Below are 70737 nucleotides of genomic sequence, written 5' to 3' on the forward strand. Positions count from 1 at the left end.
TTATTAGAACAATAAAAGACATATGAGAAATTTAATATATAAAGAAAAAAGTAGCAGCTGTTGACTGCATATTTGACCATAAAATTTAAATATTTTGGACTTTTATTTTAAAGACACAAAAATAAAACCTGTGTGGGTCTATATAAGTCATATTAACAATTCCATGAATGTTCAACAGGACTAAAAATTAGCAAAGATGTTTGTCTGTCTTTTTTTTTTTCTTTTTAACCTTGTAACACTTTTTAAACACCTTCTCGGGTTGCTGGTGCAAAGCACCTTACAGTATTTGTGCTATATATTTACTTTATTTGGCAACTGTCTGGGTTTTGTGGATTTTTTTTTTTCTTTGCCTTCTGTAAACAACACCTTTTACAAACTAGCACAGTGAACCACAAGCCCTGCAATCTGTTAGAACATCTACAGAAAAGAAAATGAACTATTTTGGTTGGTTGCTCAAAATCTTTTGCTTTTGAACAAGAGGTTTTTCTAAAACAGGATTTATTAGTAAAACATTGAGCTCCTGAATTTAACATTAGACGTAAACAGTTGACTGTTTTTAGTTCAATAGAGTCTTTTTGTTTAGCTTTTCTCTCTCTGTGAAGGTAGAATACTTTTTGTTTGTTTGTTTGTTTTTTCAAGTCATTTTCGTTAGAGGTCTGGGTGGTGACCTTTGCTATGATGAGGAGGTTTTTGTACGTGTAGCTTTGTGAAGGTAGAAGAGTTGGTGCTGAGGGCTTAATATTTAGTATTTGCTATTTTTGGAAAAAAAAAAAAAAAAAACAACAAAAAAACCAAACCAAAACCAAAACAAAACAGCAAAGAAAAAAAAAAAGAAAGGAAAAAAGAAAAGTTGTCCCACCTGATCGTCAGCAGGCTGAAATGGCTGAAGCTAAAAAGAGTTTCTTGTTGTCGAACTTTCTGAGAGACAAAAATGAACAAACAGATTCATAATGCCAGAACCATCCTTAACCGGGACCGCTAGAGAGTTCTTGAAGCTTTTTTTTTTCCCCCTTTTCTTTGACCTTTCCTTCATTCAATTATCAATTTCTTATTTTTTTTTTTTTTTTTTTTTTTTTTTTTTTTTTTTTTTTTTTTTTTTTTTTTTTTTTTTTTTTTTTTTTTTTAAAACGAGAAGTTTCTAAGGATTGTGGCTCTTAGGATGACATCCAACAGGGTAAATCAAACTCACGCCATCCTACGGTAATGGCAGCACTTTACTGTACAGCTTCCCCAGTTTCTTTGTCAATGGTACAAAAAAAGTCCCCTCGCTTGTTTGATACAACCATAACATGGAGATTGTCCTGGTCTAGAGCAAAGCTTGCCTTGGAGCGATTGGATTCAGTTCGTTCCCAAGGTAATATTGTCTTAGGGCAGGAGAGATGTTATATTAATTCATTTCTGTACACCATAACAATAAGCAGACTAGATGATCATCACTTACTTAAGACCCAGTTCGTTTTAAAGCTACCACACAGCTGCTTCGTTCATTTCTGGAGGGTGGGACAAGTGATTGCCGTAGTTAGCACCACCGTTGACGGATATCGACGAAAAGGGGGGGCTGGGGCCAAAAACTTCCGCGGACATGGAGTGCAAGGACCCGGGCAGGTTGGGTTCGGGGCTGGGCGAGTCTCCCGGGGGGTGCGACATGATGTCAGTGAAGCGCTGAGCCTCACTGGAGGGGTGATGTCCGGGCAGGGGGTGGTCCATGGCCCCCAGCGGGGTGCCCGACGGCCCCGAGGAGGGCACGAAGGGGAGATCCACGGGGGTCTGCGCTTGAGACGAAGGCGGTCCTTGCGGGAAGAAATCGTAATTGCTTCCAGGGCCGTAATACTCGCTCTGATAATCTGGCGGACAAGGAGAGACAGAGGGAAGGTAACAGGCGGGCACCCGAGCGGGAACGACGCGGGAGCGCTCCCACGGCCGCGCGGCTGGGGGGCTCGGGGCGTCACCCACGAACCCGAGGGGGAAACCGGTTCCTGGGCTGGCCGGGCTCTGGCAGCCCTGGGATCCCTTCCCGCAGAGCAGCGGAGGCACCGACACGAGCCGGCATCCCAAAAACACCGGGGGAACACCGGGGTCCTGCTGGCAGCGCCGCGACGGCCACCCCCGGGAGAGGGAAGTCCCGTGACAGGAGGGGAAGCCGAGCGGGACGGCCCCAGGACAGCGGGACGGCCCCAGGACAGCGGGACGGCCCCAGGACAGCCCCAGGGCTGCGGGGCAGCGCTGCCGGGAGCTGAGCCGGGAGCCTGGCGTGTCCCCCTGGTGTCCCCGCGGGTGTCCGTGCATCCCGGCACGGGGTGTCCGCGGGCACAGGGGGTGAGGGGCCGCGGGGGGGGGAGCGCGTTACCCACCTCCGTAGAAGGAGAAGGGCCCGTTGGGGATGAGCTCCCCGGGCTCCAGCCGGTCCACCAGCGGCCGCATCCTGCGCGGGCTGCGGAAGAAGGCGTGTCGCCGGGCGCCCAGCGCGCTCAGCTGCTTCATCCGCCGCTCCTTGGAGCGCCGGTTCTGGAACCAGACCTGCGCGGGCGGCGGGAGAGGCGCCGGTCACGGGAGCCGCGGCATCGGGGGTCTCGCTCACGCCGCCACCCTGCACCCCCCTTCCCCTCCGTTCCCATCCTCATCCCCACTCCAGGGTCGCGTTTTTCCCCTTTCCCCGTCTCTTTTGCCGGTGCACCCCTAGCCCAGCTCCTTCTCGTTCCAAACGGGGCCAAACCCACGCGTGACGGCGGCCCCGCTCCCCGCCGGCTGCAGGTCAAGAATGATTGAGTTAATTCTTATTACCCTGACAAGATTACTGCTAATTACTCTCACACTGAGCCTCTCCAATCTAACCTCGCCTTTAATGGTCCTTTAACCCCCCATTACCCCAGCGCTGCGGGTTTATAAACCTTTTAATAATTCCAGCGCATTGTCATTCTTATTTACCCATTAACCCCTCACATTTCTGGTTATTAATTTCGAAACTACTTTCAGCTTCTTCAGGATTTTTGAGAATAAACCCGCGGCTCCCGGGAAGGAGCCGACGGGCTGGGAAGCACCGGGAAGCTGCCGGGGCACCTCGGTAACAACGATTTAAAAGGTCGGCGGGGCTTTCTCCAGCTCTGCCGTGCGGGGGGTGCCGGGCACCGGCCGCTCCTCATCCCTGCATCCCCAGAGTCGCATTCCCGCATCCCCCGGAGCCGTGCCCGGTGCCCGGAGGCGGCGGTACCTGGATGACCCGCATGTTGAGGCCAGTCTCCTGTGCCAGCTGCTCCCTGATGTGCCGGGTGGGTTTTGGGGTGGCCGCGAAGGCGGCTTTCAGAGTCTCTAGCTGTTTGGCTTTGATGGTGGTGCGAGGTCCCCGCCGCTTGGCCCCCAGGTTCTGGTCGTCGTTTTCGTTGCTGCCCGTCTCCTTGTCGGACACGTTGGCGCTTTCCGAGTCCTTGGCGTCGTCCTGGGAGGGGTCTTGAGAGTCGGGGGACAGGCTGGGGTCACTGCCGGTGGTGGCTGGGGGAGAGCAAACCGGGTCATGGTCAGCCAGGGGCGGCCAGGGGGAAATAACGACCGTGACGGACAGGCCGCGGTACGACAGGGGAGAGGAGGGGAGAGGAGAAAAAAGGGAGAGGAGAAAGGGAGAAGAAAAATAAAGGAGGGACAATGGAGAGGAGAAAGAAATGAAACGAAAAGAAAGGGAGAGAAGAAAGGACAGGAAAAAGAAGGGAAAGGAGGAGAGAGAAGAGAAGGGAGAAAGGAAAGAAAAAAGAAGGAAGAAAGAAGGAAAAGAAGAAAGAAAGGAAAAGACGGGAGAAAGAAGAGGAGAAAGGAAAGGAGAGAAGAAGGGAGAAGAGCATCTCATCCGAAGGAGCAGCCGGGGCTGAGCACATCCCTGCCCGCATCACCCGGGCTGCGCTCCCTCACCTGAATGCAGGCTGTTTTCTTTGGCAGTATTGCTGTTATTTAGGTAATCTTCTTTGCAGACAAACTTGTTCTCGTCTATGATGTAGAGCTCCTCGCCGGTGGAGAGTTGCTTGTTACACATCATACACGTAAAACAGTTCAAGTGGAACACTTTGCTCCGCGCCCTGCGGACCAGGTCGCTGGGGGAGATGCCCTGGGCACAGCCCGCGCACTTGGTCCCGAAACACCTGCGGAGAGAGGCCGGGCAGCGGGTCAGCAGCGCCCGCCGAGCCGCGGGGCCCCGCGCCCCTCACCGCGGCCTCCGCTCGCCCCGCCTGGCCGTGCAAAAACGCAATTAAACAAAATACGGCGTCCCCGCGCGGAGGGCTCTCTCTTCCTAACGAGGGAATTCTTGACGCTGTATTTTTTTAAAAACAAAAATCAAATCGGCCTGGGCAGCGGGGCTGCGGGACTGATGGACCCCGGGGCTGCGCTGCCCAAGGTGTCCCCTGCGCCCCGACACCGCGTTAACGACGCTCTAATAAACACCACGCAGAAATTCCATCCGTTCCGAACGCTGCTACCGGCCCCGGCCGGAAGAGCCGCCGGTGCGGGCAAGGTCAGCGCGGGGAGCGGGGGGACGGCGGGGCCGGACCCGCGGCGGGGCCGGGGGCCTCCCGAGTCCAGCTCGACCCCGCGGGGCTCTCGGGACCGGGGCAGGGCCGGGCCGATCCCCGCGGAGGAGCGGCGGGCTCGGGGCAGTGCCGGTCCCCGTGCCCAGGAAGAAGCGGCTGCGGGGCTCGGGCCGCGCGTTGTGCGGGTGTGCGGTGGCGGCTCGGCGGCCGCCCCGGCCCCGAGCCGGTCCTTGCCCTCCTCGCCGGAGTGCGGCGGCGGGGCCCGGCACCGGCGGCCGCTCCGAGCCCGGGATTGATCCCGGTGCCGGGATGCGCGGGGGAAGCGGCGGCGAGAGAGCGTCGGCACCCGCTGCCCTCTCCATCCATGCGGCGGGGAAGGGTCGCTGCCCTCCGGGGCAGCCTGGGCTCGCTTGGACGGGAGGCGATGGGCCCGCGGAGCGCCCGTACCGGGCCTTCCCCGGCGGCACCGGGCCCGGGCGAGCAGGGAACAACGCGGGACTCCGGCCCGGACAGCGCCGCGCTCACGGCCGCGGAAAGCCCCGGCGGGGTCACCCCGGCTCCCAGCATCGGGCCCGGGACGGCCCCCGCACACCCCCCGCCACGGGCCCGCAGCACCCCCGCACCGCTCTGCCCGTCGATAGTTCGGGAGGAACTTTGGGGAACTCGAGATCGGCCCGTCACCGACACGCACGGCCCGACGGGCCCTTCCCCGGGCCCGACCCCCGCCGCCGGTCACCGGGAGAAATAACAGCGCTTCGAGACGTTCGCGTGTCACGGGGAGGGAAGAGGCGCTTGTGGGTCCCGCTGACAACGGGGGGAAACAGCAGAAATAAAGAGGAAAAAAAACGGAGATGGAAAACGGATGGAGAGGAGCGGCAGGGCCGGTACTTACCGAAAGAAGTCGTTTTTGCAGTAAAGCTTGCCTTCTCGCGAAAAGCATTTCTCTGTCAAATTGCATTTACATTCACAGCACTGAACACACTTCACATGCCAAGCCCTGTCCAGTACATTCAACAAAAACCGGTCCAAGATCGGCCTTTTGCAGCCTGCACAGTGAACCATTGTCTTTGGTTAGTTCTGAGGGGGGCAGCGGTTTCCCAGGTGTCAAGAAAAAAAAATTAAAACAACGATTTTTTTTTTCAAAAAGATGACAACACCGGCATAGGTTTGCTTTTTGTTTTGTTTTGTTTTTTTTTTTTTTTCCTCTGTCTCTCTCTTTTTTTTTTTTCTGTGAGTGTATGTGTTTGTTTTAAAAGCCTTGGAGAAGTGAAGGAGGAGAAAAAGAAAGGGAGGAAGAAGAAAAATCTTCGTTCGAGTGTCCTAGGAGGGGTACACAGGAGAACCCCCCACTGCCCAGCGCTTCGACACAGCCGTAGGATCCCGGCTGCTACCAACCACACGGATAATAATAATAATAATAATAATAATAATAATAGTAACAATAAAACAATAACGGCTATAAAGATCGGCGTTCAGAAAAAAATAAAAATTAAAAAATTAAAAACAAAACCGCCAAAAAGCGAGCATGATGAGTTTTTCTCGAGTCTGAGGTAGAGCAGTCAGGAGTCAAAGTGCTTTTCCCAAAGAGAAATCAAAGGAGGAAAAAATATAATAATAATAATAACAATAACAATAATAATAATAAATAACGAGCCGGGACATGGAGAGGCGGTGGCGGTCAGACGGGCTGTGGCTGCTGCCGCGGCGACATCGCCCTGACGCGGGGTTGGGGACACGCGGGGACGGGGACACGCTCCGCCGCTCCTCGCTCCGCCGCTCGCTCTCGCTTCTCTCCCTCTCCCTCGACGTCTCGGCGGCCCCGTCCGTCCGTCTGTCAGTCCGTCCGTCCGTCTATCAGTCCGTCCGTCAGTCCGCCAGTCAGCCCTACCTACCCCCGCGCATCGCTACCCGCGGCGGCCGCCCGTGTCCCCGCCGAGCCGGCGCGGCGTGGCATGGCCCGGGCGGTGTCGGTGTCGGTGCGGAGGGCCCGGGGCGGGCGGGCCGGGCCGGGCGGAGGGCGCGGGGCAGAGGGGCGGCCCCGCCGTCCGGCCGCGCTGGGGGCTCTGCTCATGGTCCCGGCGCCGCCGCCGCCGCAGCCTTATGGACCGCGCGCGCACGTCACGGCCCGGCCCGGCCAATCGCCGCCGCCGCCGCCGCCCCCCCGCGCCCGCCGCGCCCGCGCCGGACGGGGCGTCCGCGCCCCTTTATAGGAGCCGCCGGGGCGCCGCCGCCGCCTCCGCCCGCGCCGGCCCGCCGGCCGACCGGCACACCGACATCACCGACCGGCACACCGACAGACACACTGACAACACCGACAGCACCGACCGGCACACCGACAGACACGCCGACCCACCGGCACAGCGACCGGCACACCGACGGCCACCAGAGCCCGCTGGCAGCGGTAGGTTCGTGTCGGTGCGCGGATGAGGGGACGGCGGGTGCGAGGAGACGGGGCGGCTCGATGGGGTCTGGCACCCCCCGCACAGGGTCACGGGTCCGGTATAGGGGCAGCTCGCTGGCGAGCGGCGGCGAACGAGATGCCGGTGTAGCGGGGCTTCCCCCGTCGCGAACGGCGCGGCCCGAGGGCGCGGGGGCTCCCGCGCTGCGCAGAACTGAGGAGAACCCGCCTGTCCCGGGAGGAGCCCTGCGGTGCGGCCGGGGCCGGGCCCCGTGCGCTCCGACGGGGCGGCGCCGGTGGGGAGGGGGCGGCGGGCCCGGGGCCCCCCGGCCTCCGAGGGCAGTGCGAAGGCGCCGGTCACTTCGCGGTGGTTCCGTTACCGGCGCTCGCAGTGCCCGTCCCGGGCCGAGGAGCACCGGCTACCGGGATGGACTTTTTTTTTGGGGGGGTGGTAAATAAAGATTAATTCGCTTTTACCTTCCAAGGGTCGGTCGGTACCGGGGCGGTGCGGAGGGACGAGGTTTCTCTTTCCTTTGCGCTCTCCTGGCCGGCGGGAGCCACCGCTCCGGGGAGGTGTCACCACCCGGTCCCGGGCCCCGCCAGCCCCGAAGCCGGCCCCGCACCGTCCCCTCGGGCCGGCTGAGCCTCCGCCGGGGAATTAGGAAGGGAACGGCAGATTGAACGGCCCCGGCGTGCCCGGGGTTACACACACGGTTGGCAGCCGGGGCTGAGCGCGGGGGTCGGCGGAGGCCCTCCCCGGAGCCCGCAGCATCCCCCGCCTGTACCCACCGACCGCGCTCTCTTTCACGTCTGTTTTCCTCATCCTTGAGGAAAAGAAAAAAGCGAGGGAGGGAGAAATTGGAAGATAAAAAGGAAAAGGAAGGCAGGAAGCCCGCTCCGCGCGGGGGGCAGCCGGACGGGCGGGAGTGCGGAGCCTGCCCGGTCCGGCAGAGCCAGTTCCCGGGGCTGTCCCCGGGCCGAGACATCGCCTCGGAGCTCCTGCGGATGTTTAAAAGCCCGGGGGTTGCGTTCACGATATCATCTTTGCCCCCCTCGCAGGTCCCCCCTCGCGGCCATCCCCTCCCCGTCGGGGCGCGCACCGGGCGCGCAGGGCTCCCCCCGCCCAGCTGCTGGGCCGCTTTGCCGCCGCTCTCGGGGATCAATAGAGCCCTGGGCTCCCCCCGCCCGGTGCCCCCGCACATGGGCCGCTTCTCATGCGGAGCCGCGGGGCCGGGGCGGGCGGGCGGCCCCGCTCCGCCGCCCGGGAAGGCGACAGCTGCGGGCAGCCGTCAGGGGAGCGCGACCCTCGGCTGCGGCCCCCGGTGACATGTGTCGGTGGGGATGAATGAGGGGAAGGAGATGAGCATCTCGTGTCCATCAAGCACCAGTTTTTCACAGCGATTTTTTTTTTCTCCTTTCCCAGGCGCTAGCGAAAGCATCTGGTTCTCCCCTGCTCCCCGGGGGGCACAGACCGCTGCCCACCCCCACCTCCCCGGAGGTGCGGGGTGCCCCCGCACCGCTGTGATTATCGCGGGGCTCTGCCCGCCCGCCCCGACACAAGCAACCCCCCCAAAATCCCGCTCGGGGGAAGTGGCAGCACAGACGAGGGGGGCTGCTCCCCCCGGTCGGAGGGGGCAGTGGGTGTCCCCCATCCGCCTCACCCCCCAACGGGAACCCCGACCCAGAGCAGGCGTTTGAGAGGAGAAAGTGCTCGCGCTTGTTTCCAGCAGGATCCGAAAATCAAACCCCGCTATCCCCAGGCTCCCTCGAGTCTTCTGTGCCCCCCAGGACACTCGTGTCCCGGCGTGGGGCACCCACGGGAGCCCCAGACGGAGGGGAAAAATCCCCCAAAGCCACGGGGATGGGCGGCACAGTCCCCTCCTAGGGCCGGGCCTCTGAGTCGGGGTGGATTTTTTGTTTTTCACTGCATCTCGCAATTCGCCCAGATCCGTTCCCGGCCGGGTCCGAGCCCCCAGCCCCGGGCGGGACCGAGCCCACCCGTGCTCAGCAGGGAGCCGGCCGGGATGTTCCAGAGCAACCTCGCTCGGCCTCGGTGAGGGACATTAGAAGCGTACAAAAAGAAAGAAAGAGAAAAAGAGGGACATCAGAAGATGTTTTTAAAAGGAGAAAATTAAAAAGTAAAAAAAAAAAATTAATAGAGAAAAAAGGTTAAAAAAACAGAGAGAAAGTAAAAGAGGAAAAAAAGAAAAGAAAAAGGAGTGAAAATAAAAGACTAGAAAAACCAGACCAAAAAAAAAAAAAAACCAAACAAACAAAAAGCCCAAACACAAACTCAAATTAATTTTAAATCTAATACAGAAGGAGGGGGGAAAAGTCCTTTTCAGGCGAGTTTAAATTTGCATTTTATTGGTGTCGTTCCCGTCTTTTTAGTTAAACATCACCCTGTTTATCATCCCCCTTTCCCCACCGCTGCGCTGGGTAATGGGATTTCTCTCTCCTTTACGGTGCACCGGTGCCGTACAAACACCGGAGCCCTCTCGCCGAGGACCACCGCGGTGCGTTGCGGGGCATCCCCGCATCCCCAGCTGCTCCCTCCCTCCAAACCAGGCAAAAACTTCCCTCCCACGCGCTCGCAGACACTTTCCACCATGTCCCTCCCCCGACAGCATTAAGTTTTCCCCTCTTTACCTATTCATTTTTAATTTGATTTTTTTTTCCCCCCGTCCTTTTTAACCTTTCACAACGACCGCGCACGGGATCGGGGATGATACCGCGCTTTGCGCGACCGGCGGAGCCGGTGACCGGCAGCATCCCCGACGCGGGGGGAGGCCGGGGGAGGCCCTGAGTTCCCGTTCCGACCCCTCCGCATCCCGGTGGAGCCCTGCCCGGGGTGCGGGGGTCGCTCCGAGACGCCGCCGCGCTCCCCTCCGGGAGCTACCGGAGCGCCCCCCGCCACCCCGGGCAGCGCCGCGGGGGGACAGCCCGTGGAGAAAGTGGGGGTCGCATCTCTCACCCCCCTCCCCACCACTTTCCCCCGCAGAAAGAGCGCCTCCGCCTGATTAAATATATATGCGGTTAATGCACTATCCAAATATTGAAGTTAAGATGTAATTAAGCCTGTAGAACATCCCCGCGCAATAAACCCCATGGCTGGACAGGATCCGTCGCCAGGTTTGTTTTAAAAGAGCTTTAAAAAAAAAAAAAAAGAAGAAGAAGAAGAAGAAGAAAAAGAAAAAAGATCTTTAAATTATGTATTAGAGGGTCCCAGTTTATCCTGCCACACTCGGGTCGATGCTGAGGGTAAACACGGCACTGTCCCCCCCGGCTCCGCTCGCCTTTCCCTTTTCTTTTATTTCTTTTCTGTTCATTTTCCTTTTTCTTATTTATTTTCCTGCCCCCCTCCCCCGTGATTAGCCCTCCCGGGTTTCTTCCCACGTCGCTAAATGTTGTCGCTTACACTCCAAGCTCATGCATTGTTTATGCGAAATATAGTTAATAAATAATTACAAATCCGAGGTGTGCGGCTCTGCCTCTGACTGACGGGAAAGTGGCCGGGAAGGGGGTCCCCGAGCCCGCCCGGGAGCGGGGCCCGGCGGGGCAGCCTGGGGGGCTTCGGGGCGAGCCCGGTGGGGGGTGCGGGTGTGTGAGAGCTGAGCGGGGTCCTTCACGCTGTTAAAGGGCGGATAAAAGACGAATAAAAGAGAAAAGAAAGAAAAGTGAAGTGGTAGCGGGGGCGGGAGGGGGGGCTATAAAAAAAGAGGGTGAAGCGAACCCCCGGAGGATGCACCGCTCCCGGCTCATCCATCTTCATTGTCTCCGTGTGTGCAAAAGCAACTCCAGTCTAAGGAAAAGCCACTATCAAAGCCATGGCTTTATTTTATATCCTATAGATCAGGAGGGAGGCAAAGCTTTATTTTCGCCCAGAGACAGATATTTTATTTCTCTCTTACGGTTTTATGTGTGAGAGATGTCAAAAAGGTAAAATAGATTGCTAATGCATAGGCAAAACGAAGCTGTTTTGGCATGCTCTGTGTCAGGAGGGCTCCCAGGGAGCGCGGGCTGGGGATTTAGGGCTGATGGGGGACTCGAGGGGATTCTGCTAAAACATCTCTCTCCATAAATCCAGCCGCGTGGTCAGCGCGAGCGGCAGAAGGAGTTTTAAAGGGGAAGAGTTGGGGCGCGGTGGAGCAGAGCGGGGACCCCCACGACCCCCGGCCCCGCCGCCCCCGGCCCGCCCCGTCCCGTCGGGGCTCCGGGGGGTTGCAGCGGTTGTTCCCATCGCTTCTCCCGGCGGAGCTGCGGCGCTGGGGACCCCTCGGCGACGCTGCCGGCGGCACAAAGCGCTCCCGGCTCATCCCGCCCGGCCAAGACGAGCCCCCACCACCCCCCAAACCGCCTCCTCGTTTTTTCTCTCCCAAACGAGCACCCACCCCCCGACATCGGTCTAAGCCCCGGAGCGGCGGCTGCTCAGCATCTGCCTCCCCGACCCCGGCAGCGGATCTGCACGGACCTTTTCCAAAGTTAAAATATATCTCCCCAAGCTGCAACAATTTTCATACTTTTTGACCTCGGGGATTTACTTAGCACGTTAAGTTCAAGGCTCAGAAGCCCAGGGCTATTACTCATTTAGGCACTCCCACCACCAACACTTTTCACCACATATTTTATCATTTGACTTCCTGGCTTAAATTCATGTTATGGCAAATAATGGATGGTAATACTTTCCCCCTTCCCCATGTTAATTGTCTTGTCTGACAGCCTCCGCATTTGAAGTGATTTAAAGCAAACAAGGGTGCAGCGAGAGCAGGAGACAAACCAGCACAAAACCTCTGCGGGAGCCCTGCGGCTCCGGCTCTTCCCTCCCAGGTTGGGGGCTGGATCCAGAGCACAGCAAAGCCCCCTCTAAAGCGTCGCCCAGCTCTTGCTGGGGTCACTGCCATGCAGAGGCTGCTTCCCCCCAGTGCCCTGCAGCCCCCGGGGTGACATGGGGGGGGTAAGCTCGGGCCTGCCTTGGGCCCCTCTGGCTCTGCTGTCCAAAATATTGCTTCCTCGAGGTGGCTGAAATGGGAAATCAAACCAGAGCGCTATTTGCAAATTAAAAAAAGCAAGGTGTAGTTGATTAGCAAATTAATTATTTCAGTACCCCCAGGATTATATTGTTTTTCTAAGTTCTGTGGGCCTGTGTAATTTACTAATTTCACAGTCACTGAACTTCCCTGGGAGTGAGAGGCAACCTCTCCCACCTCTCTGACACGTCCTCGGGATCCTGCGTGGAGGCAGCGGCTCCGTCGGCAGTGTCAGAGGGAAGAGGGTGCCCAGACCTTTCCCTCTGCTCCTGCCACTGACCTGCTGCCTGACCCTGGCCAAATTCTTTGTTTCTCTTCTTTTTGAGGTGGACAGTGCCTTCCTTCCCAACAGAAGCAGCTCCTCCAGCTTAGAAAGCAGTAACCACAGAGGTTTTCCTCTACCCAACACTATCACTGGCTTCCTGTATCCGTATGGAGAAAGGGCTGCTGCGTTACTTGTCCTTCACAAGCAGCTGGAGAAGAGAATTCACAGCCTAAAAGGGTTTTTGTCACCAGCAGAATGTCAGTTTTTGGTGTCTGACACCATCATCACACAGACCATTTGGGGAAAATAACTGAAATCCAAACAAACAGGACTATGCCAAAAAAAGGCAGGGATAATATGCCTGCAGTGGTGGGAAACCAGCGCTGCCCTCTGCCTACCTGCCACAGATGCAGGAGCAGGGCTTGGTTTGGGGTGAAAAAAAGCATCCCCTGGACCAGGTACCACAGAACCACGAGCTTCCCTCGCCAGGTGAGACAATGGATCCAGAGCTCCTGGTTGTGTTTCTGTCTGTCTGCTTAGTCCTGACTCCTGACTAATCTTCTATATATAGATTCTGTTTGTTACGTTACTATATAATATCCTATTTATATAGGTTTCTATTTTAAGGGTTCTGAGAGGCCACAGAGGTTCTGCCCAGCCTGCCTTTCCCCACTTTATTGGCCACACACAAACCCAGGCAGCTGGGTTAGTGCAGTTTGAGCCCAACCAAGTTCCTGACTCCTGGGTGCCTCCAGCCCAGCACGAAATTTTGTCTGCTTGGGACAAGTGGCCAAGAGCCAGGTAAGAGGCAGCCGTGGTGTGGGAGCCCATGGCTGCAAGTGCTGGGAATGTGGAGGGAACCAAAGAGGTCACTGCACGCTCCAGGCAGGGCTCGTTAGCGCTGCACTGCGTGTGGAACCTGAGCTGCTAATCGAGCATCACCACCCCACTGGCATGGAACTGGAGCACGGCAACAGGATGTGGTCAAACACATTGTTTTATAAAAAAATGCACATTTTTTGTAAAAACTCTGCGTCCTTCCCCTCCTCTGTGAGAGGTGCCCTGAGCTTTGCTGACGCACACCAGCCCATCTCGGTGCGACAGCGAGGATGTGGCACCCACAGTCCCATTACTCTGAAATGCATCAATATGCTGTGTTCGAGACAAAAACCCAGATCATCTTGGTCTAGAATGTGAAATTTTACCAGTTCCAGCTATTTTTTTTCAGGAGAAGCCGGGGCTGAGCTGCATTGCCGTGAGGGTCCTGCCTGCCAGTGCTCTGCTGTCCCCCGCTGTGCTCCAGGAGAAGCACCCACACAGGGCAGAGCCACACGCTGGCACTGCCACGGAACAACCCTCCGTGCTCAGAAGCTCACTTTAAAAAACACAGATTGTTCTAAAATAATCCTTCCTCGGCATCACTGGGCTGTTATTCCAGCCAGGCCTGGCAATCCCTGCCAGTGTCACTGTGTTGGTGAGGCAGCGCAGGAGGGCACGGGGGGGAAGCAGCTTCTCGAGGGTCAGCCAGAGATGGACACAACCCAAACCTCCCAACTCCCACTTAGACACATTTTACCTCTCAGCTCCCTTTTTTACTGTCTTCCTTGGTGGGTGGGGTGAAAAAACAACCCTCCAGACCCCGTGTGTGTTGCTCTCTCCAGGGCTGGACGTGGCTCCAGAGCCTGGCACAGGGCATCATCCGCACTGGGAACGCAACCCCACAGCAGCATTATCATTCCAAAGTGGCAAAAACATCACGCCAAAGGCTGCTCACCCCTGGCTTTGTTGTGCCACGGTCTGAATCAGCCCTTTTCCTGCTGGATGCCGTCAGTTGTGTGTTGGTCTCCTGGCAGCTGGCTGGGAACATCCTGCACTACAGCCGCTCACGTCAGCTGCTCCCAGGAACACGCTCGGGGCCGCACACCCAGCCTGGCTCATCAGCCAGTGGGAGCCACTCCCTGCTCCTCTCCCTACCCACGACCCTTCTCAAGTCACTGGGTTTGTCACTCATGAGTTACTGGGGACTGAGGGCTCTGCGTCAGCCCAGTTCTGGTGTGCTCCTCTCATCTCTCTCTATCCACAGGTGGAAATGTCTCCAGAGAGCAGAGGCCGAGGCACCCACAAACCAGCGTAACCACGGAGGCACCGGAGGCTTTTCCTTACAAACAAGTAAACCTTGTCCCTTATTTATCTGCACTTCCTTTAGGGGCAACCCCAAACCCTAGTGAACAGATTCACAAAGTATCTTTCTCCTGCCTGGGAAACGTCACCATTTTCACTGAAGCCAAGGAGCTGTTCTGTGCTGGTGGTGTCGTGTACGTATGAAAACGGAAACTTCCCGAGATGTTCAGACTCGGAAACTGAGAGTCTGCAGAACTCCCAGCCAATGTGGGTTTTTTCAGTCACTGAAATAAAATCTACATTGCTGCAATTAGTTAATATTTGTAAAGCCCCTAAGATTGCAGAATAAATGGCCGAAGGAAATTCTCATGGTTATTAGATAAATGTGTTAATAATAACGGCGATGGCTGGTGAGGACACGTCGCTCCTAATGATGTACAATTTATTTCCCTAAGACTGTACTAATAAACAAAACTTGCTTTTAAAATCTGATGTATTTATTCCATATATGCTCTCAGATCAAAGGAGTTTCTCTCCCCACAGCATGGTCTTCCTCTTCTCCCTCCCTGAAATCTCTCATTAACTCTTGCCATGCCGTGTTGTTGATAACAGGACACGCACCCCTCCGCACTCAGCACTCCACATATTAAACGCTGCTGCCCTTGGATGCGGCCTGACATCCTGCTGCCAGCACAGGGACATCCCAAAGGGTCACTGAACCTCTGTGATGGAGTGTTGGTGTTTGTCCTCATCCCAGCTTGGGCTTTGCAGGGAATCCCTGCATGGATCTCCAAGTCATGGATCACCCGCGTTCTCTCCAACCAACCTAAGCACACACCGCATGTTATGTCCCTGTTATCACTTCTCCTGTAAAACCAGAGAAGCTGCTCCAGAGGAGCACTGTCACAAAGGACAGTGTTTCCTTTCCCTTCAAGGGCCAGCTCTCACAGCAGCTCCGTGCCCGTGGTGTCTGCACAAGGTGAGGAGCAGCGGGGAGCGGCGCCGGGCTCTGTGCCGACAGAGCTGTGCGCAGAATCCCTGCCCTCGCCTGCCTTTGCACAAAATCGATAGGGTGCTAATTCCAAACACATCTTTTCTGCATACCTGCAGGAGATTATGTCCCTGCCCCGGGAAGCACACACAGGGAGAGGTTCCCTTCCCACCTCTGACCACAGCCTGGATGAGCAAACGCCGAGGGCAGAGTCCTGTGGCGCTGCGGGGCCGCTCCGGTGTTTGAGGAGCGGTTTAGGGCTGTGCGTGCTCTGCAAAGGAGATTTCCTACTGCTGCTTTTAAAACCCCCCATTAATATTCCACAGGGCTGGTGCTTCATGCGGGAGGGAAATGCCATTTCCAAATACCGATGCCGTTCTCATTCCCTCATTTGAATTCGAGCACTTTCGTACGCAAGACACCGACTTGTTTGGCTTTCAGAATGACCACGGGAAAGCTTTTTCCAGTGGCAATACTTAAAACAAGTCACTGCACACCGACAGGGACAGTCGTGTTTGGGGTCCTGATGCCACCCAGGACACCAGGGTGTCATTTGGGGTGACTCCTGCATCACTGCAGAGCCCTGAGAGGTGAGTGTGCACCACCTTTGCTTTCCAGAGGGAAAGCAAGTGGAGGTAGGCACCCATAAAGCATCCTGACCCTTCAGATTTTTGTGGAAATCCCTGCCCTGGATGCTCCAGGGTCATGCCAGGGCTGTGCCTGGTGCTTGGTGCCCAGCTGAACACGTGCCATCCCCAGACAGACACAAACCAGGCTGCTACTCACACAGGCTGTAATAATGCATGAGTGTTTCAAATTCAGACAGAGAGAGGAAGAGAAATGTTTGAAAAGAGCAGTTTTAGAATTTTATAATTAACAGAAAATACCCTGTCCTTGGGCATTCCCCCCTGTGAGGTCCAGCTCGTCCCAGGGAAGGGTGGGAGGCTGGACCAGGCAGGTCCATCCTAGAGCTATCACCCCCTGGGGCTGGATCCACCTTCAGAGCCCAGGGTAGGAGAGGGAAAATCACATCCATCTGGAAAATACATGGGGTTTTTTATTACTACTAAAATTAGGAAATCCACATTACCCCTAGAATCAGGAAATGCACCTTTGGAGGTGTTTGCCCAACTACCTGAGGGACCTGGTCAGGTGAAGGTCTCTGGGCAGGGAAGAAATTCCAAGATAAAGAATAAAATTAATCTACAGTGGGAAGCCACACGAAAAGCTGCTCATCTTTCACTGCCCTGACATGTTGCTGCTTTTTTTGTGTGTCTGAAAAAAATCAACTGAACTCCTGAGTTGACATGAAAATAAAAAAAATATAGTTAAAACAACTCTGAAATGGTCATACAACCAAAATACCTGCATGAGATGTTAAACCTTCTATCAGGGAGCTCAGCTGCCTTTTTTTTTTTTTTTAATAAATCTACAAAATATAATTAAATTGGTGATGGCAAAAAAAAAAAAAAAAGGAGCCCAGTCCAAACCCTTATAAGGATATTTCAGCCATGCTGAGGTTCCTTTTCCATAAATGTTAAGCAGACATCTGTAAACATAATTGGAATTTACTGCACACGTGAATAACTGCATATAAATTAGCCTGTGTGGTTGGGGTTTAAGGAAGGGCTGCAGGTCCCCCCCCCTTGTCGATAAGACGCCGGCGTTCCCGGAGCACATCCCAGCTCAATTCCAAATGTCAATTTGCTACGTTTTAATTTTTTGTTTCTTTTTTTTTTTTTTTTTTTGCCTGGTTCTATTGCCTTGTTACATTTATCATAAAGCCCCTATACATGAGACAAATTCTGCTGAATTTCGTGCGTTCCCAGGTTTGTTTACCAGGCTGATAGTTATTCTTTCGGAAAATGCGGAGCGGTATTGTCAGGGATTGCTCAATATTAATGACGGAGACCCGGGCACTGGAGAGAGCTGAGTGAGCACAACTTCATTCCACCATTCCTCGGGGGTTTTTTCCCCTGTATTTTTTTCTCCCTTTTCCTTTTTTTTGCCTTCTTCTTTGTTATGGGCAGGACCGTGCAAAGCGTGGAGCCTTCTGGCCCTCACCCTGGAGGGTCCCACGGCCAGATCCCTGCTTTTCCATTGATCAAGTCAGTGATCAAGAACATTGATCCAGTCAATGGAAAAACATCCAACTTCTGTGGCTCAGGATCAAGCTTTTAAGCACCTGCTTAACTTTATGCCCAGGGGCTGGAAAGTCCTAGTTAAGCCACAGTGAAACCTGTGCATTGTGATGAAGGTGCCTCTTCCTCCTCATGCCCTTCTCCACCCTCCTGTCCTCACACGGGTCCAGTGAAAAGTTGGGAATCCCATACTGGGAGCAGAGGGGAAAGCAGGAGGGGCACGGTGAACTTGTCAAGCCTTGGTTGAGCCCAGCATGAAGAAAGGTGTCCAGAAACACATAATTTAGCTAAAACAAGGATTATTTTGGAGTCAGTCAGGAGTGGGGTTGACACAAAGCCACATTTTCTGTGGATTTAGTGGAAACAAAGGGTTGTGCCCATTCCCAGTGACACCTGGCTCAAACCAGCTCAGCCTTGGGCTGTGAATTTGGAGGAACAAATTCAACCAACCCCACTGGTTCGAAACAAATATTAGGAGTTGGACTCAATGGTCCCTTCCAACCCAGGATGAACTATGCTCCTACAAAATGTGAGCCTGAAACTCACTGGACTGAGGTGCCAAAGTGCCTTTGGGGCATGGACCCACACGCTGCCAGGCTGGGGAAGGACCACACGGCACAGTAGACAGGGGCAAGGCCAAGAGGAGAAATCCCTCCTGCCCTGGAATAAACCCCTGGATGAGGCAACAACGCTGATCCCAGATCTGTTGAATTCCAGGGGAAGCTGGACACAAAAATGCCTCTGCACTGGGTGCTCCAGGGCGGTGGAGCCAAGGAGGTGTTTGGGGGAGCTGAATGGGCGTCACATACAGATGGCCACTGGCCAGAGGTGGGCACAGGACAACGCTGTGCTCTGTGGAAGGTCCTGCATTCAGCCCCCAGCCCTGCCGTGGCACGACGGGAGGCGTTCCCGAGCGAGCGTTCTTCGGGATAACGCGGAGTAACCGGGTGATTTATCCCATTGTCACTCTTCAAAGGCGCAGTTGTTTACCATCCATCTCTCCCCACAAGCCCTGTTTGTTCGGAGGGGGCCGCAGGAAGCCCCGGGCTGTGACCCCCCCCGGGCCCGTCGCCGTTCTCACCTTGACTCGGCGCTGCCGGAGCCCGGTGCGGGCACCCCGCGCCTTCCCGAGGGATGCTCGCAGAGACCTGGGAGCGGGGAGGGCTGACCTGAATTTAACCTCTCTGCCAGCCCCACATTTGCTGGCGAGGGGAAGTGAGAGATGTGGCAGCCCGGCCAGAGCCGGCGACAAACTGCCGGTGTTTTTTGGGATGAAGGAGATGACACCGGGGTGGGGGGGGAGGTGTTGGGTGGGTGGGAAGTGCTTTGCCTGCACCTCACCTGCCTGTGTGGCCACGACTTGTGGTCACCCCCGAGCCTCCCTGGTCACACAAGGCTCATTTTATAATTCAAAATTATCAACTAAGATTTTTTTTTCCCCCAGGTCATTCCAATTTCTTTCAAATCCACCTACTTGATTTTAGTGTCAAAGGGATTTTCTCCCTCTCTCAAGTTGTTTTCACTTAAAAAAATAATAAAAAAAAAAAGAAGTCCTGGAGCACCAGACAGAATAATGAGCAGACTCACTATTTAGTCACAGAATGACCTGAAATTTCTCCAAGGAAACATATTTTTCACCGAAAAATACAGGAAAAAATCTGAATGAAAGTTTTTCCTTGACATTTTCTTGGTTTAGAGGAAACAGGAGAGCAATTTTTCCCCATCACTTTCACAGGCTGTTATTTTTTCTTCCCTCTCTCCACTCATCCCCAAGAGTTTCCTCCGTGTAAGGAAAAAAGGAGCAGGATGAGCAAGGCATTGAGAACCCCTGGGACACAAGGCTGAGCCAGAAACCAAAACCTGAGCCTGCCAGTTGCTTCTGTCTGGGTTTTTCACACCCTCCTGCCAACCAAGCATTGTGCCAAGGGGTCCTGTCACACCTAAAGACACGGAATTATCTGTTACAATACTTCAATACCTTCAATACTGCATAGATTTAGCTTTAAGTGCTCTGTAAATCATAGCAGAAATAATGGTCTTCCAGCTGCGAGCCACACACCACAATCAACCCACAGGAAGTCAGGACTGTAATTTAAAGGGTCTGTTAGAAAGAGCACCCACGGCTCCCTGTCCTCCCTTCGCACCCACAGAGCACCTCTGGGATACACCTTTTCCCAGACCAAGCAAAACTCCAGGCACATCCTCCCCGGGATGAAGATGCCTGAAGGATCACAGAGATTTCACCAGGAGCCTTCTCCTGGTGAGGGCTGAGGGTCTGCAGCCCAGTGCCAGGCAGAGATCACCGGCCGTTTCCGAGCTCGGTTCTCACACCAGATCATGATATTCCACTGTTTATGAAGCCTCCTTTCAATAATTATCACGCTGTTACATTGGTGAGTTCCTTGACAAGTTATTAAATCATAATTTCTAATTTAAATGCCAGCTTTTGGCGTGCATGCCTGCTCAGGATAAGCTCATTTTCAGTTTTATTAAACATCACCTATTAAACACAAGGAGAATTTTCTTAGGAATAACAGAAAACACCACAGGTGCTTTATTTCCCAGCTCGAGCTGTAATGGTTTCAAATAATTCCCCAAACACACAACCACAACAAGGGAATCGTTATGTGGGTAGGTGAGGACTGAGGGCTGTGAAGACACTTGTCTGGATGAGCAGGTGCTGTTTGGCACCTTCCCTTGGAATATTCTCCTTGCCAGCCCCTGGAAGTGACAAACCCCCCAGCTCCAGGCTCTGCATCATGCCAGGGAGCACCTCCACCTTCCAAAAACCAAACAGCACTCACACAAAGCCAAGGAGAAGCTCAGGGTGTCTGAGCTAGACATCAGTATCCAAAGCACCCGACTTCCAGAGATATTTCAGGGCTCCTGACACGGCAGTCACACCTCAGTGCCACCTTGTTCTTGCCTTTTCAAGCAGATGGTCAATTAATTATGCTTGTTTGGTGTTTATAGTGCCTGGCCCTGGGCTCAGTGTCCGAACTGTGCCCCCCATGCTGCAGGGATGGCTCTGTTCCACCCAGGGTTATCCTCCTCATCCCATGGGATTCATGGGGTGAGGGGTTGTGTGTCCACAGAACCCAGTACTAAGCCCACAGTGTATGGTACAAACCATGCAAAAACTAGGACCAGGCAGCTGTTTTCACCTGAAAATGGGGAACAGAAGGAAAAGAAGAACTTCAGTGCAAGAGATGTGGGTGAGGGGATGTTTAAAAACATCCCCTGGGATGGAGGGGTGTGTTCCCAGCTTAACCCCGCTCGCCAAGATGGATTTTGTGCTAAAGCCCTGCCTGACTCTGGGGCTGATGGGAAAAGGAATTACCCATTTCCCCCAAATGATTTCCATCTCCAGACTGCACATTCTCTGTGATCAGACTGATTAGTTAAATAAATCATCCTTACCTGAAGATAATCCATTTACGCTTTTTAATTAAACACAATTATGACAATTTGTTCTGCCGCCTGCCAGGCTGCCTGTGCAATCAGAGCCCAGGGCAGGAAACTTCTGTGGATGTGTTTACCTGCAGGCCAGAAACCCAAGCAGAACAGTGCCAAGAGCACCACTTTTGATGATGGAGCTGAAGACTGTCCAGGGAAAAACACCAAGGGGAGATTGGGGAACTAGTTGAGGTGACCTGTGGGACAGCCACGGGCTCCTCCTGTTCCACAGCTGCACTGGTTGAGTCCCTCCACACTCCCAGTGGGCACAGAAGGAGCTCGACTTTGGGGCTGCATGTCCTCCTGCCCAAAGCAAGGCCAGGACCAGGTGTAAATACCCAGATGGGAGTTCTCTTAGAACAATGCCGTGTCCTCCTCGCAGCCCAGCAGGACGCGAAAACACGTCCTGTTTACCCTGCCAAGGGCTTTTATTCAGATCAACTTTCCTTCAACTTGCTCGCCCGGAATGAGAGACAAAATGAGACGTAATGAGACAGCTTAAATAGATGTTAGAGACCTGCCAGGCATTTAAGAGCCCTCTGCAGCCCCTCTCCCCTCCCTGTGCCACCACGCAGCTCAAGTTCAACTGCAAGCGAGTACAGCAGACTATGTGCTGTTTGTTTTGGGTTCAATGGCATCTCATTTACACGTGTTAATTGCAACTAATTGGCACTAATTGGATGAACAGGAAACCCTCTGGGAGCACTCATACCTTTAATTTGTAGTAAATATCATTAATTAACATATGCTAATTAGAGCCAATTAACATTGATTAAGGGTTGCCAGCTACTTGGAAAGTACAACTATCCATGTAGCATTAAGTCAGCACAAAATATGATGCATGTTTTAAGGATAGCACAAGAGGCAGCATCTGGGCGCGTGCTCGCCTGCCGGTTGGAGGGACACGTCCCGGGAACACAGGGAATGCTGGGCTCCCACACCACCCACAGCCCCCCCCCAGCACTGGGCAACCTCCTGCGGCCCCAACACAGCGAGGGCAGCGGCGTCCCACCCACCACACACCGTGCCAGGAGCCCACGGGCATGACAGGAGAGAAAAATGCAGCCTGGAAGTGTTGAAAACACAAGCAGATGTGGCACTTTGTGTTACAGTTTAGTGGGGATGGTGGGATTTGGTCAAAGGTTGGACTTGATGATCCTGGAGGTCTTTTCCAACCTTGACGATTCTGTGATTCAAAAATGAGCTCTTGCCACCCAAAGGGCAAAACCCAACATTTGTGGCTCCAGGGATGCTCGGCACCTCCTGGCAAGCACGTCTGTGGAAGGGGGTCTCTGGCCTTAGGAACAAAGGTTAAATCATCACTTCTTCTGCCTGTGTCCATCAAATACTGAGACATTTATTGTGGGATTCAAGCCCAGTGCATCCCACCACGCTGGCCCAGCCTGGGAGCATGGGGCAGAGCAGTGACTGCTCTAGCTGCATGAAGGGAAAGGGGCTGGTCCTGACCAGCACCGACCTCTGACAGGGGCTGTGCCGCATCTCTGTGGGCTGCGGGGAGAACCAGGGCAGTGCTGCTCCACAGAAAACCACCTCCTCGCAATGGAGAGCCCCGAGTGGGCTCCCAGGGGAGGTTTCCACATGTCTGGGCTTGGCAAAACTCCCAGAGAGTTTTGCCCAAATACAGCCCAAATACCTGTACAGCTACTGAGCTGGATCCTTGCTCCGCACAGCCCTCGGGGCAGGCAGGTGTGACAACAGCCTGAAGCCGCTGTACCTTACACCAGGACTTCTGTGGAGCAGCTATTGGATCCAGAGAATGTGGGTCACCGCGTTCCCGGGGTCTGCACAGAGCCCGGGGCTGCTCAGCCCTGCTCCTGCCAAACAGATTTACCCAAGGAAACCTGCAGGTGTAAAAGAACACGGCAAACTGCCTGGGGAGTGAAATCCTGCTGCTCCCACGTCAGCAGCAGTTTTGGGTATGGATACCTTGCAGCCTGGAGCCAGGGATGAAGCTCTGCCCTGGCTCCCAAGGAAGGAATACCAACGTCAGCAGTGTGCAGCACTGCATGGCAAAGATACCCCATAACACAGCACACATCCAGCCCCACTGCCAGCGCAGGTGTTGGAGCCAGCACATGTCCCAAATCCCCCTGCAGATCCCCTGGGATGTTGGTTGACATTGCCAGGCCTTCAGGAAGTGCCAGTGCAGGGGGAGGGTGCAGGGCCCTTCCTGCACAGGCCACTCTGCCAAAGAACGAGCAAACAAAGAGGAGACAGTGCCTGATATAAAGGGTGGGTCCTTCACGGCTCTGCCTTCACACCCAGGGATCCCCAGTGGGCTGCCGTGACAGCCCCCAAGCCCAGGCATCCCAGGGAATGGTGGAAATGGGAGATGAGCAACCTGGGGGGGGGTTTCCACACATGGCCAAGGCAGCCACAGGAGGCTGAAGTTCAAATATCCCTTGTTCCCCTAAAGCTTTTGTACTGAAATTATCACTGACCTGTTTACTCTGCTGTTTACCATTCTCTCATCTGATAAAACAGCCACTAATCAGTTTAGGTAGAAGGATGGAGAAGTTCAGGGCTTAATCCCAGCAAACACCTGGGAGGAGACGTGGTTTGGGCTGACACTGGATCTGTTTTCCTGTTTCTAAAAGGATTAGTTTTTTACACGGAGAAAACAGAGGCCGGGGTTGAGACACGGCAGGGAGAAGATGTGCTGCAAATTCCCTGAATTTTGCCATTTGTCTCCAACTGTGATTTGTTGGCAGAGTGGGAAGCACGAGGTGCCGGAGGAAGGGGCTGTGTGGTGACGTGTCCATGTGCTTTCCATCCCCAGCTCCTACAAACATTGATGGTACAGGATGGGAGCACACAGTTGGCTCTGCCTCTGATTGCAAACCGACCCTGTAACTTGAGGACTATAATTAAAACATTGTTTGAGGCTCCTTTCCAGAGAGTATTTTCACTATTTACATCACAGACTGCCACAAGAGAAGGCAGAGGATGGAAAAGGGATGGAGAAAGATGCTGCAGCCCAAATCCTGTTCCTCAAGTCTGGACCCAAAGTCCTGAGAGACTCCTGGCCAGGAGCAGTGGAACCACAGGCACAGTGTTACTACCCCAAACCCTCCTGTTGTCCCCAAAGGCAGGACAACACCGTGGCAGGGATAGAAGGGTTTAGGGCTGCACTTTTTCCAAGCCTCCAAGAGCTGTGTTTTTTTCCAAGCCAGACACAGAGGGGCAAGAACAGATGAAGCCACGATCTCCTCACCTTTCCTGGGAGAAATTCCCTCTACACCCTGTGCTGAAACCCCCAGTTGCTGGGCATGGCTTTTGGAAATGTTAAAATCCCTGTCCCTGGCTTGGACACGGAGCAGGACCAGCATGGAGCCTTGGGGAAAAACCAGGGCTGAGTGTCTAAAAATGGGCTGTAAGATTTCAGACAACTTCAATCAGGGGGGATGTCTGAGAACCTGAAAATGTATTTTTCATGAGTTTAATAAAAACATCTGTTGCAGAGAAGCATCACTGACACATTTAAAGCAGAATCAGAAAACTGATAAGCTAAAAATGTCAACAATATATACATATATAGAGAGAGATACATGTGGACACAACCTGCCCCTCTGTGAGGATATGCTCAATAATCCAATTCCAGTTCCACCTCTAATTACAGTGATCCCATGACCCAAGACTCCTAACCAGGGCTTTAAATCTGACTTTACAGTATTTAGGAAGTGTTGTCAATAATGTTTACAGTGAAATAATTACTGAAGTGATTTTAATTTATTTTCATTAATGATAATCTTATCAACCAATTAATTAAATCCAAATACGGGACACGACATTGTTTGGTGGTTACACCCCAGTAAGCAAACAAGAGGAATAATCACATTTCCAGCAAAGCAGCAGCCAGGGAGGACCTGGGACACTGGTGCTGGTCTGGGTGGATTCTTTCAAGGATTCTTCCCTCAATCCCCCCCCAGATGCCTCCTTGGGGCCGATTCACTGCAGGCCCTCATCCCTCACCCATTCACTGCCCATGGTGGGAGGTGATCAGATTTGTACCAGCGTGGCAGGAGAAATTCAGGATTATTTGACAGTGGAGATTCCTTGGTGAAAAGAAACAAATTGAGGGAGTGACTGAAATGCTTGAAAATTCAACACCTCTTTCTGTTTTACGACCGATGCCTCAGCATCCACCCGCCAATACAACCCCCTTCAACAAACATTATGCATGGGATTTATTACTGATGTATCCTATTTACTGGGGTTTGTGGCGATATATAGTCTCTCTCCATCATCTGAGCAGTAAAGTATATTGTTCTGACCCTTCCACTCCCTCCATTTGCCTAAGACTCCAGCCACTTGATATTTTTCCAGTTCTGACATTTCAAACATGCAATGCCATACGTATTGCCACTTACAGGTAATTATCACGTAAAATTAGGCTAGTCTTGTACATGAAACTAGCAATTAGCCAAGGATTGAAGGTCAAAGAGATCTCATTTATAGAGTCTCTAACAAAATGTTAAGTGTAAATGTGTGTCAGATGGTCCAGGATGCCGGATTATATGGGGTCATGACAACGGGTCTGAAGTGTCATCAAGCACGATGTAACCAGTCTGTTGGGCACAGCAGTACAATCTGGGACTTATCTCTCTCAGCCTTATCAGAACCTGAGCTAAATCTAGGACATGGCCTTAGAGGAGTTTCTGCAAAACCAGGAAAACGACTCACAGCCCATTGTTTCCCTGGGAGGGCTGTGACAGGAGCTGCTCTTTGTTACAGCGTGTGGGGTGTGACAGGCCCAGCCCCTGCCCTCCCAGGACCAGAGTGTCCAAGCCAGAGCAGGACCTCGTTGATCCCATTGGGATGAGGTCAGGTTTTGCCCCAGCCATGCACAAAGAAGGGCAGCGAGGGCTGCTGTGCCACGAGGAGGTGACTGGGATGTGCCAGCACTGGCTCCTGCCCCAGGGCTGTGCCATGGTCCCTGTCACTATGTGCCACTTTCCCTGTCAGGATCTGCCACTCTCCCTGTTGGGCTCTGTCCTGATGGGCACCCTGGGAACTGCAGATCCCCCTCCAGCTCTAAAGGGGCTCTTCCAGGAACAAATCAGCCACAAGGACCATCCCATCAGCTTTTAGTGCCATAACAGCAGGGTTATCCAGAAGGCCCAAAGCCATTTGGGACCTTAATCAGGTGCTGATTTGTTCAGCCCTTGGGAAGATCCCAGTCTGCATTTTTGTGGATGCAGGGCCTCATCCTGCAGCTCCAGGGGAGGCAGAGTAAAGCTCCCAGGGACACCAGAGTGCTGGGCCAGACCTTCCCTGCCATCCCCACAAGCAGACACGAGGCTTTCTGCTCCTTCCCCAGGGCCAGGGAAGGTCTTTCCTGAGCAGAGAAGTCAGGGATGCTTTCACATGAATGTATCTTCTATCAATCTTCTTTAAGTATTTGTGGCTGGAATCTCTCCCAGATCTGATCCCTCTATCTTTCCCTTCCCAATATAATACTCTCCCCCTTTCCAAATGCTCTTGGGTGAACAGAGACGGAGCACAAAAGGCAGAGGCTGTGCCAGGAGAAGATCTTCTCCTTTTCTGACAAGGAAAGCAACTGCACCCCAATCAGGTGTTCAAAAAACCTCTTTGCATAATTTTGATTATTCTCACCTCTATAACATTTATCCTTTCTTCCTGTCACTCAAAAAGCAGAGAAATAACACAAAAAAAAAAGTCTTTTCTTCAACAACACACATGCTTTCCAGTGGGATATATCCTCTGTCAGCTCTGCCAGCTACTCCAGACCCTTGCTGCATGTCACCCCGGCTTTAAGCCCCATCCCCGTTCCAAGCAGTGTTTTCCCAACACCAGGAAGCGGCAGATGCCTTTCACGCCTCCCCCGCTGAAGGCAGACGAAGCAGAGGGCTCGCAGCATTTCCCTTCCAAGTTTTCCTCCCCGTCTCGCTCCCCCCCCCCCGCTCTCTGAATGCCATCGCCTCCTCTCTCGCACTCCGCTCTGCAGCCCCGCGTCCCTCCCGGCGCTGTGCCCTGACTACCAATGATGCTCCAGCCCTGCTCTGTATTCCGGCTGGAGCCAGAGGTGGGGACACGCCAGCCCCGCTCGCCCGCGCTTCTGCTCCCGCACAGGGCTGCGGGGAGAGACCGCCGACGTTCCCATTCCATCGGAACATGGCGCCAGCGCCCTGCTAATTACAAATGAAGGAACCACGGGCTCGGTGCAGGAGCACGGCAGAGCCGGGGGCTCTCCCTGTCCTGCAGCAGTGGCGAGGGGAGCAGGGATGGATGGATGGATGGATGGATGGATGGATGCTCCCTGTGCCGACACGGGAGCTGACGGTGCTATCGCGGACTCACCCTTTGGTTTGCATCCAGCCCCAGCCCCAAACTCAGATCCAGACCCGTCCCCACTGGCAAAGCCACGTCAAGAACAGCCTCAAACTTCCCCCGTCTCTTCCCCCCTGCGACAGCCCCGGCTCGTCACCTCCCTTTCCCTCCTGCGAGCCCAGGTCGTAGCGGCACTTAGCTAAATTATATAACCGCAAACAAAGTGTGACAGCTTTATTTGTAATTATACCGCATTTAAAGGAACAAGATGAGCTTAATGAGTTAATAAAGTGGCTGCCTGTCAAAGCAGGGGCTGCTTTGCATCGGGCGCCCGGCGGGTCCCGCTCATGCATATGGAGGGTGCCCGGGGTGCCCCCGGCCATGGCAACGCGCAGGTAGCAGCCCCCGGCCAGCTGCCCCCGTCCCAGAAGACTTGTATGAAGTGAAGACTTGTGAGAAGGGAGCATTTTGTCTCCGCACACTTGACAAAACAAAGACAACTCACTCCTCTGGTTTCATGCCACATTTTTTATTCATAAACAAGCTGTTGGCTGTAAAGACATGATAAAACTCGAGCTCAGAGGAGGCTGGCGAACATTTGAATGCAAATCCTCAGCTGCTACAAATCCGTCCTATTATTCAGCCGATTTTTTTTTTTTTCTCCAAACCAACCCCCCCCCCCCCCATTTTTGTCTTATGCTAAGCTAGGCAGGATCCCAACCAGAGATATGTGATAAAACTCTGGTCAATGCAAAGAAAGGCACCGGCATAAAAATTCAAAGGCTGGCTGGGAGAGGGGAGGCAGGCGGGCTCGGCAGGGCGAGGGACTGGGAACAAAGGCCACCCTGCTGCTGGGGGCTCTCCCAAGGTTTAGCTCCACATGCACAATATTGCTGCTTGTGATCTTTTTTTCACCTTGTTTTGCCCTGACCAGGTAGCTTGTTCCCAGAGGGGGTGACTGGGGAAAACCTGGCTGGCAGAGTGCAGGGAGGGCAACCAGGCTGCTGTTCTGGTGTGGAAGAGCCCCGGCCAGAGGCAAACAGGGGGTTGGAACAAGGTGATTTTTTAAGGCCCCTTTCAATCCAGACCTCTCCGTGATTCTATGAGAACCAGGAGCTTCCAGCCCCAAGCAACAGGAATATCTCATGGGGAAAAAAAAAAAAACAACACCAAAATCACAGTTAAAACCCCACAATACAGATTTTTGTGAAATGGGAAAGGAACAGTAATTTGGTATTTTCTGTTTTCACCCCCAGCCTTTCAGTGATACACCTGTGTTACAGCAGCCTGCAGGCTCTGCACATGCAAACCTCTACACAGGGTATGGGGCTCTTTGGCTACTACTGTGGCTGCACTTCTGGGCTGAGAAAATCAAGTTTCAGGTCAGTGACAAGGCTGATGCTGAGCAGGGAAGAGCAAGGATGGCCCAGTGGCCAAGTCAATCACGGGGTGGCCAGGACCAGCACCCAAGAGCCCCATCCCCACTGGTTTATGTCCAGATGTTTCACAGAGCTCAGCTCTGGAGCTTAGTCTTGCTTTTAGGCTGAACCTGACCTGGCTCTTGCCTATCTCTCTCCCCTTGTGGAATTTTTCCAAGTCTTTTAACCCTGCAGCCCCCCATTTTCTGAAGGAGCAGGGGGTGACAGCTCTGTTCCCACTGACCCTGCTGGAGTGAGAAAGGCTCCTGACCTTGTGCTGAAACACAAAACATGCCTTGCACCCAAGCTTTGCCCTTGGCCATAATAGAGGGAATCTCCTCGGGGAGAAGAAAAAAAAAGTGGAGAGCAGGAGATACAGTTCAGAGAGATGAGTTTTGCATGACAATTGGGAAATACAGAAACTAAAAGTTAGTGGGAATTCATTTGCATGAGAACACAAATGGGAAAAAACAAAGACCGATTATTTCGCGCAGCCTCTCTCTAATAAATTATTTTGAGAAGAAAACGCCCCAGAGGTCGAGATTGTGAGCAGGAGGGCTGGGGGTCACTCGGGGCTGTGGGTTTGCTGCTCTGGATCCTGACTGATAGAGATATTTGCATTTCTGGGGTAATTCTGCAGCATGAGGAAACCTGCTATCACGGCCTTACAGGACACCCCGGATCCTCCACGGAAGCGATGCAAGGAATCATTAAACCCAATCCCTTTGCCTCCCTGCTAAACAAACAGGAGCGATGCCATACCCCCAGCTGTGCTTCCAGAAACACCAAACAACAACTGATTTCGTTTTTGATGGCACCTAAAGCAGTCGGGGTGTCCTGGTGCCCCGTGAGAAAAGGCAGCTCCTGAACTGTAGCTCAAGTCACAGCCAGGCAAAGCATTCCCAGGAAACAAGGGATCCAAAAAAAATCACCTTTCATTCTCTGAGACAAATTATAAGGCAAAGACTTCGAGTTTTATGAATGTACTCACTATTCTTAAGCATTCAAACAGTTTTTGGTGAGCATAGGTTGCCTGATGGGCCCACTGGGAATTGAAACCATTGAAATGGCCATTGCTCACCCAGGGGCTGGTACCTCAGGAAGGTGTGTTTCCACTTGCTGGTGGACAAGATAAACCCTTCCTGTGCCAGCAGTGATGTGCAAATGCCCTCCAAGCACCCCATGGGTGGGGTCCTGCATGAACAAACCCTGTCCCAACATCCGTGAAGGCAAAAATCCCACTGATGTGATCACTGATGGAAAAGGCAAAGCAGGGTGTGAGTGGGGTCATCTGGGAAAATGAAGGAAGAGGAAAAGAAAATAGCAGTGGATGTTTCTGCCAGCTCCAGCATAGCTGGAAGAGGCCTCAGGGCAGGACATGCCTGGATGTGTGTTTAGTCTTCAGCCTGTGTCAAACCACAGCTTTGACCCCTCTATGCTCCCCTTCCCGGATTTCTTAAGGTGCCTCTTCTATAAACCATCATCAACTCTACCTGCCTGGCTGGGGACTGGTTCCTGCAGATGCCCAGGGCAGGCACCAGGAGGGGAGTGAGGTGATGGCACAGTCCCAGCTGGGCACGGGCTCCTGCTCCCTCCCCACCACTTTGGGCACGGCCCAGGTTGTTCCTGGCGTTCGCAACCCGATCAATGCAGGGCCCCTGGTTGTGGACAAGAGGAGAGACTTAATTCTAATCTGTATTGACTGCTCAGTGCTTTGGCTGCCAATTTGCATCATGGACTTGTCTTAAACAATGATGTGGGCCTGGCAGGTTCTCTCACAGTAATCCATACCAGCGGGGCAGGATCTCGTTAAGGCCCATACGTACGAAATGCACATTTAACTGCTGGAAAGACACTGAGGTGCATCTGCCTCAATATTTATCCACCTTCATCTGCAATCCACTCAGACCCCAAGAACGCTTTCAATGTTCAGCAGCAGAAAGAGGTCACTTTATGCAGTGGAGAGAATTTCCAGAGGTTTTTATTCTACAGTATTTTGTCATGGTACCTCATGTCCAAGGAGGTACCTTCACCAAGGTTGGTGAAGGTGGATGGCGAGGAGGGAGGAAACCCTAAGAGAGCAAACTCCATCTCTTGCCTCCTCCAGCACTGGAAGTTCCAGTTTACTGAACACCCACATCTTTTGTTTCTTTTAAAGCTGAAAACTTGTGATTGAGAAAAAAACTCTCTCCACGTATTTTGGGTAAAGCTCTTTGGAGTTTCCCTTATTTCCACTTCCATTTCCCCCCAGGTTTGCAGCAGCTCTGGACATGGCATCCTCTCTGTGACTGCACAACGCTCCGGGCTGAGTGTCAGGGCACGTGCAGTGACATGGTCACTGTGCCATGGTCACTGTGCCATGGTCTGCCCTGCAAGTCCCCACAGGGGGTAGGCAGGAGGTGTCCCCAGATTTGTCTGCTCATGGCACCCCTAGACCCAGCTCCAGCCACTGCTGAGCTGGAGGAAGGCTCTGATCAGCAGTGCCAGGTCAACATCAGAGCCCTGTGGAGCAGAGCCCCAGCTCCCAGCACGCAGAGCGTGGCACAGCCGAGGCCCTGGGTTAAACTCTGAGCTGCCAAAGCCATCACTGAGCTCCAAAGCCCGGCCTGAGCCTGTGCTCCCACACATTTTGATAATGCAGCGTGTCAGCAGCCATGGAGATGGAGTGATTAGGCTGGGGACACGGGCACTTGTCTACACTTCACGTCAGCTTTGCCACCGCCTGCCTGCCTGTCAGCAGAGGTTTAGGGCTGTGATGAGGGTCAAATGTGTGTGTGAGTGTGCACAGCTCTGGGTGTCAGTGTGCACCTCCATGTGGGACTGTGCACCTCCATGTGGGACTGTGCATCTCCCTGCACTTTCTGGAGCTGACCCTGGAGCAGCTTTGGCTTCCCCACATTTGGGTGACAATTTACAGCCACCCGTGACCCCGACCACGGCGCTGCCAAGCTCTCTGTCCAGCCAGTGCTGCCTAGACCATGACTGCACCCATAAATGTGATTTATAGGCAGCCGTTGGGGAAGGCACTGCCTCTCACATCCACTCGTGGCACCAGATGGGCTGTCTGCTACTTCAGCACTGGGCTTGGTGGCAATCAGGTGACCAGGGCAGTGCCACCTCCCTTGGCTGCCTCTCTAGCTGGTTAGATGGGGCCTGTCAAGAGTAGCCTGAGTTTTATAAATAGGTTTCTGCTCTCGGGTATTTAAAAATACAAAGCATTCGGCTGCACGAGAAAGACGGGTCTGAGGAGAAATAGCCACTTTATCAGAGAATAAATGAATAAAACCCCACTTTGGTGCCGTCCTGGTGACACTGGGGCAGTGGGACAAGTGAGGAGCTGGAGCATGGCCATCCTTCCCAGCACGGGATTGCAGCCCCAACAAATACAAATATGTAAAATAATGTTTTCCTCAGCTACAGTTTTCATACTCCAGCGTGGAGAAACGGCCTGCTCATCCAGCAACCGTAGAAAATCTCAATTTCCCACATAAAAATATTAGTGGCTGGCTTAAAATATTAACATGTGGATCGCATTGCCCTCAGAAGCTGTGGGATCGCAGTTTAGCATCAGCAGTTAGACACAGATATGGAATTAAAAATGTAAGCAGTGGCTTTTCAGGCCTTATTATGGCAGCAGGGAGGCCCTGCAGGATGGACGGGAGGGAGGGAAGAGGAGTGGGGTGCTGGGCTGGGCTTCCTCTCCCACTGCCACCTCCTGAGTGGGGCTGCCACAACCCTGGGTCAGGGGGTCCCTGAAGGTCACCCCCCATCCTCCACCCAGCGAGCCAGGCTGGAATTGAGGGGGACAAGCCACGTTGGGGCCGTGGGAGTTTATGGTAAAGTTGTGCAGTATAAGAGTGAAGGGCATGGCTGGGCTGGTGAGTGTGGCCAGAGGTGACAGGGATCCCCAAGACAACCCCATCACTCCAGGGTTCTTCCCCTGGGCATGTCCCACGTGTCCCCATCCCTCCTACTGCAGCACCCAGGGGTGACACCCTGCAATTTAGGGTGGCTCTAAGGACACATCCAGATTTTGCAAAAGTCAAGGTTCAGCCTGGGGGTCAGCACATGTCCCCCTGTGTCCCTGGGACATCCCATCCTGCTGCCATGGGGCAAGGGCTGCATCTGCCCCCAACCCATCCCACAGGGACCCAGCCCCGGACCCGGCGAGGCCTCTAGGGGCTACTGTAATACAAATAATGAATAATGACAATGATATTAAAGTGCTAAATCGCAGACCTTCCAGTAGCCCTGCACATCATGACACATGTAAACCCCCCTCCTGAGCAGAGACCCCGCTCCCTGAAGGTTTGGGACCCACGGATGTGCTGGTGCCAGCCCAGGCACGGTCACTGCTGAGCTGCCCAGGGAAGTTGGGAAGAGCAGAGTTTGGCAGAAGGTTAGCTCTGGAAACAAAAAAACTGGACTAAATTATTATTCCACCCATAGCCTTCACAAGGAAAATAGAAGCAGCAGATTGAGGCCTGTTTTCATATTTGATAGGGAAGCAGATAAATGGCAGGCAGCTTGCTCTGATAAGGCCTTGCTCTGGGCATAACCTCTCTCTCTGAAAGCCTCTTACTATGCATAGAGTCAGGCTATCTGTGCAGCTGCACCTTGACACAAATATATCTGCACCCAAGATGAACCAATTCCCCCAGAAATTACAGGAGTGGGATTGCATCTGGGGAAGGGGCCGCAGCCACCGCTTTGCCACCTTCTTTTTTTAACGATACTTTTTTTCCCCCCAAGTAGCTTCTCAGACAAACATTTTTCCCTTATTCTCCCTTCTCCCCCTGCATGGCTCTGGCCCCTGTGCCGGTGATGAGCAGAGAGCAATGGGGATGCAGAGTCTGGCTCCTGGAGGGGGGGTGTTCCCTTCCACCCCAGGGCTGACACCCACCTCAGCACTGCTTTGTAGGAAAAAGGGATTTAACCCTCCTGAAAAATCTGATGCTTGGAAAGCACCCACAAACATTCCTTATTTGGGGGGAACAGGAGCTGAGGCGACATCAGTGTAACCTGGAAGTTCCCAGGCACAATTCTGTACAAAACCAGTGTGCCCATCACCCCACCTTGGGTGCTCCAGAACTTCCCAAAGTCCCTGCCCATGACCACTGAGGCCAAATCCCCTCCTTCTCCATGGGACTGGCTCTTATGTACCAAAGTACTTTGGGAAATGTGCTCCCAAGGCATCAGAAACAGATTTTCCACTGGTCCCATGCAAGACAGAGGCCATCCCAATGACAATGACAAGTCACCTTAATGTCCTCTGTGTCCCTGACAACTTCCCTCTGCTCCACTTCAGGAGCCAGAACAAATCTGTTCTGGTAAATATGACCCACAGTGGAGAAGGAGAGCTGGGCCAGGGCTGTGGGACTGGAGGATCAGGAACTACAAGGCAGGAAAGGCACTTCCCATCTGCAAGAAAAGCCCCCAGCACAAGGAGAAATATCCTGAGCACTGCCAGTTCCCCAAGGAGCCAGAGAAAACCAAAGGAAAAGTTAGTCACAAAGATTTGGGAGGAAAGGAGGAGAGATATAATGGCCCTGGTAAGTGAGTATTGAGGAGTTTATAACCAAACCCATATTCATTCCCAACCCTTAATGGCATAGGAAATGTCCTTTCTACCAATGCCACCCCCTTTTTTTTTTTTTTTCTTTTTTTAACCAGAAGGGACCGTAAATTAGTTTTCCAGCTGCACGGCCACTTTAAAGACTTTATCCTAATGTTCTGTTTTGTGGTGACATGAGCTCCATCATCATAAGAAGAACAAATCAGCAATTAGTCTGTGAGAGGCATCGCCACGGAGGTAGAACAGCCCCTGGTCAGAGGGAGAGGGAATCCTTTACAATGAAGGGCCCCCGGGAGAGCCGGGACCTGGCCCTGGTGACGATGATTGATGCTGGCACTGCAGAGACGCACCACACCTCCCCAGAAAATTAAAAGCCTATTTGGTACGGTACTAACAACACATCACATTGATATTGTCTCATTACCCATCAGCACAGGGTCCTCATCTTCCCATTTGTATGGTATCAGGGGGAAAACCCCACAGGACAAGCAAGCACTATTCCCCTTTTTTCCTCTTCCATCCCAGAACACGCCTGGAAAATATGAAAGTGAAGGCTGGGCAGATTAAAGCCCCTATATCCTTACTTTTAAAACTTATTATTATTGTTGTTGTTGTTGTTATTATTATTATTAATGTATCACCTCAAAGCTGAGGGTCTGCAGGGCTGGACAGTGCCCCTGCACAGCCCTGCTCCCGGAGCAGCCCTCGCTCTCTGGAGCTGTGCCTTCTCCCAGCCTGGCACAGGGTGATGCTGACTCCATGGCTTCAGCTCAGAGCTGGCTGTGCCGGTGCCAACGCTGAGCACCACATGCCCAAAGCCCCCCCGGGATCTGCACGTGGCCATACAAGGGATGTGTGTGAGCAGGGAACGGGCTCGTGCTGCAGACGGAGCCGGGGGGAGCAAAGCAGGAGTGCTCGGGGCAGGGACGTGTGGGGGGGGATCTGCGAGGGGGGCAGGTTTGTCTGGGCACCGCAGTCGTCGAGGTGTAACTGGCCCCGCTGCCAACTGTGAAGGGCCGGCGGTGCAAAAGTGAAATATTAGAGCTTCGGGGTTTCCCTGCCCCCACTGCTTCCAAACTGGCATCTGTTCCGTATTGGGTTGGAGCAGCAGATGCCTGGTTGCAGCTAATGACAGCAGTAGTCTGTTAACAGATGCCACGAATCCAGCAACAGCCTTTGTCTGATCCAAACACCAAGTGCTGCAAAGGTAGCGGGGCCAAGGCCTTTCCCTCCCCAGCTGGGTCTGAGCTGGAGCTGCAGGCTCGCTCCTGTCCCCTCCCCAGTGCCAGAAGGGACACAGCTCCCAGGGCTGTCTGGACTGGAGCATATAAACCTGCTCATCCCACTCAGAGCACAAGCACTGTGTTGGGTGCTAAATCTGACACTTGCACAGCCCTCTTCTCATTTTCCCTGCCTGGTTCCCGTTGGAGCTCCAGCCAGGGAGCCCCTGGCAGCCAGCCCTGCACAGGCAGGAGCGTGCAGATCACAGCTGTGCCAGTTCTTCCCCGCTCCAGCTCTCCCCATCCCACCCAGTGCACCCAGTACAGCTGCTGGTACCTCCCCGTGCCCCAGCTCATCCTTCTCCCAGTACTGCATGGTCGAGGTGACATCTCCACCACCATGGTCAGGGTGACATCTCCACCACCACTGACCTGCCAGGGAGGCTCTCCTGCCCTCATCCCAGCAGCACAAGGAATGTCCATTTCTGCACAGGACATTTAAGGACAGGGGCTTAATAAAGCATCCCTGTGGCACCAGAAGCCATCCTCCCTCTGCTGTAGCTTGTTAATTGAATTCCTGGTGATGAGCAGGAAGGGTCCCATTGCTCAGCTGGAGAAGCCAAGGCAGAAACAGCCCCTTTCACCCACCCACCCACCTTCCTCTTCTCCAAATTTGTATTTCCTTGGACTTATCACCCTGCCACACTAGATAGGCAAGGACAATACGGGGAAGAACCAAATGAAGAGAGTTTTTAACCAACACACAGGAGCCTAAAGGATAATTAAATGACAAGACTTATCATCCCCCATGGGGCATTTCCATTGTATAACAGATTAAAAAATGTTTCCTTTCCAAAGGAAAAACAGTGGCTGATCTACCTTTTGCTGAATCTATTAGACAACTCAGCTGAAACAAGTTTCACGTTTTTTAATTTGACCAGCTGATCCAATCCCCTGCTTTTGATTTCCCCAGATGGCAGGAGCAGCTGGAACAGAAAATCCTTCCCTGCCAGCACCGCAGCATCACCTGGCCATGGACAGATCGAGGTGCCCGGTGCTTCCTGTGGGCTGAGCACGGAGGGGAGCAGGGAAGGGAGCGATGTCAGCGATTCAAAACGTTTTGATCTTCAGCCACCAAACAAACAAACAAACCAGCCACCCTCTTGCCATTTCAGTCTGGGGAGGCTTCAGACAACACTGGTACATGCTACAGCAGCTACACATTCATAGGCGCGAGCTGATGGCAAGGAGCCCATACATGAGAAAAGTCAATTTTTTCTATTGCAATATACTTTTTAAAAAAAAATAAATAAAAGGATCTGCTTTCTGCAGAGCATTTGTGTTTACTTCTTTTTACAAAGAAGCCCAGACATCAGAGCAAAGAGCCTGGCCCCTGTCTGGCCTTGCCGGCCCCTCAGACCAGGATGATTAAAGTAAAAAATTAAAACAGTGTTGAGGTTTTCCTGGATGGAGCTGGTGCTGGTGCCCGGGTGCTGCTTGGCCCCTCCATCACCCAGCACCACGTATGCAATCAACTGTTTACTCGGCATCGGCTACAAATGTGCATTTAATTGGGCACCTTTGCTCCCTCTCCCCCCTCCCCTTCTCCGAGGGCCATCTGAATGCGAGGGGGAACAGCCTCCGATTCATCCGCCACCACCCTGGGGTCCCCCCTCCCCTCTCCCCGGGACCCACAAAGGAGAGGTCGCTCCCATGTCAAGTGGGGTGTGGAGACCAGCTGAGGAGCTCGAGAGCTGAATTGTGCCAATTTGTGCAGCCAGCGCCCGCTGACAAAACTCCCGATCGGGAGGCATGAGCCGGCATATGGTGCCTCACTCAAGGGCCTGTCATTCAGGGGACCGGCAAGTGATGGCTCTCTCACCCTCCCTTTATGGCCTTTCTGCTCCCTCCCGCGGGGGTGTGGAGGAGGAGAGGGGCACGGCAGCCCCTCTGCCCCCCGCTCCATCTGCACCCCGAGCCAGCCGAGCGTGGACGCTCTTCCTTTATCCCCCTGCCCTCCTCCGACGGCCCAGGGCAGGAGCCGCTCCTGTCATGGCAGGGATGCACGTTTGGGCTCAGTTCCTTGCTGGGTGATTCCCCAAACCTGCCTGTGAGTGTGCCTGCGACCGTCCCTGGCTGCCCTTCCCATTCTGCTCTCCTCGATTCCCGAAGCTCTTTCCCAGCTCGCAGGCAGCCTTCCTCTCCCTCCAGCCCACCCTTTAGCCAGGGCTTGTTCCTGTCCTCAAAGCTGTCCCTTTACAAGCAGAAAAGCTGTTGGCGTGAAAGAACTACGAAGAGCCACCACTTAAAGCCCCTTTCAGGAGCAGAAGGTTTTCAGCTCTCAAAGAAAGAGGTTTTTTGTTCTGGCTTTGATGTTTCTGGGGTCTGGGACTCTCCACTCTTTTCTCCTCAATTCCGAGCAGGCAGATATAATCACCCTCCTCCTTCCCTGCCTCTATTCATCGGTGCATTTTAAATAAAGTAACAACACAATCCCCAGTTTGGGAACCGACCTCAAATTAGTGCCTGCACCGCTCTAGCTGGGGAGATTTAATCAGGTAGTTAAGACCCCGTTTTGTGAGAGGCAGTAGCCCTTCAAGGGGGTTTGGAAGCTGATCAGAGCTGGGTGGGAAGAGGGGGTAGCTTCAGCCACGTCCTCCCACAACCCCAGCACCCCAGGTTCCAACGCTCCTGCTTATCTCCACCCGAGATCCCACTGTTGGGAAGAGCCACGTCCTGCTGTGAAGGGATGTGACTTGCCAAGTGTTCTGTGCCACCTTCTCAGTGCCAGATGACCCCCTCCCATCCCAGTCCCCATCAACATCCCCATCTGCTCCTGCCATGTATCACACCACGCGTGGGAGAAGGATCAGAGTCAGAACATGGATAGGGAACTGCACGGACCTGATTCCCACCCCTTGGCTGGCTCTGATGGAGCGGTGCATGTCCTGGTTCTGCCTATGATTACACCCCTATTCAGGGGGGATGCTTCACTTCTAGCAGGTACTTAATCCCTGGACGGCTCCCACCATCCCACCGACGGCGCTTTGAAGAGCAAATCCCTTCCTGCCATGGTCAGAACAGCCCCACGCAGGGCAAACCAGCGGGGAGCACACTCCTGGCTCTTTATTTAAGTGAAACAATGGATATTAATGTGCTGCCCCTCGCTGCCCTTCCTCTCCTTTGCCAAGCCCTGCCTGCCCACATTGCCAAGGAAGGAGCTGTTGGGGATGAGCATGGGGTTCACCGGAGCATCCCGGTGCCACAGCTGACCACCCAGCACCTTCCCACCGGGAATGCACTGCAATGTGCCATGGCTGGCAATGATTTGGGAGCCCCTGCTCTCGGTGGGGCAGGAGTGGGCAGGCAGAGGCCCCAGCCCAGAACAGCCCAGCCCAGCCCGGAGCGTTCCCGCAGCTGCTGCGGCAGTTGGGGGAACAAACCTTTAGAGACACCGTCTGTCGGCGGCTCTGGGGACATTGTCTTGGTCCCAGCACACTCCACCCCTTTCTCTGCCCTTCCCAGCACATCTCTCCAGCCACCCCCTCGTTCTGATTTAATTACAGCGGGCTCAGCCCCTCTGTGCCCGGACGGCGGTGCAGGAAGGGCACTTGGCACTGGGCTGAGCTCCCAGAGAACCTTTGGGATCAACTTCCCACTTGCTTTCCAGGCAAGTTGGCCACTGGGTGATGTGCTAAAGCCTTGTGCCCACACAGCCCTTCCCAGGTCCCTGCCAGCTCTGGAGGTGAGCTGCCCAGCCACGCTCCCCGGCTAATCTCCGATTGCTTCCCTGGACTTCCACAGCCTGATTTCCCTGAAGTTGCTCAGTCCGCCTTGAATGGAAGCGGCTTTAATGTCAGAGGCAGATGGGCACCTCACAAAGGCCCCTCACCTCTCCAAGCTGGTCTGTCCACATGCCTGATTAAATCCTAATACAGAAGTTAGAATTGATACAGTGGCTCTGGGGTGATTCAATTAGTGCAGCAGGCATGGAGAAAACAGCACAAAGAGATGTGGTAGTTAGAAAGTCATTTTCTTTTGATCATTATAGCATCTCACACGTGGAAGCAGAAAATTATAGGCTCATGCGTCTTTGCTTAATATCCTCTGGGGCCAGATTTGTCGTAACATTGAAGTTAGCTGTCAGAATTGACAAAATCATGTGGTGTTGATGAATTTACAGTGCTGCTCTTAAAAGCCGAAGCAGGATCCAGGAAATGTCTGCCAGACAAATGTATTCAACTTCTATAAAATCACCTTTCCCTCCCTCCCTCCCCGCCCCCTCCCTTGGCTGCAATCCCTCCCGGCCTTTGTGGTGCCTCCGCCGCCGGTGCAGATGCCGGGCTGGGACGGGCGCCAGCTGACTTCGTGTTGCCCTTCCCCATGTGCCGCCTTTCTTCTCAGGGTGCCACAGCCTGGGCTGCCCTGGGACACCTCTCAGAGCACCTGTGCCCGACAAGCAAACAGCTCAAACCCATCGAACACTCTAAACGGCGGGATAAGCACCTTTTTCCAGCTCCCAAAGCAAGTTTGGCGCCGGAGAGCGGCAGCCGGCGATTCTCGCTCAGGCTCTGGCTGTCACCACACAGCAGCTATGGCACAAAATGTAGCAGCCACAGCACCCCACACAGCCCTGGGCCAGAGATGCTCAGGACCTGGTGCTCCTGCTGTGGCACAAACCCATCCTGAATCAGCCTCTGAGGGACCCACGGGTCTGTTGGAAGGGGTGACTCGGAGGAGAGGGACCCCTGTGATTGTGTGGCTGATGTGTCCCCCACATCAGGGAGGACTGTTTGTCCTGCCTGTCCTATCCTGCTGGTTGGCAAAGAGATTTAGGGGCAGAGGCACCCAGTGCACCACTGGGTGATGGTGTGGAGAAACAAGCAGTAGGAATGCATAATTGCAGCTGATAAAAGGGCATTTCTATTGGCAATGGACCTAATGGGCTGCTGTGTTCTGTAGGAGGGCACAGGATCCATCAGGACAAGCTGCTCTCTCCTTTGGCAGAAAAATCACAGATAAATGTTTGTTCCTGGTGTCTCCTGTGCCCCTGCTGCAGAGCGTGGACCTCAGGGCAGCAAAGGAGGGATCTCCTTCCTAAAACTCACCATTAAACTGCGGGTTCTTGGGAAGGAGGGTGACATTCTCTCTCTATTTTTTAATAACAAACAAAATTATCAGCCGGTGGAGCTCACTCAACTGCCCTGAAGCAGCAGAGAAGCTGGTCCTTCCATCTCCATGGGACTCTGCTTGGAGCAGCTGGACACACCATGGCACTGCAGCAGCCTGCTGTCATCCTTAGCCCACCTCCCATAGCACCCAAAATTTCCCAGGTGCTCTCTGGATTCTGAAACTAAACATCCACCAACCCTCTGATCCCAAATGCCGTCGGAGCATCTCCCACCACCTCTTCTGCCATTGTCCCACCAGGTGTGGACCATCTCCTTCCAGAGGCAAGCAATGCTTACCCCCAACAGACTCCAAGTTACCAGTGCTGTACATCACTCAGTGCTAAAGCAACAAGCCACAGACACAGGAATATACTTATTCCAGGCCGTATTTTCCTGCCCCTGCCCTGGAGAGGTGGAAAGGTTCAAAGGTCCCGTTGCCTCTTGCCTGGAGAATCCCTCTTGCCGTAAGATCCTCAACAACACAAAAGCGGGCCGGCGCATTCTAATCACTTCCCTCACCACGGGAGCTCCTCTAGCTCATTAACTGAGCTGTGCTCATTGTTTTGCCCTTGCTTAAGCAGCTACAATATTTCTCCTGTATTTAACACAAACCCCATCTCAGCTGTTCTCTCCATGCACACACACACACACAAACTGAGGGTCCCACTCACAAATTTCATGACAGATTTTTTTTTAAATTTTTTTTTTTTTTTGAGAACAGATAAATATTTTGGCTGTGGAAAGATAGAAACATTGCTTTCTCACCACACCAGCCAGAAAGGGAAAAACAAAATATGCCAAAGCAAAAGCAAAAGCCCAGCCTGTTCTTAGAACAACATGACACTGATGGAACCAATGGGGCTGGTTCTTGGCACAGCATGTCCTGGGATGGACCTGCCTCCCATGGGGAAAACCACTCTTGCTGTTTAATTCTGATGGGAGAGGGTTACACACTGCTCTGACACCAGCAAAGGCACGTGGATGTCACACTGGCCTTCCCCTTTCATCTCTTTGTGTCCATCCTTCCTCTGCAGAAGGATATTCCTAGCCAAGTCCCACATGCTTGATTTGATTTTTTTTTTAAAATATTTCTAATCAAGAGGTGAACTTGTGAAGGATTTTTTTTTAAAGGTTGCCATCCATAAAAAAATGCTATTTCTAACCAACTCCTATGATTTTTGGGGAGTGAGTTTTATACAGTTTGTTCATCTTGAGGAATCTCTTTACCTTCTATTCTTCCATCTCTGTCTGGTCTTCAAGATATGCTAATCAGTGTGTAAGTATATCCTTTCAAATAATTATCATACATTATACTCTACTCATCTCTGTATAATTTCCTCATATGCATAATCGTATTTGACTTCCTTATGAATGTAAAAACCATCTTACCTTGGGCAAGTTAATCTTCATTGATTGAATATCAAATTCATTTGAATGTGTTAGCAAAGCCTTCCCCCTCCCTCCTGAACAGGAGAAAACGGAAGAGAAATACACATTTCCTATCCTGCTGCTGAAGAATTTGTGTTTATTTGGTCTTTATTTCTCGTTTTGCTCTTTAAGTCCCTCTTTGCTGCCCCACTTCACTCCATGTTTCCTTAAATAAAAATTAAAAAGGAGAAAACCCAAATAACAAGGGCGTTTGCCTTGTTTTCAGATGAGAAATGCTTCTTTCTCTGCGCTTCTGAGAAGAATAATTAAGGAACCGCAGAACCTTGGTAATAACTAACTTCAAAAGGGCGAAAAGCAAAGCCAAAAGTCCTCAAAATGAAACGCGATCCCCTCAGGAAATGCCGGTGTGGGAAATCAGCCTTTCTTCTTAAAACTGTTTGTGGGCTTTGACAGAACCAGACCTCACGTGCCGCCCCCTCACTGCTGCTCTGTGTGTCCCACCTGAGGGTGGAGGGTGCCAAGGGAGCTGGGACTGACCCTGACTCTGCTCCACCACCTCACCAGACCTACAACCTCCTGGAAATCCTCCAGCACACCCCTCTGTGGGGCTGGATATGAGGCTCCAAGAGAAAGAACGGGGCTTTCCTGCCCGTGACATGGACGAGTGACATCCCAGCCCCAGAAGAAACCCTTTCCTTTCAAAGGGGATAGATTTATCACCTGGACAAATGTGGAAGAGACAACTGTTAAATAACTTGAGTTTGCCAACCCTGTTGGAGCCTTGAGGCAGGAATTGCACAGGGAACTGCCAGAACTGCCCCCCTCTGGGACAGGATTCCACCCACACCACAGGGAGAAGGTGTCCTCCAAGCCAACTGCTCAGCTGCTGTCCCCAAATCCTAGCCTATGAAACACTCCCAGCTGAGTTTAAAATTTCTCAAAGTTTTGTTTTGCCTTCAAAAACAAGTTAAAACAACAACAGAGCAAAATTTCATGAATCCCAATAACATTCAAATCTCCCCCAGATTAGGCTTCTCGCTGGCCCCAGCTGGAGCGGACGCCAGTAAATCAGCACTGGGGAAATGCCCTGGTGATATTTTCTTATCCAGCATTTAGGAAGCAAATGATATTATCAGTTAAAATCCAACATTTCGGAGGGATTGGATAGAGCCCTGCCAAGCCTGGGGGAGCAGCCCAGCACTGCTCCACTGGCTGTCCCAGAACAGGGCATCAGCCCAGCCCACGGTGCCTCTGCTGTCAGGCTGAGCAGGTGGTGGGTGGGTGCAGCCCTGGACAGCCATGATCACCTTCCCTTCAGCACTCCTTTCCCCCTTCATACACAATAATCAGTGATTTTTCACTCCTGACCTCCAACAGAGTCACTTTGAGCCCTTCTCCAAAGGCAGCAGGACATCACCCCCAGGGCCATGACCAGGAAGGAGACCGAGCTCAGCCTGAAGCCCAAACCCTGCAGCAGTGCCCACGCAGATGGATCCCTTCTGGCTCTGCCAGGAGCTCTGCCCGCAGCCAGACCCCCAGGACATCCCTGAGGCCCCCCATGCCAGCCCTCTGCCAAGCCAAGCCTCTCTGGGCCTCACGGAGCCGCACAACACACACAACACGCTGCTCCGTGGCTTCCAGACATCCGACAGCTCGGTTGGAGCTACCGCTACGAGTGGGCTGACGGATGTCCGGAAATCCAGGCACGGGGCCAAAGTCCACAAATTCTGGCTGGGCAAAACTTCCAGGCTGGGAAACCTGGACATATGGGAGCCCCCGTCCGTGCCGTTGCGAGCCCTGAGCCAGGAGGGTGGCAGGACCAGGTTGGGCAGGACATCGCTGGATGGCCGGGGCTGTGTCTATTTTCAGCTCTGTTTTGTACCAGGAGGGAAACGTGGGTTACGTGGTGTAAAAGGGGAAAGCTGTTTTGGGGATTGGTGGAGAAGACACCAGAGCAGCGTGCAGACAAGATTATATTATGATTAATCAAGTTAATGGACTGTACACTGTTAACACTAAAATTTTCAGAAGAGGCATGACCAGTTTGTGTGATGGGGTTTTGATTCCTCTTGATTAGAATGGGCTAATCGCCTACAAAACATATTTTTTAAAAACTTTTTTAATTTCTCTTCTCTCTTTTAATTTTGCTCTGTAGCTCTGGCAACCCTTCCTGCACAGCTCTCAGGCTCCTTCCCCAGCCTGGACCAGCCTTTGCACAAAGTGAGGGCCTGAGCCAGCAAACCCCAGGGTTCACAGGGCACTCCACGCCTGGAGCAATCCCTTGGAGGTGAATGAGATGATGTTTCAAGGCTCTGAGCTGCCACAGGAGAGGTCCCAGGAGAATGAGGGACATCAGAAGGCAGGAAAGCACGACCAGGCTGCTGGGTGAGAGATGGGGACAGCTGTTGACATAATGTTGGGGCATTTTCCTCCCTTTACACCAATACCGAAGTTGGCCCTGTCATTTCTGCAATGACAACTCCTTGCTAAGCAGGTCACAGCACAGATGAAACACCCCAAGTGTGTTTTGCTCTCAAAAGTATTGATGAACCCAAAGTAGGTAAAACCACCACATCATCCCATTCTCTATCCCAGACTCCACATGTCCTCAGGACCAATAATTTTGGGTAGAGAGCTGGGATGAGGTGCTTTCCCTGAAATCCTTCCACAAACTTCCCCCACCCTGTGCCTATGGACACAGGGGCACAACTGGCCGGTCCGGCCGAGGTCCCCTGGGAAGGTGACCAGGGGCACTGGGGACAGGGAGTCGCTTTGCCACGTGGATCATCTATCAGGCCCTGGACAACGCCTTTCAATGGGGATTTAATGATGATGAGCAGCAGACCCCTTCCTGCTTTTACGTCACCCCTGGGAGGCTGTGGAGAGACAGGCTTTCACGGCCGGGCGTGCACTTTCCCTGACCCTTGAACCTCGGGGCCGGCACTTTTATGGGGATGAAGCGGCACAGTTCCTGTAACCTGCCTCGGGGGCCCTGAAAAATTAGACTGAATCAAAGCAGAAAATGAGTTTTCATTTATCTTGTGATGATGCACGAGGTTACATGAAAGACAAATAGCTGCTTCTGACTCTTCCTTTATCACTGTCACTGCAATTAATAGGCTGTGGCCTTCGTTACTGTGTTAGTACTAAAGAGACCGCGGGCCCCGGGGGACGTTAACGAGAGGAGAAAAGCAGCCCGAGCTCCCGAAAGTTCTGTCATGTTACGATGTGCTAACCTGGTTCTTTCTAACTTGCTGCTGGAGTGCTGGTGACTCAGCCAGATGAGCAGAGCGTTGACGCTGCCAGGGCTGATCCGCCGCCTCCGCCAGCGGCGTCACCGCTCCCCACGGCGGGGGTGTCGAGGGAGGAGTGGCAAGGAAGGGCCAGGGAACATGGATGAGGGCTTCCTGGGGCTTGAGGGTCTTCAGTGGCCACCCCGTGCTGTGGGGGTGGTCCTCTAGGTCAATGTGTGGGTTGGATGCTCCCACTGGGATGGTGGGAGTTCACTGGGATGGACAGGGCTTTGGGCAACCTGTTCTAGTGGAAGGTGTCCCTGCCCATGGCAGGGGGGTGGAATAAGATGATATTTAAGGTCCCTTCCAACCCAAACCATTCTACAATTCAAGTTTCCTTGTCAGGCCCAGCAGCTGTCCCCAAGACAGGACTATCTTCATGGCTCACATGGCCCTTTGCTAAACAGGTCACAGCAGAGATGAAGCTCCCCAAGTGTTTTACTCTCAAAGTATCACTGGCCTCAAAGCAGGTAAAACTGCATCATCCCACTCTTTATCCCAAAACCTCCATGTCCTTGATAACAGTAATTTTGGGTAAATTTTGAGCTGCCAGCTGTTGCTTCCCAAGCTTGCTGCAGCCTGTGCCTTGCTCCTCTATCCCAGCAGCAGGGCTAACTCCACCCCATCCACTACTAAAGCCTGCACATCCTCTCTGCTCACAACTGCATCCCCACCATCCAATCCCTATCCCGACAGAGACAAGAAAAAAGTCACAAGTTATTCCCACCATCAGTTGTGTGGGACAGGGAGTCATCAGTCACCCGGGACATGTGCACCACCACAGATCTTTTCCCACCTCATCAAAGCAGATGAGCTGTGTGCTGAGGGGGATGCTCGAGCTGAAAGGGATTCAGGAACACAGCCAGGCCTGACCTCCTCCCCAGCTCGGGGCTGCTGAGCCCTGTGGGATTTATTCTGCCATCTGCCTGGATTTTGGACTGTGTGGCTCCAAGTGCCCAGGAGTAGCTCAGATTTTTCCCATTGCCTTTGTCCTCCCACCACCAAGGACAAAGATCCTGAGGGGTTTCCAGCTCTCCTGTCCCACCAGGGCTCTGGGAGTTGGACCGGGACCAGTGAGAACCAGCAATCCCACCTGGAGGGAGTTACAGAGCCAAGGAAGATGTTGGGGTTCCATGTGCAGACTTCTCTGCCTTCAATTTGAGACTACAACACGTTCAAAACTCTTTATACATATCAGAGAGGCAAACTTGGTTCTGTAATTAGGAGTTTAATTAAATCTACCTCAAATTTTCCAAAGACTTGTGGGCTTGTGCTTACATTAATTTAGGGGTTTCCCATTCAAAAACTAACTCTGCCTTGCAAGCTGGTTTTGACCTTCATTAATTTTTGGTGCTAAAACACTTCTAAAGGGTTTGGTGTAGCCTATTCTTATGTGATTGTGGCACTATTCTCTTTAATTGGTGCTTTTTGAGGTTAATTGAAAAGGAATCCACGGCTGGCAAATCAAAATTAAGAGAATTTTGTAGGGATTAAAGTTGTCCTGAAACAGTAGTGAGAAAAATGCTTATCTGGGAAAATGAAAATTCCATGGTAGTGATGTACATCCTGGTCCTGTAGCCTGGGTATCCCCCACATCCTTAGCTCTGTAACTGTGAAATGAGGGGCCAGGCAGGGGCTGGGCCAGACTGGGAAGATGCTGTGGGTGTAAAGGCTCATTTTAATCTAAATGCAGTTAACATGCTCAGAGTCATTTGGGATAAATGGGATACTTAAGGACACATGATGGCTAATCTCTGCTATGACATTTGTAGAGGAGGAGGAGGAGGAGGAATAATTTAGACAGAGGGTATTGTGCTGCTCACCAGTTATCCTCTCTCTGCCACCATAAGTGGACCTAATTGTCAGGAGGACAGTGGGCACAGTGGTGGCACCTCCCAGCCAAGGGTCTCACCAGTGTTCCCCTGCTCCTCTGCAGAGGTATCACTGACCCCATTTTTCAGATGGGGAACTGAGGCACAGAGTGGTGCAGAAGAGCTGTGGGATGTCTCTGAATCCGAGCCCGGGCTCCTTTTGCACTGCTTGGCAGGAGAGCCAAAGGGGTAGGAAAAGCAGGAGAGAGTAGCTAGGCAGCTCGTTTACTGACTGACACACACTGCTGCTCACTTGTCCTCCCAACATAGTCAGGAGTATTTCTGGGGCTTGTATGGGGGTGCTCAGTCAAGAATTGCTTTTGTTTCTGAACTTAGAGACAATTTTTACACATTCTTTTCAATGCAGATTCTGGGCTTCACACCTCACATCCTGTCCAGGCTCTTTCAAGCACTAATTTCCTGATCTGCACTTGAAACACACCACAAATTATCAGCAGAAGCAAGAAAGCCAAAAGATTTCCAGCTTATTTTCCAGGGCCTTTGTTCAGAACGGCCTTGGCAAAGCCCCTGCTCCCCAGTGCCCCTGCCAGAGCAGAATTATCAAGAGACAGATAGTCATTATACTGATCATTGCAGCATGAGTTTGGGGGAACCACAAGGTCGTAGGAGAGTGACAACATCACTGCTTCCCAAGTGCTGACCCCTCTGAACTCCACAGCAAAGCTCCCCTTGGCTCCATGGAGCTGGGATTTCGCCCCTAGATGGCTCTAGGATATAAGTTGTTCCAGGCTATGCTGAAGGATGATTTGCAAATCTCCGTTCCCTGTTTGTGTCACAGCAGTACCTGAGGGTCTGGGTGTTTCCTCCAGGCTCTGGAGGTACCCGGTGTCCCTGTCCCAGAGCATCTGCACAGCCCGTGCCACTCGGTGCATCACAGAGTGATGTCCCTTTGCACACCACAGACCCCCAGCAGTGTGACACATGCTGGAGGCCAAAGGAAAGCCTCAGAAGCACTGGCAAGCTTCTCTGTGTGTGAAAGCTGCTCTCCTGAATCCAAGACAACCCCTCATTTGGTTCCTGTAAATGAACCCCCCCAGCTCTGATGTGCTGCTGGTGACTTAAACAGCGGGGCTGGATCGAGAACGTGGGATTTAGAGCAATCACATCACTGCATTACTCTGGAGGGACAGGACATGTATAAGGAAAAGTGACAGATCCCAGGCAGGGAGAGGGAGAGAGAAAGAGGCAACTTAGGAAAAGCAGAAAGGCAATAGCTCTTCCCTCCTGCTCTGCTGGAGAAGCTTCCCCCACCTACTAGTAATTAAAATCCAAATGATCTGGCCAGGCTGCCCCTGCCTGCAGAGACACATCGCCCATTTCCGACCCAGAGATGAAAAGTTTAACCACCTTTAATGGGCAGGGGGGAGAGCATTGCCATACACACTCCATCACATATTTATGGTGCTTGAAAAAAGATCAATAGCAGCTATATGCAGGGGTCTATAAATTTAATGTAGCATGATCATTTAGTATCAGTTGTTTCTTAGATTAATAACACCGGGCCGGGCCGCAATCCTGAAATGTGATGAAGTAATGCTGACTGCTTACATACAACACACACAGAGTTGTCTCCATCACCTTGTCCCTTTGCTAGATGCTGCCTCAGGCAGTGAGAGGGACTCACCTGCCCAGGTGCCTGTGCCACCCTGGGTACCCTGGCCAGAGCTGGCAGTGCCCACCGCTGCTGACCGCCCTGCCTTGGCTGGTAACGTGCACAAGAAACAAGTGAGAGGGAGGAAACTGCGCCACAAAGATGTTCCTGGTACAAATGTCACAGTGTTGGGATGAAGCCTTCCAAGCTGAGCATCCCCTTCTCCAGCTGGTTGAAGGCAGAAGTGCTCAGCATCCCCCTGCCTGCACTGAGCCATCCCTGCCTGTCTCCACGGGCTGCCCAGGGGCCAAGGACTGGCTCTTCTCAGTGACCACAATATGTTATGGTTCAGTGGAAGGACCTTAAACTTACAGACAAGGACAAGGCAGTAAAAGATGAAGCACCTGAACCCCCCATTCCCAGATTACTAGACCCCAGGTGTGTGCTAGGGAGCAGTTAAATTTCATCATTACCCTTTCTTCTATGGTATTTTTTATAGTCCTTTTTACTACTGGCACTAAAGGTGCCGGACGCATCCCAGGAGCTAAGAGGACATCACTCGTCAACCTGACTGCTCGCTGATATAAAAAATGACAAGTCCTGGCTTAATCTTTCTGATAACTGTGTTCTGCATGGCCCATCCATCTCCATGGAGGAGTTTTGGTGAAGCCGGAAGACAAGAACATCACAGCATTTAAGAATGAAAAATTAAGTGCCCTTTTTGAGCACAGCATGGAGCTTATTACTGCAGAAGTGTTCGCCTGCTACTCCTCAGGTTGTGTGCATGTGCCTGCACTTGTCTGGAGCGAAGCTCCTGCTCTCAGCCTTTAATAATTTGGCTGGAAACAGGGAAATAGAAAAAAAAAATCAGAGAGACCGATCAACTGATTCAAAAACCTACAAATTCAGAGCCCTCTGACTTCAAAGTGGTGAAATCCAGGGATGCAGGGACACAACAACTCTGCCTACAGACTTCCAAATCACTGCTGGGGCTCTGTGGCCCTTTGTGAGAGTCTTACAAGTTTCCTAAAGCTCTAACTCTTGGATTTAGGGGAAAACAGGAAAATTTTATATATGTATATATATATATAAAACCAGTGGTCATGGAGGAAAGTTTTAAAAAATGAACCTTAATAGCTTAAAGCAAATGCAGAACCCCCCTAAAATTATTCCTTTCCTAGCATGCTTTTTTTCCACTCTGCAAGTTGGCACTGCTAAACTTTGTCCCGATGTCCCTGAGACCCGGCGCAAACAGCTGCCCACACTCAGCTACTCTTCACTTGAAGATTTTTAAAAATAAAGCCGCTAGCCACAGATAGTACTGTATCAGAAATCAGGCTCTTTTCATTAATTTTGTGCTTCTCTGCCTGGCTGCAGTGCAGCACTGCCAGAGAGCAGGTGGAGACCCGCAGCCCCAGAGGCAGGACGGCTCCCCCCGTCCCTCCATCCGTCCACAGATGTTGCAGCTTCATGTGAACTGGCAGCATAGCAAATTGTAATTTAATTAACTCTTAAGCATTCCTGTAATCCAGGCTGACAGGGCTCCCCCAGCCCTTTGGTTCAGGAGCCCTGTCTCCATTGTCTCTTTTGGCAGGGCCGGGGGATTGTTTGAGGAGCCAAAGTTGATTGAGTCATCTTGGAAGGACGACCCGAAGCCCCTACTCTGGAGCACAGGTTCCCATCACCCTCTGGCTACACCTGGACATCAACTCATCCTGCCTTAAAAAAAGCCCAGAGTGCCTTGTTTTCTGCCCTTATTGTTAATTTTAAACACTCAACTGAAAACGACTTTAGCAATGGGAAAAGAGGCAGAAGGATGGTCTCGGAAAAGGTCCCTGTCCTGGTACGGGGAGAGGGGAAGGGAGTTTCCAAAAAAAGTTGCTAAATCCATGACTTCTCTGTTCAGTGACCAGATGAAGAGCAAGTCAACCCCAGCACAGAGACGGTCACCCCACCCTGTTAGAACCACCCTGAGCCCTTCCCCATGTGTGGTTCCCATGGCTGGTGGAAGAGGGGCTTGGATGCTACTCCACAGACAGAGCTGGGCTGATGCTGAGTGTCCCTGATTTCCCTGAGCCTCAGCTCTCCCTCAGCCACACCAAGACCAAAACCCTGCTTGGCTCTGCGAGGTGAACACACCAGCAAGGAGCTGCCGGTGCCGCAGCACAGACGCTGTGGAGAAACCCAGACAAGCTCTTGGTCTCGCTGGATGTAGGTCAAAATGCCAGAAATCAAAGTCTCCACAGCCTGTTTCAGGCACCTAATCAGGAATTGTCCTCCTGGGTCTTTTGAAATGGCTCTTTGCATCCTTCCCCTCCAGCCCTGAGGTGTCCCTTCGAGCAAGACAGCTCCCAAGGGCTTTAGTGGGGAGAAGGCAGCCAGCGTTAAAACAATTCACAAGGGAGAGGGGAGAGGTGGAAATTTTCCGTTGAAACCTACTTTTCATGGAAAATTGGGTTTCCAACAAAATGAAAGCGAGTGCTTTTTCTTTTCCTGCTGTTTTGATTTTTCATCAGGAAATTAAAGAGAAGAACGCTGTCACGGTTTCTTTCCCATTTTTTTTTTTTTCCTTTTCAGCTTCTTTTGGCCAAAGGGTATATATAAAAGATATTTTGGGTCCCTCCCACAGTTTTTCAGGTTTTACATTTTCAGCTTCCTGATGCAAACCTGGGATTCTGTGTGGGGAATTCAAACACCAAACTGAGCTCTCCTCGGCTCCCTGCACCCCTCTTGTCCAGGACACCAGCACACTGCTGCATTCACCCTTAGCAGCTACCTTGCTTTCCAGAGGATTTTATGTGGATATGGGGTGTCCCTTATTGTCCTAGTCCTTCCACTGAAGGTATTTGCCACAATACATGTCCCAGACACTATCTCCACTTCACCCCCTGGTGTATTTTACACGAGAATAGGACTCCTGTGGCACCCCTTGCCCAGCACAGAGATGCTGGGCTGCGATCGCAGGGCCACGATAAATAACAACACCTCTGGCACATACAGTCCCCATGGGAAAGCAGGTCTGCTCCTTCCTTTGATGGAAAAGCAGTTCTGCTCCTTCCACCACTGAGGACAGAAAGCAATCAATGCCACCCCAGCACCCTGAGGAGAAAGGGGTGCAGGGCTCAGCCTGGGCAGACACAGGTCACAGGGCTCATCCGTGGCAAATTTGGCAGAGCAAATCTACCAACCCTTATCAACGCTGGAGCAGTGGGACCTGATAATTGTACATGCCTTGTCTGAGTGCTTGAAGCATCCTCAACGAAAATTGCTAAATAAATTTTGCCAATTAAAACGCACAGTTCCCTCCGTTCTACCTGTCACCACAGAAAGTTTCATTTATGAAATGCATTAATCGTTGGATCTCCAAAGCCCCATAAACCTGTGAATCCTGCCTGGTGTATAATCTTCTAATCTCCTCCTCCTTAATCTGCTCACTATGGAAACCCCTGTCATTAGGAAACAAATGGCTTTGTGGGCTGCCTTATTATTTGCAAGGCAAGATGTAAAAGAGGGCGAAGCTGATCGGGGAGGACAGTATAAATTACTGTGGTGTTTACCTCGGTCATGTAAAAGAGCTAAACAGTGACTGGCAATAAAATAGCGATCCCGTTATCAGAGAAAACTTTTAAAACCAGATTAAGGGGGATGGTGTTTGCATCGTTATCGTGCCTGCCCCTTCCTGCCAGGGTGTTTATCAGGTAAGTGACTCCAGGCAGAGACGGTGCATGTTCATTTGTTATCAATTCTGCACTGCTTTGTGAGAGGTGAAGCCACAGGTTAATGAAAGTGTGCCCTGTCTCTGGCTGCTGGGGCGGCACTGGGAGCTCTGCCATCCTCCTGGGGTGGCAGCCCCAGTGCCCCAACATTTGCAAAGGATGGTGACGCAGCCTGTTCCCTGTCATTTGGGCGCAACCCCCCAAATCACTATCCATGGCTGTGTCTGAACTGGGAACCAACACGACCAGAGCTTGCACACGGTCTTTACTACACTACTTCTGTGGCCAAACCTCATCCTGCAAGAGCTGTCCTGTGCCCAGTGCATGGAACACACCTGCCCCTGCCCAAGTGCCAGCTGTTACCATCAGCATCTTTGTTGCTGTCCACAGTTCCTCATTTTTTCCCATCCCAATGATCAGGTTTTACTAATCAAAAGGTGTGGGAGAAAGGAAGAGAGAAGATCTGCTCTGTGCCAGGGGAAGGAAAGCCATCAGGGAGCACCCCGTGCTCCTTGGGGCTGGACACAGGGTGGCAGAGCTCCCTCCTCAGCCAAGACAACTGAACACTCTTATCCAACATGGAGCAATATGAACTGGGCACTGTCCTGCCTAAAACCCAACTCAGAGTGATGAGAGGAACAGGAGCGGTAACAACAGCAGAGCAACTAGAGATATGATCTAACCTGCTCCCTGAAAATACTCCCAGGGCTCAGCATTGAGCAAGTGCCTGGATTTTCTTAACTTAGAGGACCAAGTCTGACCGATGAGAGGCTGGAACCCTTCTATGAAATCCAGGAGGGATGCAGGATGCAGAAGTGGAAAAGCCTCGGGCTTGGGTGTGAAAGAACGAGCCAGCTCGAGGTGAGAGGCAGCAGCCACAGAGGGAGTTGGGCACTGCAGATTTGAGGAGGGAATTGCTGCTTTCTCTGGAACAGCTGCTTTCTCTGGAGCCATTCCCAGCACTGACCTTGGGCTCAGCCAGCGTGGCACCCACTGCTGCTGAAACCTCATCCATCAGTGACCCCGAGCAGGGGGAGACACGGGCGAGATGGGACCAGGGAAAAAAGTAACGTGAAATAAGAAGGGAATTAGAAAAGCAGGGACCCCAATTCTAAATGTGCTGACGGCGCTGTGCTGTAATTAATAAGCACCAAATGTAACAGGGATTCGTACGGCGCAGGGAAGAGCACCTCATTAATCAAAGCCCAAGGTGCTGAGATGCCAAACAGGAGGAGGACCTGCCAGACACAGGCAGGGAGTGGAAGGGTCCTCCAGAGCGAGAGCTGTGGCTGCAGCATGCCCTCCAGATCAGGTACAAAACACCATTAAAAACCCTAAAATATGACCCCACAAACTAAAAACCATCAACAGTTTAAAGCATAAAGTTCTGGACGATCCCCAGCAGCTTTGTCATGCCCTGGAGAGACAGGCACAATGCAGTCCCGTGCCAGCCAGGATCTCATGTGTTACCAGAAACTTCTGGCAGGTCAGAGTTCCATCACCCACATCGGAAGATGCCGAATGCTGGGGTCAGTTCAGCAGCACAGGGGGAGTTTTGGTGCAGCCTCAAGCCCAGCTGTGCATGGGGGGCTAATCATCACCCCCACCCATCTGTGCTTTCTTGTTTCAGTGCAGCCATCCCCCTCTTCCCTCTGTCCCTCTCCTTCCCAGTATTTCAATTCCTCATTCCTCTGAGGGTGCCTTCTCTCTGGCTGAGCTTGTTTCCCTCATGCCCCCACCTAGATTTCTTGGACTACTTCGATTTTTCGCCTTGTTTGTCTGCTAACATGGTATAATTTAAAGAACAAAAAAGGACTATTCGTTTTTTGAGAGAAGAGAAGAATAGAGGCTTGCCAGCTATTTAGCTAAGCCTTCTTTGATAGAAAACTTGAGCAGGCAATCATCAGTAAACCCAGTATTTGCAAAATGGAAATAAATGAGAATCGTGTCTGGAAGCCCAACGTGTCCATCTCCACATGCTTTGTATTGTCTTTGTGCCAACTGCCTCCAGACACCGTTATCCAAATCTAAGTTTGAGAATGCTGGATGGGGCCTCTAGTCCCAGTCATCACCACTGGGAGCACTGGGAAGACCATTTTGCATCCTGAGCAGCCTGGCCAACACCAACACCTGCATCCCCAGCTGACGAAGGAATCACCTGATGCAAAGCTGGACACACACAAGGGCTTTCTGCCCTCACCCATCCATCCACAGCAGCACTATGGGAATATTCCCTATAAATATAGATTCATAAACCCAAGAGCAACAACAACAACAGCAACATATTAATGCCTCTAGTTGCTTATTCACAGTCAATGGTTATGTTTTCCTCCAAGCAAGCCATTAAACTTGTTAGCTCCTGGTTAGACACTAATTTTCTTTTTCAGAGAAGCGGTGTGTTAGGAATTATGTTAATGAAGTATAAATCAAATCCATGCTTAAGTCAAGAGGCTGATGCCATCTAAACATATCTTATGTATCAAGAGCAATATAATTTCAGAGGTCTAATCCATCAGCAGCCAGGCTGGTCAGCTACTTCATTAAAAATAGATAATTAATGTCCACTAATAATCTGCTGCCTTGATTTTGTTGTTCTTGAGGGGGGAAAAAAAAAAAGGAGAAAAACTCCACGTTTTTAGGCAGTTTTAAACGGCGTATTTTAAAGGAGGTAACTGTTGAACATTAATTTGCTATCAATCAGGAGTGCAGTTGGAGTTATCTCTTTAGCTGATCACGCTGAAAAGATGGAAGGAGGAAGAGCAAATAGCAACAGGAGGCTGCTGGGAACGCGAGCTGTCGATAACTGCGCCGGGAAATGAGGAATTCCCGGGATAACGGTGACACTGCTTAGATATGAATGGTGCTTCCAACGTAAAATATGGAGATAACCAGGCAACAAATAGGTCATTTCTTGCAGCACTTCAGCGGCAGAGAGTATCTGTGCAGCACGAGCACCATCTGTTTGCTGTAACCTCGGCGATTTGGGGTATTTATTGGTACTTGCCATTGTCCCAGGACCTCTCTGGAGAGGAGGGTTTGATCTGAAGTGCTTCCTCACTTGGTGTGTGAGAGAGATGAGAGAGCTGGTTATCAGTGGGGATGGGGCATTGATCAGCTGGATGGTGATGCTTTGGCCCAGGAAAGAGAATAGAAAAGGGAAAGAGAGAAAAGGGGGGAAAAAAAAAAATCTATGTCTCATCTGAGCTCTCCATCATCCAAAAAGTATAAGACACAGAAGGTACCTCGGCTATGCCACACTGAAAAATGTCACACCCTGCCTATAACCATGCCAGGCCTTCAGCCAAGAAATGTGTTGGCATATTAAGACCTGAGAAATCCCAGGAAATGCCAACAAAGTGATGCTGAGGGTGGATTTGGCTGACTTTGCAGCCCCCATTTGCGTGGGAAAAAATAAAGACCAGTTCTCCCTTACCAGCAATAAAAGGAAAAAAAAACTGTAAAAGAGACAAAACTTGTGCTTAAAAGCAGAAGCACAGGGGAACATGAGGGTGGGACAGGCTCAGGGTAAAGGGACAAGGATGACTTCTTAAAGATTTTAAGCTGCAATTAAGCAAAGGGGAGAGGAGAGGCACTGGGATAAGTTTTGTCAGCACACCTCCTGTTTGTCCCACTGCTTTGGGAGAGCATCCCTCCCTCCTGCCTCCTCCTCATTACTATTATTTGTGCATGGTGCTCCGTGGAGCAGCTCATAACTCACCCCGTTTATGATAAAGCAGAGCAGTTGTTTTTGGAGACAGGCACTTTGGTATTCTGTGGCCCCAGAGGCTGTGCCGTGGTGTGCTCCCTCCTCCACTCACTAGTTAACGTGCCAATTTTTTCCTCCCCTTTCTCGAGTGTGCCTGAAGGAAATTTATTGCAGCAGGCAACTGCTATGGGCAAATACTAATAAAATGGTGTTTTGCTGCAATTTGTTTAATTGGCCACAGAAGAGAAGCCTTGCATGTTAGATCCAGCCTCTGACACCTCCTGCCCAGTCCACAGATGTTCTCACCATGAAGTGCTCACATGTCCGTGTTTATGGTGGGGAGAAAACAAACCCCTACTATTAAATCTTTACTATTGCAGCAGATCTGATTTGATTTAACATGCATATTTACTGTGGCAGGCTGCTGGCAACCTCTCTGATTTATTCAGCCAAAGGTACTACTTAACACACGCTCTCCCCTCTTCGCCACCTTCCAGATGCTCCTTCCCATCCCAGTCCCGTAACAGAACCAACGGATGTGCCTTGTCTGGTGGGCAGCAAAGGGGGAGGCAGAGACACAGCTCTGAAACATAGGCTAGTGGTCATCTTGGAGACATCATTTTTCATGGTAAATGGAATCAGCATTTTGGAGATGCCCAGCAATTCCTGTGGGAGCAGGAGCACAGTCAGCTGTGCCAGGCAGGGAACATCATCCCAAACACCACAGCAAAACCCAGCTTGGCAACAGCCAGCAGCTAACTGGGAACTGTGCAAGTTCACCAGTGAGGTGAGTCTGCAAGTCTCACTGCTGGCACAGTGGAGCCCTTGCTGGGAGGTGACAGGAAGGACCTTGGAGAGCACAAAGCAGGAGCTGCCCGGGGTGATCCCACGGGATTGGCAGATTCAGGGAAATCACACTCATGCACCTCCAGCCCTCAGTACACACCACCTTCCCCTGCATAGATTATTCCCTTTACACACCAAGCTCTTATCTGAAGGCAGAGAATGCCAACCATTATCCCCGGGTATATCAGATCAGCTCCTCCATTCTTTTATCTTCTCTTATTGAGGAGATTAGCACAGTGCTGAGCTCTGGAAGCCCCCTGGAAGGCAGAGGTGCTGATTGCACAGGAGGGTGAGGCTGTGCTAATTCTCACATGACCTTTTCCTAAAAAAAAATATACAAATGGGTCACTTTGTCCTGGGTAAATAGGCAGGACATCTCCAGTGCTGGCTGGAGCAGTACTGAGCCACTGGCCACATGCAATGGACAGCACCTTCTCTGTGCAGTTTTTACCCAGATGGATCATTTTGGGAATCATGAGGAGAGAAAGGCTCACTGCCTGGCTGGTTTACCTTCCTCTCCCGTGACAGGGACCCTGCAAGGATTCAGGGCTTGCTCTGACCAGTGCCAAAGGCACTGAGTTCCAGAGGGCACAGCTGTCACTCCCCAGGGGTGGCAGCCAGGCTGGCACTGGGCCCTGCGGCCAGGAGGGTACCCCAAGCTGGGGGTCTGTGGTCCTGCTGCTGCACAGACTGAGGGTCAAACACCCCACGCTGCTGCGCCTCCTTTTTGCTCGGGAAAGATTCCAAAAGCCTACCTGCCTGGCTGAACTCCTCCAAACTGCTTCAGTTTAAAAACTGGGGCAGAAAAAAACCTCACAAAAAGAAAACTTTCAGAAATTTCCTGACTCCAACGAGGCCACAAGTACTGGGACAGCCGGTTCCACTCACGCCACTCCCGACTCCCGCGAGCTGTCGTCTGCCAGTCTCGCCCCCTCTCCCTCAGGTAGCTCTGAAAATGGGTTGAACGCGCTTCTTGGGCCCGAAGCAATATTTCACAGCTCTTATTCCAATCTCTGGAGTTCACTCAATTTATACTTATTGCGCCCTGCTCCTCTCTGCGCTGCTTGTAGGAACCCCGGAGCTGTTGCTCACTCCAAGGAATTAATAATGCTCGGCCCTGGAACAGCAGCTTAAATTATTTTGGTTTGTTTCATGCAAATAGAGGCTACTGGAAGTGCAGGCAGCCGGATGGGGCAGTGCAAGGGATCCTGCCTGCAGTCCTGCCTGCATTGGGAGACTGATGCCTGCAGAGCAATCCTCTGGTAGGAGGGAGTACAGGAGAGCTGGAGAGGGAATTTTGATAAGGGTGGAGTGACAGGACAAGGGAGGATGGCTTCAAACTGTCAAAGAGGTTTAGACCCTGTGAGGATGGTGAAGAACTGGCACAGGTTTCCCAGAGAAGCTGCCCCACCCCTGGAAGTGTCCAAGGCCAGGTTGGACGGGGCTTGGAGCAACCTGGGATAGTGGAAGATGTCCCTGCCCATGGCAGGGGGTGGAACAAGGCGAACTTTGAAGTCTCTTCCAAGCCAACCCATTCTGCGGTTCTGTGACCCCTTCCCAGGAGCTGGGACAGCGGATGGGGCTGCCTGCATCTCACCAACCATCATCTCTTGGCACCTGTGCCCTGGGGCAGCGCTCCAGCCAAACCTCGGGCCGGGCACGGTGCCACCGTGACAGACGGTCCCGAGCGCGAGAGCCCAGAGCCGCGGCACTGCCTGGAGGCACCGACTTTGCAGGGCTCAGAAGACAATTTCCAGGCACAGACTCCCAACACAACTCCACTGGGAGCTGAGAGCAGAGCCAGGCTGCACCCACGGCGACTGGGAACAGAACTCAGTGCAGCTCCATAAAGGAGAGGGACCCTCCCCGTGCCTCAGCACGGGGGCTGTGCCTGCTCCAGCCGGGGCTGTGGAGGTGGCTGGAGGGGCTGAGAAGCTGCTGGAGCCCTGAGTTTGTGGGGAGGGAGAATCCTGAGCCCCAAGCCACACCGCCCAGCCCCAGCTGTAGGAGCAGGCCCTGTCTTCTCTAACAGTGCACGTAATATCCTTTGCAAAGGTTTGCTGAGGTTACTCGTGTATTAAGTTAAGCTAACCAATTTACAATGCAAATGTTACACAGCTTACAAAGGGTAAATGAGTTGTATGTTGAAGGAGATAGGCTTTACCCAGACAAAAGTGGAACAGACCTGTGGCAAACTGCAATTAATGACCTGAACACATCTTCCAGAATGAAAAATTCATCGAGTCCTCTAAGGATATATAGCCCAAGCAGAAGAAATTATTCACCACCTTCTACATATCCAAAGTGTCACCAAGCCTATTTATCTGGCAAATAAAGTACTTCCCTTCAGCCTTAATATTTCTGCTGCCATATGGTCCAGAAGTTCTGAGATTTTTTTGAAAGTAGATTTGACAAAGAAGGTGCAATTTTAGGGAAGCTGAAAGCGAGACAGTTGTTGGGAGAAGGAAGATTGGGGTAAAACAAGGAATTCCCCCTGCAGTAAGAACAGGGAATGGGGGTAACAGCAGCTGGTTCCCAGCTCTGGTTTTCCTGGAGACTCTCCAGGCAAGGAAAAAACCCTGACAAGTCATTTTGTGCCAGCAACTCCTGTCAGGCAGAAAAGGAAAAGATCTTGCCTTTTGTCAAATCAAAGTGAATAATAGCAATAGGTTTCTTTCAGGCACATCAGGATGGGTATCTAAATTTGAGAGCCCAACACATGCTGGTCACTGGATAAAATCCCAATGGTGACACTGAGGGAGGTGATTCCTAGTCTGACCACGTGCAAAGGGGAGATAAAACCTAACTGTCCCATTGGAGGTGGCACTGTTGGTTTCATTAATGCATGTAAAGCACTTCTGTGGTCCCCAGGTGGGTTGAGAAGTGTTGTTATAAAACCTGGACTAAATCTGAGATATTCTGCTCCTTGCCTGTAATGGGAATGAACAGAGGAACTGCTCAGCAGACCCTCTATGGTTCAAGTGATTCTGTATTTCTTTGTGTTTTACTACCCCATCACTTGAGGATGAACAAAGGGGAAAGCAACTATGGATGCCAGAACTCATTTTAAAGAGAAAGTTTTCTTTTACCATAAACATCAGTTGTAAATATTTGCTCTGGATAGGCACGAGCTGGGGAAGCTCTTGGGGAAGGGGGACAGAGCTGCCACAGGGACAGGGACACAGCTGTCCCTGGGCACAGGGACAACCCAGTCAGGCACCTGCTGCTGGACAAGCAACCATCCTAATTTTCCTATTTCCCTTTCCTGGTGTGCCTGTGACCCCAAACAACCTTTCCAACAGCACAGTCCTTCCTAACACCCAAATCCTGTCACTGGGGATGGAGCAGCCAGCAGCCCTTTGCAGGATCCACCCATCTCCTTCACCCAGGGATCTCACAAGGGGTTAAGCTGGTCCAGCTCACCCGAGCACCTTTTTCTGGTGGAGGCAAAACCTGCTACCATTTATAGTCACACTGTCTAGCAAGGTCAGCACCCACATCATCTAAGGGAGAGGGATTTAGGGGAGTTAAGGTGAGAAGACTGGGAAGCAGGATGCTGCTAAATTCACTTCAGCTGCTGCTTCTCCTCCAGTAAACCTGGGTATAAACACCAGGGAGCATCTCTGGCAGGGTGAGCCCAGGCACCTCCACCCTCCAGCCCCAGCTCTGCTCCCTGCACAGAGGAGACGAGCGCTGCCCTTCTGCTGCTGTTTGCTGAACAAAACCAACGCTGTAACTCTGAGCTAACCAGTTAAGCAGCACTCATCATGCCTAATTTACAAAAGAAGGGGCATATTTCAAAATATTTATTCTGCCTTTCCCAGTTGGATTGGCATAAGCATGTGGAAATCTTCGAGGAATCAAACAACTGTTAATCACCTCAAGCTATTCCGGGCTGAGTTTGCTGTGTAAGCTGCCGCCCTCTGTTTACACATAAGAAGCAATGACTCAAAGAATCCTACAGAGACGGGTTTTTTTTCCTCCTTTTTAACGATAAAGGTCTGGCCAAATGGCTTAAAGGGCCCAGCTATTTAGTATTGGAGCTGCACCTCCTCGCCTCCCCCTCTGCCCTGTAATATCCACATTTGTATTCAGCTGGCGAGCGCCGGTGGGATGGGAAGGGGGAGGGAGAGGCCGTGGGTTTCACAGCCCACCCTCCTCGCTGTGCTGCCAGCCCCGGGGTTGGCTTGGGGCTGGAGGGGCATGGATGGTCCTGATGGTTGTGGGTGCACAAGGGCAGGGTTGGGCATTGCCAGTGGCCTGAGCAGCATCCCGGGCAGCTAATCCCAAACCCCCAGCAAAACTACCCTTTAAAACATGCCAGAAGTGGCATTTCAAGACCCAGGGGAAGAAGCAGCATCACAGCTGTGCGGTTTGGACCTGCTCCCCTTTCTTGCTTTTCAGGTTGCTGTCACCCAGGCCCTCAGCACCCGGCTCTGCTGACCCCAAACCCTTCAGCTCCACCCCAAAGATGAACCTTGACCCCACTACCACCAGTGCCCAGTGCAGCCTGAGGACAACAAATCTAGCACCCACCATGTTCAGTGCTTTTTAAACCAAGCTCCAGCCTCTTCAGAAGCAAAGCAAACCCACCAGTGCCCCTCTCCCCTTCCCTTTCATCCTGCTGCCAGCGAGCCGCCGCCGAGAGCGCGCGCCGGGCTCTCCTTCACACCGTGGCACTGGTGCTGAATGCTGATGAGAAATTCTTGGTCCAACCCCAGGCACTCATTTTCAAGTAATTAACTTGGCACCACCACAGCACACAGCAGATCCGACTTTCCTGACCGGGAGATAACTGAATTAAAAGGCCAGGTGTGGGATTATTTATGGCCAAACTTGCCTCTTCCCCACTCCCGGTTTTAAGTCAGGAATTATAATTTTATCTGGGCTCTCTGTCTTCCTGCCCACCCTGGAGGCTGACAGGTTTCTTTGTTGGGGAGCACAGCACAGGGGCAGCTGCAGTGGGGAGCAGCACTGGGGTGCTGGAGCAGATCCCAAGGGTGTCCCATGCCTGAGCTGCCCCCTCTCCCCACTGGTAGGGCAGTTTGGGGGGCAGCTGAGGCTTTTTACCATTCCTACTGCTTTGACATGCTGTACATGACATCACTTATTATCAATATATGTTACTCCTGAAGCCATGTGGAATGAGTGAAACCCCTGCCTTTCCCCAGAGTTCTTGGCCAGAGTCAGAGCTCCGTGTTTGCTGCCCCAAAAACCGCTGTTACTGTTCTCCTTCCTACTTCCCAATAAACCCTTACCTGGAGGTGCAGAGAGCTGTGAGTAGGGGAAAAGGAGGATGTTGTGATGGGGAAGGAGGGTGGTGTGGTGGGGAAAGCTATGGGACAGAAAACCAGGACCTGGCTGCTCCCTCCACACACCATGGAAAGGCCTCTGTTATGCTGCTGCCCATTGGCCTATGCTGGAAAATTATTCATGACTGCAAACCCTGGGGTTTTCTACATAAAAACCCAAGCTCAAATGGATGGAACAAAAAGAGGTGACAGACATGGACCTCCTGCCCAAGACCCCACCATGGCCCCATGGCTCCCAGCACCAGCACTGCTCCTGACGATGCTCCAGCAGTAATTTCTGAGAAAAACAAACTGAGGTTCTATTTTATACCAACATGGGCCTTCTCATGCCAGAACCCACAGCTATCTGTGCACATACACCTCTGCAGGCCTGCCAGGAGTGACAACAGGAGAGGTGAAACAATTCCCCAAGGGCAGCAGTGGGTGAAAGACCCTAAATTCTCCCTCTGCTCAGCCACTGGTGCTTCCGTCCTCGCTGACACAGTTGACAAGTGTGGAGCTCGAGGCGTGCTGCTGTGGGGCAGAAGTGAGTAAACCCAGCCCCCAAAGGAGCCTGACCACGCTGGTGTCCAAGCAGGCACCTGGATAAGTGGGGATGGGATGGGAGGAAGCCATCCCCGCTCCCAGGGATGCTCACAGAGGAGAGGAGAGCTGCTGCCATGAGGCTCGGGGAGGAAGCTGCCGAGCAGTGACATATGAGGATAATGAGTGTTGACATATGAAGATACAGCCAAAGTGAAAGCTACATCCTATTTAGCTTTTAATTTGGATGCTCATAGAGTGGATTCTGAAGCCCTGCTTCATCACAGCTCTTAAAACAGATCTGACTTACAGGAAACAGCCTGATGGGAAACTGCATTACTTATAAACTTGACTTGAACACCAGCACTCGCTTCCCTTGACAGCCGCCCTGCGAAATCCCGTGGCAGGGCTGAGGGGACATGAAAAGGCATCCCAGTTTGGGAAACCCATTTACTTTTTCCATAGGAAACCATGACACGCTTGTCTAAGTCACACAGGTTGGGGTCAGATCCAGAAAACAGAGGGGTACATGCTTCTGAACCTTCCAGAATCCACCCCAGCATGAGCCACTCGGAGCAGGGCCAGCATGGAAACCTCAGCTGCAAACCTCCAGCATCAGTTTGGGAACCTTCTGAGCATCTCTCTGAGGGGAAATGCCAGGGCACAGTAGTTGCTGTCTCTACCTCCCGTGGGGACAGCAGGGAACAGGAGGTGCCTTGGTGCCCTCTGCTCTCCTTGGGGCAGTGCCCGGCCCTGCCATCAGCATCTTCCCTCCTGACCTGCCCCAGGTTTTCCTCTCCCGCTTTGCTCCCGGCCAATCTTCCAGGTGCTGAGCTAAACTGGGGAAGGGCAGCTAAAGGTTTGCTACCTGCAGCTCCTGCTAATTGCATCCCAGATTCCCCCCGAGGGCAGAAACATCAACCAGAATAAAATAACAACAAGGAAAACAATCACACGTCACTATTTTCATCTCTGCTTTGGCTTTCTTCTTTTTTAAAAGTAATTCCTGACTCACAGCGCCGAAGAGGCCCCTGTGATCCCCGGGTAATGGCCTGCCCTCTATGCAGAGTGGAATAGAGTTAGAATGAACGCTCCAGAAACCCTGACAGCCCGTTTAACAAGGTGTCTAACATCCCATTTCCTCTGCACTTCCTCTCTCCTTAATCCTTTTATGCGAAGCTCACTCAGGAGTAAGCACGTGTGAAATTGAGGACTCTCTAATACACATTGCTCGACACAGGCTCACTGAAATGGAGTGTCTCAGCCTTGTTCCGTCAAACAGTGCCAAGAGGAAGCCGACGTTAATCAAAGAGTCTTTTCCATGTGTCCAGGGCCTTGTGCACCCGCAGAGCAAATAAACAGCTTTCCGCTGCCACTGCTTTCCCAACACTTTCATCTCCCGAAAGCTCCGGATCCGACAGGGCAGTTTGGAGGAGCAGGAGGGGTGAAAATGGAGGGAGGTAAAAGGGCAGGGCACACCCGGCTCCCGCCTTGGGCAGGGGGTGAAGGGCTCACCAGGTTTTGGTTTTGCAAATAACATCTCTCTGGGCAGCACGAGGTAGCTCCCCGGGCTGCAGAGCCCTGGATGCTGGTGCTGGGCATCCACAGCTCTGGGAGATCCCTGGAGCTTCCCAGGGCAGGAGCAGTGTGAGGCAGCAGCCCGGGCTGGATGCAGGGACAAAACATGCAGCTTGGGAGAATAAAGGATTGGACTGAACTTGGAGCAGCTCAGATATCCCAAAACCTGGACTGAACCTGCCCCAAGTATTATTCCCATGTTTCCCGTGAGTTCTGAGCTCCAAGCAGCCCAACTGGAAGATTTGATGGCAGCAGTGCTGGGAGTCACAGAATCACAGACTTGGAAGGGACCTTAAAGATCATCTAAGATCATCTAGTTCTACCCCCCTGCCACGGGCAGGGACACCTTCCACTAGAAGAAGGGCTTGTCAATCCCATGTAACCACAACCAGGGCCTGGTTGGCCCTACTAATGCCCAGGAGAGTTCATGTGACATTGGGATTTCTCACAGAGCTGCCCAAAGACAGGCAAAAAGCCCCACAGAGAGGCCAAGCTCCTTGCATGGGGCTTTGTGTGTTGCATGGCACCTCAGCCTAGTGGAAGGTGTCTTTGCCCATGGCAGGAGGGTTGGAATGAGATGCTATTTAAGGTCCCTTCCAACCCAAATCATTCTGGCACTCTATGATATATTTATTATAATCAGCCCCATTCTGCAGTGAAAAAACACTTATAATTTTACTCAACAACTTAGATTTTTCATCAAAAAGTCTTTTCTTTACTAGAGCAGGGAAAGGGAACACCAGAAAGGAAACTTAATGTCCTCCTGATAAATTCCCAGGAAACACTTCCACTAGTTTTGTGCATTTTTTTAGTCCCAAGCCACAGCCACCTAAGAGTTGAGCAATTCACTCTTTAGCACCGGGTCCAGCTTATATCAGGGGGATAATATGCTGCAGTTACAGGCAGACAGACTTGATCCAATAGGTCTATTATCTCCCCCGGTTACTGTGATCCTGTCCTAATTAGGATCTCACACAGACCAGATACACCAGAAGTCAATGACAACTTCATTTATCCAAGGGCTTCAGTCTAGGGAAGCTGTCTGGTGTTTTTAAGTCACCATCAAGTAGGTATTGATTCGGTGAAGTCAGGAAATGATACTTCATTTACGTGCTTTAGCCTGGAATTTGGGGTGCACCTTCCTGCTCACCAGGCAGCCCCGGGGACGTGAGGGCTGAGCCGGGTCCGCAGTTTGCAGGGCGAGCACTGAAAACACCTCGTTTCCCTCTCACTCTGCCCGACAGACTTTCTGAGGGTTAGAACTCACGGTAAATCAACAAACATTGGGATCAATAAGGGTTGCAGGGGAGTGATTTGCATCGGTGCTCTCGAAGCTGGGAGAGGAGCCCGGGAGAAGCACATGATGGATGCGCAATATTGGGGCTGTGCGGAAAGACGGAGAATCCCTCTTAATTGCACGGTGGAATGCAGATTACGGGCCTGGAGATGATGAGCGGCGCTAAAACCCGGCGCCTCAAAATAAATAAACACACAATATAAAGCCCCAAGTGAATGAGATTTCCGTATTATCATCACACCGTGTAAATGATAGCGTCCCCCCGGATTAGCCGACGGAGCGCGGGCCGGGGCGCTGCAAAGATAAGGCGTTTTTAATCTGCACACATAATCAGCTGAAGGGAAAAATATAAAATGCTAATAACAAATTGGAATTCAATCTAAAAAGGGGATGCAACAAACACCAGAACCGTTTTTTTTCCCCTTCTTGCCTTTGGGGGAAAAAAAAAAGGCAAAAAAAAAAAAAAAGCGCGAACCGTTCCCTGCTCCTGCCGCCCACCTCCGGCTGTTCTTCCCCTTATTTTCCCCTCCAAAATGCTTCATTACAACACTTTAGGGGGTGAAATCTTCCCATTAGGAGCCAGGTTCCCATTTTCTCTGCCCCATTCATCCAACTTTATGTTTGAAATGGATCAGCTTCCTTGTGACTGAAGCCAGAGTGGATCTCCCCAGCCCTCGCTCGCTGGAACACTATAACAGGTAAGTGCTACCATACATCATCTTAAAAGGTGGCTTATCTGGAGAGGAGGTGCAGGAAATATTGTGCGAGGGACTGTCTGCATCTGAGGTGCAATCGGATTCCATTTTTCCTTTTGAAATAGGGAACAGCAAACACGTTGCTAACGCCTGAAAAATCATGTCACAGCCTGTGGCAGCAGCGAGGGACAGGCTCCCTTGGCCAAGGGGGCTGTGCCAGCCAAGCCTGGGGCAGGTAAGAACACAGGTAGAACCATTCCTAATTGTCACCATCCACCTGCACCAGGAATGTACCTTTCACCGCCAGATCCCAAAGCCTTGTGGCCAGGTGGGAGCTGTCAGGCTTCCTCTGCGGCATGACCCTCGGGCCGAGGCCGGGGAAGCTCTTTTCCCTATTCAAACCAGCATAATGTGAAGTGGGAAAGGCAATTTTTCTTCCTAACCGCGCCGATCCCAAGGGCTGCGCCTGCATTGCTGAGGCGAGTCACATCCCTGGGCAGCACAGGATGTGGAGCTGGGAGGCTCCACATGGATCTGCGCCTGGCAGGGCCTGGGAGCTGCTCTGAGTGTCAGCTGTGACCTTCGGAGTCAGACGAGCCTCTCTGTGCTCACCCCTCAGCAGAGGGACCAGCCTTTTCTCCTGCACAGAGCGACGCCTTTATGGCCAAACTATCCATTGCTGAAGCCATAGAAAACATTGCTGAGCGGAACTAAGAGACCTCCTAAATATTTTACTCAGTTTCTGCCTATCCCCCCTCCACCTAAAGCAAGAAGCAGCAAGTCCTTCTCCCAGATCCCAGCACAGCCACCACCCCAAACAGCCCCATCGCCGCATCCGAGTGACCAGTGGTCCCTGGTGAGCTGCTGCTGTTCATCATTAGGTTCCAGAATCAACATCCCGACCTGAACAGGGGGTAAGACACAGCTGTGGTGCTTTTTTGATGCCCTGTGCTGTGCTATGATGCCAGTGCTGTCCATCAGGAATTGCATCCATCGGTAACACCCCCAGCCCAGCTCCTGACACGCAGCGAGGTCACTTGCAGACCGACAAAGGCTCCCCTGAATCATTTAAGGCTTGTTCTTCCACATCCCCAGACACCCAAGGCTCCGTGGAAGAAAAGAAAATCCAGCATCAACGCAGAGATTTGGGGTTAAGCCACGGGCTGCTGCAAACCACGTAAGCCCCAGTGACAGTGTATTTATTTCCTCCCCACGCCTGTGCTCAGGCGCTGCAAACAGGGCAGATTTCCTATTACACACACGCACACACACGGCCAAATCCTGTGTATTGGGCAGGAAGATTATTGAACAAAAGTAAGTGATAAAAGCACGGGCCAAAAAGATGTGTTATAGTGTTTTCCTTTGAGGCAAAGACAAAGAAGACACTTTGCTGTTTGTTGTGCCAGAGAATCATCTCTGATTGTTTGTGTCACGGTGGCAGATAAGTGCAAAGGAGATAGATGTTCTGTCTCCCAGGCACAGTTCTCATCTGTATAGTATAAATTTATGCCTGCTGGTTGCAAGCCTCATGATTCAGAGGCTCTGTGACTGCGGTCTGAGCACAGGAAAGCCACTGCCTTCACGCCTGACGTCGATCTGCTCTGTTGTCACACAGCCCCTGAGCACTGTCCCCTCGAGTTAGTGTCACCCACTCCCTGCGTGGGCTCTCACCCTGCACCCAGGCCTGTCCCAGGCCAGGGCTGGGCTGTCCTGCTTCAGCCAAGCTCATCCCACCAGGCTCTGGCAGTGGCCTTGCTCATTGAGGAGAAACATTTTCCCCTCCTTCCTGGGGTTTGGGATTCTTTAATCTTCCCATTCCCCAAATGCAAAGATGTTTCTCTGAGCAAACCAAGCACGTGGGCTGGAAAGGAGGAAAATGGCTTGGGAGGTGGCCAGTGCCCTGAAATTCCATTCCCTCCTCCCCATGGCTCTTGGCCATCACATCTCATTTCAGAGTGATCTGCAGAACAGCAACGCTGCCCAGTCTGGATTTCAGGAGCCACATCTAAAGCTGCCTGTTTGTGCTTGAAGTGTTCACTATCAAGATAAATATGTAATCAAAATAATTATATTCAAACTGAGCTGAAAGAGCAGCTTGGCCTCAGTGTTCACTCGCTCATCCAATATCCCACTAATTAAATGGACCTTACAGGGTGTGCTGAAAGCTGCCAAAATCAGACCTGGAGAGGTTAATGAGGCAATGGTAAAGTTTTCTTACATGGCAGCATGTAACTATAGCTGACACATATTAATGCACAGACAATTAACAAGGACCAGATTTCAGCCCGGATCTCTCCCACCCTTTCAGTCTCTATCTCTGGGCTTCACTTCACGTTGCAATGGGAGCTGTTCCCAGAGCTTTGCTGCTCCTCAGTATCCTTCAGCTTCCTCCCACCAGGATGGTGATATACCCTATTCCTGCCTCATGCTGCTCCTCTGACACACAGCTTGCATCACTCCTTCCCTCTCCCCTGCCTCCTGGCCAGTCCCTCTCACTTCACGGAATCACAGATTCATTCAGGTTGGAAAAGACCTCCAAGATCATTGAGCCTGTCCTTTGATCACCACCTTGTCAACTAGAGCAGAGCACTGAGTGCCACATCCAGTCATTTCTTGAGCCCCTCCAGCCATCAAAGGATCTCTGGGCTCTGCTCCTGCCTTCCCCCCTCTGAGAGTTTGTTTATTTGGGTCTGTAAACAACCCCAATTTCCACCAACTCCTGATTGCTTAATTTCATGCTCCTCTGACACAAGACCAGTATCTTGGCTCATCTCCCTACCCCCTTCCTGCAGGCAATCACTCACACATCCAGCCCCCTCCCCTCTTCACCAGCTTGGAGTGACCAGCCAGCAAAGGGATCCCAGAGGAAATGAGCTCTGCTCCCATTACTGGACAATCTGGAAGGCTGAGGGAAATGAGGGCTAAGCCCAGAGATTTAATTTCCCCTTGTGATGATCAAGGGACTTTAATTTTTTTTTTTCTTTTGGTACCTCTGAAGTTGGAGGGAAAATAGCCAGAGCCAAAGACAAATGAGAAAGTTCACCGGAGGCTCCGGATTTCACCACAAATCACCTTGGCCAGGGAAGGTTTTATTGCAGGAGTTTCTGGGTTAATCCAACACGGGAGCAGAAGTGCTACCAACCCGAGAGGCACACTTGCTGCTGGAGTCAATGATTACCTGCCACCTTGCATTCCTGAAATCAGACCCAAACTCACTCAGCATTCCCGGGGTGCCCACATTTCCCAGAAGTTTTGTGAGCAGCAAAGTTGAAAAGTGAGCTCATGCTCCTCGTTTTGGGTCAGTAAGCATTAGCAAAGCCTTTAGCACAACACAAACATTCCCAGAAGAACAGTGATCCAGCAGTGGCTTTGCTACAAAGCTCACATTGCCACCTTTAGAATGCCAACATGAAGGAGAAATCCTCCTAATTCTCATTTTCCTGAAGCAACTTGCTGCTGAACACACAGAAGAACAGGGAGCCAGGGCAGAGCTCAACTCATGTGCTCAGTTTCAACCTTCCTTGGGGTAATTTTATCTCAGACTTTCCATTCCTGTGTTTCCTCACGTTGCTGTGTTGCTGTGACAGGGATGCAATGGTCTGGAGATAGATCTGAAACCTGGCATTCCAGTGGTGCTGGCAGGGAGATCTGGGAGAAGCCCAGGAAATTCCTCAAGCCACAGTATACAAAACAGGGAACATTCTACCAGCAAATCACCCACCCTTGGATGCCAGTTGGGACTTCTTTGGGAACTTTGCGCCTCTTACCCTGGCACCAAGTTCCTTGGAAAGGAGGGGTTGGCTCCTGTGTCACGCACATTGTCTTACAAGATTGATTTTCCACCTGTAAAAGTGATCTACATTCTCCTTCCTCTCCTGGATGCCTTAGTCAAAAGAGAAAATGGATCTTTTAAAGATACATGTATCCATCACTATTATTTACATTCTAATATGCGTACGCAGCTCTGCTCCAACAAGGGAAATGTAAATCAGATGGACATCGTTCCCTGAATGCCCTAAAGAGCTCCATTCCCCCCAAATTAGAATAGAAAATGCTCTTTTAAAATGCACCTTTAATATGTAAAAGCTGCTGCATCCTGACTCTAAATAAACCAAACTTGAGCTACATGCCAAATATCTTAGATAAAGGACAGGTAAGATGGTAGTATCTGGCCAAGGAATCGGTCCTAAACAGCTATTTATATTAATGCAAAGAAGGTACAATGTTCTTCCTCTTGATATATGCTGCAGTGGGATATAGTTTTGTCCCACTAGTGAGAATAAAAACGTACAGT

The 70737-nt window shown here is 52.0% G+C and overlaps 1 protein-coding gene and 1 long non-coding RNA gene across 2 annotated transcripts; one reads left to right on the forward strand and one right to left on the reverse strand.

Annotated features, from left to right (window-relative positions):
- Positions 1–1117: 1117 nt before the first annotated feature.
- Positions 1118–5689, reverse strand: LHX1 (LIM homeobox 1). Its single transcript, XM_027751681.2, has 5 exons — positions 5404–5689; positions 3898–4124; positions 3209–3486; positions 2352–2517; positions 1118–1844 (listed from the first exon to the last, which is right to left on the reverse strand). The coding sequence occupies exons 1-5, from the start codon at positions 5571–5573 to the stop codon at positions 1465–1467; spliced, it is 1221 nt and encodes a 406-aa protein (XP_027607482.1). The 5' UTR covers positions 5574–5689; the 3' UTR covers positions 1118–1464.
- Positions 5690–6832: 1143 nt separating this feature from the next.
- LOC120324488 lies at positions 6833–14809 on the forward strand. The gene is made up of 2 exons (XR_005565843.1): positions 6833–6912; positions 12263–14809. It is a non-coding gene; the product is annotated as an uncharacterized LOC120324488 (long non-coding RNA).
- The last annotated feature ends 55928 nt before the right edge of the window (positions 14810–70737 follow it).

This window comes from Pipra filicauda, unplaced genomic scaffold (genome assembly GCF_003945595.2).
Source record: "Pipra filicauda isolate LSUMZ 115617 unplaced genomic scaffold, ASM394559v2 scaffold120_size2142806_pilon, whole genome shotgun sequence".
NCBI lineage: Eukaryota > Metazoa > Chordata > Aves > Passeriformes > Pipridae > Pipra > Pipra filicauda.

Bases quoted from the DNA above. Each gene is read 5' to 3' on its own strand.
- LHX1 (XM_027751681.2), bottom strand. From the start codon at position 5,573: ATGGTTCACTGTGCAGGCTGCAAAAGGCCGATCTTGGACCGGTTTTTG. The intron at 2,518-3,208 runs GTACCGCCGCCT...CCGCCCGCGCAG, and splicing joins TCAACATGCGGGTCATCCAG to GTCTGGTTCCAGAACCGGCG. The intron at 1,845-2,351 runs GTGGGTAACGCG...CTTGTCCGCCAG, and splicing joins GCCCTTCTCCTTCTACGGAG to ATTATCAGAGCGAGTATTAC.